Source organism: Fusarium coffeatum (genome assembly GCF_003316985.1).
Source record: "Fusarium coffeatum strain FIESC_28 chromosome Unknown BRIP53273_contig_411, whole genome shotgun sequence".
In the NCBI taxonomy this organism is placed as follows: domain Eukaryota; kingdom Fungi; phylum Ascomycota; class Sordariomycetes; order Hypocreales; family Nectriaceae; genus Fusarium; species Fusarium coffeatum.
This window is the reverse complement of record NW_022158200.1, coordinates 1-67,899: the sequence shown is the minus strand read 5'-3', so window position 1 is coordinate 67,899 and position 67,899 is coordinate 1. Positions and strand designations below refer to the sequence as shown.

Genomic DNA, 67,899 nt, shown 5'->3' with positions numbered 1-67,899 from the left:
TCGAAAAGTCGGCACCTAACATGGGATGATCAAAACCATTGCCATTGCCATTTGTGTTTCCGAAGAGAGCTGCATAAGTAGCCTCAGTTGTTGGGGTTTGTGACATTGAGTTCTCCCGCGGAGGTGTCTCGGCTCCCAGAGCCATCTTGTTAAGGATACCGAATTCCCAACCTGCGTACTGACTACCAAAATTGAGACCTTCAAGATCAAAATTGTAAAGGGCAGGATTGCTAGGGTCGAACAGGGCGTTGAAGTCCATGTTTCCAGTGGGCAATATGTTGTTCATAGGGGCATGCGCGTTGGCAATTGGAGCTTGGAAAGATGTTGGGGACGCCTGAGGGTTAAAAGGCAGGCTATCTAGGCCCACAGGAGTTTGCGCCCCGGTTGAATAGACTGGCAGAGTCGTTGTGCTTGCCTGTGAAAAGAAGTTGCTCCCGGTCGCGGATAAGTTATCCGACTGGCTCGCATTCGAATTTTGACGTTGTGCATTTGGTCTTGGAGGCGCAGGACTGGGATTAGGATTGGGGTTGTAGTTGGGACCAAGAACAGGTCGAAGAGCTTCTGGGGGAGCATCATGAAGGTATTTGGCCTTCTTTCGAACACCATCTTGGCATGCATCGGCGAGACCTCGCTTGATGCATCTCTGGCATGGTCTCTCATCTCCTAGAAAGAGGTCAGTTCGAAACCTTTTTCTTGACCTTCAAACACGATGATCTCAATGATGATCTTTCCACAGCAGTGGATTTTGGGAGGTGCACAAACAGTTCGCCAGCAAAATGCTGGCAACCAGTAAAGTGAGTCAAGGGCCGAGCTTCACACTGAGAAACAAGATGTCGCGTGATAATCACTGGCGCATGCCAGCAGACCGCTAGCATGGCCTCTGCAAAGGAGACTTACCACAAGTCAAGTGAGCTCTCTGACAAGCAAAGCACGCTCTCCGAGCCTTCTTCCTTCTCGGGCGTAGGGGATCCTTAGGGTCGTACTTCTTCTTGACCTCGGTAGTGCCCTGGTCTGCCATCTTTTCGTCGTCGTCTTTAATAAAAGTTTCCGTCTCGTCCTCGTTCTCAGACATAACATCTGAGACCTCAGCACCATTCTCCTCCATCTCGTGCGGCATGGTGTCTTAGGTTTTATATACAACGCCTGGAGACCGACGCAAGGTAATGGGACGGCTGCAGTATCCTCCTCTCAGCTTGGTCGAGCCCGAGACTTTGTTTAGGTTGGCGCGCACAAAACAGTCCGGAAATGCAGGTTCCGAATCCCAGAAACCTTTTTCTGTTTCTGTCTCCTTGTCCTCCTCTCAGGCACCTTTGCGGAACCACACTTATCCAAGACTCAGTAGTACAAGCAAGCAGGGACAGGTACGTCGTCGAATGAAATCCGCGATATGTATTATTCGCAGACAATAACCCCCACGGTGGCGCGGGAACGCGCAACAGAACCCTTCTCCTGATCTCTTTACCCGTTCGCCGATGCGTACTGCGAAGATGGCGTATGTAAGATTAGGAACAGTCTTGGATGTACGGTATGGATGCGGTAGGACTATGGCGTTGGGCGCAAACGAGGCCAGAGGGCTGTATGCAGCCGTGTCTGGAGTATCAAGTCTTAGCTAATGAGGGGACCGACAGTGATCGGTCAAGCTCGTATACTGTATGGGGCGTATTCGAATAAAGCCAATAATCTGCTTAGATATGATACGCAAAGAGGCGTTCTCGTGCAACGTATAAGCAATTAATAGTACCGTGAGTTGTAGGAGGTCGTGAGGCTGCGAGTATTGCTGGTCGTCACCGGCGGAGGCGGAGGATGTGACCGAGGCAGAAATACGATTCGAGGGTCGATATAGGATCGATGATCGTTCAACATGGAACAGTCGTAGGGGCGACTGAGGCGACACGGGAGAGGAGAGAGCGACAGCTACAGGTATGATACTGCAGGGTGAGGAAGCGGATGATGACGAAGAGAAAAGAAATGGATGCAGCTACCCGCGGGCCATGAGGAGTGGCTGCACCCAGTAGTAGAGCTGGAGTAGCCAATCTGAGAAGCAACGCGCACTACAGTGACGGTAGCAGCTCACACAACGTCGGCGACTGTCGAAGTAGAAGCAGGCTGTGGTGAAAGTGTAGTCAGAGGTAGACGTAGCGTCGTGCAAAGATGCGGCATGCGAAGTAGGTAGGTAGGTAGGCAAGACGAATGCGAAGCGAAGCGCGGCACAGAGAGATGGAATCGCGATAGTGTAAAGATGAAGAGAAAGGATATAATTGAATTGGGTAAAGTCGAACGAGGCAATTCGCAGACTAAGTCATAAGCAATGACTGGTCCAATTCGAGATCAGTAGGTAAGAATCCATAGAGAGAACCTACCCATGGAACCCAGTCAGTCACTGTTGCAACATAGCACAGGGCAGCACAGCTCTCAGGTCAGGCGACAGCGGGTTGGCCCCCAGTAATAGAATTGTGGGGTTTTTGGTGGTTGGTGAAAATTGATGGATGCGCCACTAGAACAGCTCAACGACCAAACACACATAAAGGCTTTAAGGTACTGGACGAAATTGATGCAACCTGGATATGTACAATAGGTATCTACTACTATGTAATATATGTATGCTGTAGAAACTGAACTCGATACACTTCAATGCTAGGGGAAAAAGTACCTGATATGGAATCAAGCATGTAGTGCAGGTGCAAGCAACCAAGTGGATTGGATCAGGGAATAGGTACATGGTAAGTTAGAAAAGAATGGATGTTTGTTTGCAAATGTGCCTATCAAGATACCTGCAGAAGATGGTCAAATCTTACCTAGGTTCCATTTCCCTCTAGCACCCTGTACTCCTCAGTATAGGATAGCCAAGGCAGATAGATGTACCTAGGTACGTGCCATAGTATGCATGTGCAAATGTAGACAGTCTACGGATACGGATAGCTACAATCTCGTGAGCTGAGACCTTGCGGATGAATCAATAACCGTAACTATGGATATGTAAGGTAGGTCCTCTCTTTCACGTAACCTCACACAGGGTGGGTAATTGTCTGCCCAATTTCCAAGTAAACATTCTAATCAATACAACCTTACATGACAAGGGTATCAACGGTGGTCAATTGACTGAGTTTGGGGACTATTACATACAACAATGCGCCCAACAGACTGATCATCATGAAAGATTTTACATATCCTACGTTCGTTCAGTTCAAGTGGATTTGATAGACTAATATTGGATTCATGGCTGATACTTCCATATACTGTAATGCAATGTAAGAGGTACTATGTAGGTACCTTGATGTTTATGCCTCGACAAGCCGAGGATTAGGGAGTCCATGTCCCTAATCAAGTCACCAAAATAAAGAGCCCAATCAAAGTCAAACTTTTGATTGCGGGGTTCTACTACTGTAAAACAGTGGAGTGACTGGGGGGAAATCCCAGGCTGTCCATTGGTCCGACGATGGCTTCTTATTTGTAACTTGAAAGTCCATCGCAAAATTAGATGGAATTTTTCATCTTTTTTCCCCCCCTCCCTTCCTTGTATGAGGTTGGGGTTCATTAGTTAGTTATCCTGACTCAATACTCGTTGTAGCGGTCAGAAAGAATGGAGCTGAATATGTAATTCTCCTTGGACTTGCTATGCCCCTACAAGCAATAGTCTCGATCCAGCTCCATCTAACAAGGTCCCGCTGAGCCGCCAAAAACGTTCCATTGATCCATTGATCCATTCATTGTTGTGTTCTCAGCCACCCTTACATGTAGTTAGCTTAGGCGGACAAGGAGATCCTAAATCTTCAGTGTTGGTCAGAGTGATATTCGTACATAGTACCTCTTCAGTGACAAGGGTCTCGGGCTGCCAGACAATCTTTGCCCTTCCCTGAAGCAGAGAGACGGTTGATGTTTTACTGATACATACATATAGTAGTCAGCTAAAGAGAGCTGGAGAGGTACCGAAGCACCCCTGCCCCGGCGACTGTCACCGACAGGCCGGTGTGGGACCGCCGATGTGCGCAAGGTACCCGAAACAGTAAGAGGTCTTTAGCATGATACTTTTGTGCATCAACAGCTGAACTTGAATCGATTGCCCACTCCAGTAACTTTAAGAGATCTTCTTCAACTTTCACCAACATTTTCAAGTACCCGGTCGGTCGTCCGGAGCGCGGGCCTATGCCGAGTCCGGATGCCGGAGGTCAAAGGTGGGGTTAATTACCAAGGTAGGCGGAGGCGGAAACGGAAGGCCGCCGAGATATTCTCAATCCTGTTAGCCTGTCTGATGTTTTACAGTAGGACTTGGTATCCAGGGTACTTTATTGGATCCCAGATACCCGGGGATCGTTAACCGACGCTTCACCTCGGTGACCGAGCAATCTATCCTATCTCGCATCATGCCAAGATATGTTTATAGAATCGCAACATTTGACCTGTAGCAAGCAGTAAGTAACCGCGTGGACAGATGATCAATATCAATTCCAAGTGATTCAGTTGGCCGCCATCACATTAATTTGTCTTGCTCGGCAGATCCCAGTTCTAGGACGGATATTGCTCCTCTTTCTTTGCTTTTGCGGCTGCAACCTGCACGACAATGACAGCCAAACCCAAACCCAAAGCCCCTAGAAAATCCCTTCCTCTCCTGCTGGGCCGCTATTGCTTTCTTCAGCGGGTAGAAGCATGCGCTGTGTCATCTGGTTGGAGGACATGTCATGATCCATGCCGCTGGCCGAAAATCTGGAGTCGAGGCTGCGATAGCCGAGGAATCATGGGGGCCTGCATTCGTATGTTCCTGTTCTGTAAAACCTGAAGAGGCTGAGACACCCTTGTCCGTCTTGAATATGTTCTTCACACCAAACTTGTGGTTGGTTCATCGTGCGCCTCAGTAGACGAAGTTCAGTGTTAAAGCTATCAGCTGAAAGAAACATCTAAGACTGTGACAAGCATGGCCTTGCCAGCAGTCTGTCAGGTTTTAAACGTATGATGCGTTGATCTGACCTATTCAGGAAGTTGATCGCTAAGCAATTGGACGTGATCAGCTCATCCTGTTATATTTGGCTATAGGATACTGTAGCTGTCTGGTTATCAATACTCTTCTACGTGCCACTACTCTTATCTCCACACTTGCCCCTGCGTAGGTAGACTAGAGTAGAGTTGATCTTTGCAAATCGGTCTTGCTACCCCATAGACTAAACTGAATCTTGGTTTTATTAGGTTAGGAGAGTTGAGCGGCAGGGCACCCTGAGCCTTTGCCTGGTGTTCCCAATCAACTTATCCAGTATACGAAATTTCCCTTTCCTCATGAATCTCTACCAGCGTAGAACTCATATTAGTTTCATACAGTTCTCTGCATTAAGAATTTACTCAGAAAAACATAACGCTTGATCCTTCAAGACCCATGTATAAGGGCTACCGTAGACTGGCGTTTCCTGTACAACCGGTGATCAACAAGTAAGCCACTCATTTATCTGCTATCAACGCCTTTCAATGACTAGAAACACCTTTCTGTGTAAGTTGATCCTGTAAATTCTTTCCATTTCTGTATTCTGTATATATGGTCTCTCAGTGGCTATCCATTGGTGCGGGAACACGGATGAAGCCATCACTCGAAGCTGCAGACACAATCATCAAAGTCACATTGTTCTCAGGAAGTGGCAAATCGACTACTGGCCCTGATCCTCTTACCGTAACGGAAGAAAAGATAGGGGAAGGGCATCATGAAGACCGTTAGAAATGCCAATAGGGTCGATGCCCAGTGATTGTTGAGTTTCTTATACATCTGGTTGCCAAATAGCGGAAAGGCAGCTGTAAAACATGAAATCAGCCCTGAAATCCAAGCCATATCATGCAATCACCTGTAGAGATAGTCTGCTACAGTAACTAACAGCACGGAATGAGAAGGGAGAGTAGTATGCCAGCTACTTACCAGCAAAGGCACAACGCACAAAGGCATTCGCAGCCAAGGCACTCGCAGCGTACTGCGGATACGCATCAACCTATTTTGTCCAGGGTCAGCATTACTCGAATATGGCACAAGCACAACATAGTCCTGTCCTGTCTTGTCATGACACTAGTTGATATACCAACCCATGCAAAGAGCAGTGAAACGTACGGTGAGTCTGTCACAGGCTCTATACAACCAGGGAAAGAAGAGGATGCAACTTACAAGAAATGTAAAGACTCCGCTAAACACAAGAAGGATTCTATATAAGGATCAAACGGTCAGCTGCAGCTCTTCGAGGCACAAGTTCAGGGGATACGAGATTCAAGAGGCATTACCAAGCGATGACAAAGATCAACATGGCTTTTGTCTGGCTTCTCTATGTGCGGGCGCGATCCCGCGAGTTCGGTTCCTGTCTCAGTCACAGTGTTCAAGACACTTGCACGACTGAGAGAAGCCTCTTGGGTATGACAGCACAAACCCTGGTTCTCCCCGTATCGCGCCTCTTTGAGGCCTTCCAATTGTTTATGACGATGATATCACTTGACTTACCCGGCTCCAAAGATGGCTGATCCAATAATGGGTACAATCCAGTGCACCCACGGATAACATGACCAGCCGAAGATGAAGATGCCAACAGGTACGATGAGTGACCCCACGATCGCTGGTGGGAGTCTGAATTCGGGCTGGCTGATCCCCTGAATGTCTGTTTCTGAGCTTAGCTTGAGTATAAGGCTACTTCTGATGCGGTGCCACACGGGGTCGAGTCCTGCTGCTGCTATCATGCCCACGAGAATGCCGAGAAAGGAGAGTCCGACTTGCCAAAGGTTGAAACCGTAGAGTCTACCAAAGACAAGAGGAAAGGCTCCGAAGAATAGATAGAGTATACCAAGCAGTATAGCTGTGAAGATGCACAGGTTAAGACACATGGGTTCGAAGATAAGAAGCTGAAAGGGGCGTAGGAGAGATCATCCGATCGCGCCAATGGCTGACTTTTGAGTCTTTTCTGTACGAGCTTTCCATCTCTCGTCGCCTGTTTTCTTTCGAATTTGCCTTGCTTTGTTCCTGAGTACAATGGGATCTAGTCCATGTCAGTTGATACCAGCCACTATGTTGGTCAAGTCAAAACTTACGATATGTCTCAGGGACCAAGATGAAGATTGCCATCCACAAAACACCAGCCCATATCAGGAGTGTCCAATGTGTCCATCTCCAGTCAGCATTATGATTGATGAAACCTCCAATAAGAGGTCCGATAGAGGGACCGACAAAGGGTGCCATCGAGAACATCAACATTGGCGCCTGGATCTGGTCAGCCGTGAAGAGGTCTCCAACAGTGCCACCAGAAACAGCGAGAAATGCGCTGCCTGAGAATCCATCGAGGAAACGGCTGACGATGATGGTCTCGATGTTCTGAGCCACAGCCTGAGGAATGATACAGATAAAGTACATAGACCAAGAGACAATGTAAATGGGCCTTCGACCATAGAATTCACTCATGGGACCGAGAAACATGGGTCCAAGGCCAATTCCTAGGACAAAGGTGGACAGACCAAGGATCGATATCTCTCGCGAGTTGCCAAACTCGACTTCCATTTGCTCATACGTGGATGTATAGATGGAACTTGCGGCAGTTCTGGTTGTCGCTTTAGTTTAGTTAACCAGTAACTTAGTAGATACACACTGACTACAGTATAGTACTTACACGCATAGACTTGCAGACGAAACAATAAAAACAATCATCCACTTCTTCACCTGGACAAACTTGCGCGGGCACCAGGGATCACTGTCGCCGTTTTCCCAACCGACTTCAAAGGGATCCTTTTCCAGCTGATTATCATCGTCCGACTCTTGGTGAGGATTGCAGCTGTAGCCATTTTGAGATTGGCAGCGAGAAAGGTTGCTAGTTGCTCTTGAGCGAGTTCGTGTGACTTGTGGTGTTTCTAATCGAATGGGTGAAAAGGTTGTTTCGTTGGACCCTGGGCTAAGAGTTCCTTCGTCTGTTGATATCTTTTCAACGTCACGATCCATTATCATCAATGGTGTTTCGAGATATTATCGACGCAAACAAGTGATATATCCAGGGTAAAGATAGGCTGATATTGAATATCGTGCCAAGAGCAATCTTCCCAACCATTGCGATCCTCGTAGTCTTTATATATTCGTCTCAAACGAGTTCCGCATGATACGTTGCAACCAACTTCTTCAATTCTTCACCACTACAAAGACGGCACTCGCTCAGAAGACATCACGTACAGGACCTCAAAACTCAACCCATTTTGTCATTGCTGACCAACAAAACCTGGAAACGTTTCTCACGAATCCAATCAACAACGCGAAAGCGGCCGCTGTGGCTTGCTTATGGAAGAGAAGCCAACGCCGTATAGCGTATTTACGAATCCTATAGTGATGGATTTGAGGGTGTTATATAAGCTTCATTCTTAGGTTTTCACGACAATCACTTCTTCAGAAAGCTAGCATGATTTGTATCTTGCTGAGTGGCGCTGGCTACTGTACAAGAATCGGACTTTTATTGATATTGACCCGGATTTCTTGTTGGGAATGAACAATAAACCCGACTGTCGGCCTTTTCTTCTTTTTGTCTGTCTGTTTGTTTTTGTCCCTGCCTTGGTACCTAGTCTGATAGACAAGACTTGGATGGGAACACAGGAAGCGCAAAGAGGCAACAGAACGAGAAGACAATAATTGTTATTTCCCCGCACTCCAGGACTTGAGAGATAATTGACAGTAAAGTAGTCTGTACAAGAACAAATGCCCTGGTTGCACTTGTATCTCGGTAATATTTACTTGCTGGGGTTGCATGATTATGTATCGCGCTAACATTGGTCATCCTCATGATATCGAATAAGACACTCTTTACTACCCTGCAAGTCCCGGTTATTCTTCACATGCCTGTCAACTTCAGTCTGTGACTCCTCAAATAAACAAGATGTTGTTAATTCCAGTCGGCGAATCAGCGTAAGGAAACTCTCTCGTATCATGGTGCAGAGCTCGCACTTGAGTCTTGACCAATTGGTAACTACTGTACTTGGCATCTTCCAACAGATTTGATAGGACAGCTAAGACGACATGCGTGAATGGCGTCATTCAGTTCCATCTGTAGTGTAGGATTGCGGGCGCTGGTGGTGGAGGGTCGTAACTTGTACAACAACCCATCAGTCACAGCTCGGTCAGCAGGACGATAAACATGTTTCCCTGTACCAGAAGTGGTTTGTTGGGACTGCAGGGTAAGCCGGTCCCTTCGTGCAGTAGTCGTAGTTAACGAGAACAGATGCAATTAAAGAGTCATGAGAGAGGGTGCTGCGTCGCATGAGATAGTCCAAAGGTATCAAGACAGCCATGAGCTCCAAAAACACATGATAGTTCTAACAACCTATCTTCTACCATGAAAATGAGTTGCAACTCAGAGACGCGCCCCCAAGAGACAAAATCCTGCAGCTGCACTGCCCTGTAGAACGAGAACAGGGCAAAAGTTCTGCAGCCCTGCAACTGCATAAAATAATTCTCGCAACGGACGCACTCATGATGCGCCCGCCACCAACTAGAGGCTCAACTGGGTGACCTGGATTGAGTCCTATTGGATTCTCCCAAAGTCAGTGTTTATTTCCTTGTGATAATCGACCTATCTTTCGGTAAATTGAGTTGTTGCGATCATGCACAAGTTTATCGTCTTGGTGGTGTAAAGAATATCACCAGTACTTAGCAGAGAAAGTCGCCGCAATTGACAGATATGCTTTCCGAGGATAAAAAGCACTCACAGTACCACTCAATTCAGCAGTATTGCCGTCAATTGACCCAGTTGGCCAAGAGTTCTCGGCTGATCATAACCGTCAACGTTGCGTTGCGTTGCGTTACCTTTGCATTCAACACCACTACAACCACCATAAACATGATGGTTTCTTTTTGACAACCCCCGTTTTCTCTGACGAAAACCTATTATTATCAGTATTGCTACTACATCCCTACTAGATCCAGGTAAATTCTACAGCACAGTACAGACCATTACTGACTTTATTTAGTCCAATCTACTACCTCGGATCACTACTTTGGGCTACGCCGGGTCGCAACCGCCAATTGTTTCTCATTCAGAAGCACGCCCAAACGTCATCTCGGGATATCTTGGACGCGGGGAGAGACGAGGGGAAACAAAGACGAGACGCGGGGTTTTGAACGATCTAGTTTTGTTTATAAAAGGGGCATATCTTCTCCTCAAAGTTGTTGAGACTACAACTCTTCAACCCATCCCATTTCAACCCTTTAGACTACTCTACTTTGGTTTCAACACAAACAATCCCTCCCTCTCTACCTTAAAATATCCCCTTTCCTCATTCAACATCATGTCTTCCCAGGCCACTGCCCAATACTTCCCCAAGATCTACTCCCTCACCTCTGTTGATCATGCTCGCTCCGTCTACGATGAGTGGGCAAAGACATACAACGAGGAGATCACAGGCAAGGGCCAAGACTATGTCGGTCCTGCCATTGCCGCTGCCTACGTCCCTCAAGCCCTAGGAACTCCCACCATCAACCCAGATGTCGAGATCCTTGACGCTGGTTGTGGAACTGGTCTCGTCGGCGTCTTCCTTGCTCGTTTGGGCTCGAAGAAGCTTGACGGTGTCGACCTGAGCCCCGGCATGCTTGATGAAGCTCGCACTACAGGAGCATACCGCAACCTGGATGTTTGCGACTTGTCTCGCCCCTTGCCCGCAAAGAATGACTCTTATGATGTCGTGACGTGTGTCGGCACCCTGACTCAGTCTCACGTTGGTCCCGAGGCTATCAGTGAGTTCGTGCGTGTCGTGAAGCCCGGAGGCTACATCGTGGCTACTGTCATCCGTGAGATCTGGCAGACCGGAGGCTACGAGAGCCACGTGAAGAGCCTTGCTGAGCAGAACAAGGTCAAGGTTCTCTCCGCTGAAGTTCAGGACTACCGAAGGGGAGCCGGAGCCCAGGCTTACTACCTCGTCCTGCAAGTGTCTGCTTGAGTACCTCGCTTGAAAAGTGACTCGCTGTTGGTGACGCTGATGGTGATTCTGATGGTGATTCTGATGGTGATTCTGACGATGATGATCATGATGATGATGCTACGTGTGTGGTTGGTTTTCGACCTATATTTCCCCCATTTCGACAAAAACAATACAAAACTTCCCCCTTCACACCAAAGCCTATTGGAGAAGAGTATACATATCGACACTGGTATGAGAGACGCAGACCAACAAAGAAAATGGCCGTGATTCTGTGAACTACGACTGAGAGTGTTCGTGATTTGGATTTTGGTTCTGACACATTTAACTTGACATGGACCATTACCATCTAATCTCATAGTACCTGCAGTTACATTCTTCGCCAACACATGCAGGATAAATAAAGCAAAATATGTGTACCCTGGATGATTACATGAATGACTTCAGACGTGATGTGCTGTCCTAGTAGATACTTTCGTTGTACGCTGCATCGATAACATACGTCGTGACCCTTGTACGCTCCTTGTTCATAGTGTTTTGATAACGGCGATTACCTGTATACAGTATTGCTTAGATCGGGGTCCAGGTAGTCTGCTTCAGTTTTCTCCCATTGAGATGACATATAAATATAACAAAAGACGTATATCCTCTTATCCTCCAGAATCATCAGCTGGACAACAATGTTGGATGTGATACAGCTTCTACTTCCCAGCATCCCCTTTAAAGAACTATCAGTAGGAGTGCAGTTCCCAACGTCGTCCTTGTCTATGAGTGGCTTATATCTTAGCTAAGTCTTGCCTCATCAGGATATATCGACAGAGCTATCTCGACTATTCACCGAATCATAAAACAGGTCACATCATAGATCCGTGCTATTCCCAACACCCAATCGGCGGTTGTCGGTCGGCTCATGAGAAATGAGACATGCTGTAATTGCTGTATATGTGACTTGGGTGTTCGCTTCTATGAGGTGCATGTTCCTCACTGAGGCATGTTAGGCATCGCACATCGTGGAAACTCGTTTCCTTGATTCATATTATCTATCTATCTACCATATAACAATGTACTTACTGTACCTCGACCATAAATACGTTCAATCAGTCGCTTCATCAAAGCCTCTGTTTACTGGCTGAACATGCTTGCTCTATATATCAATCCCAAAGAATCGTCAACGCCAAAAACAATCGCAACCATATACCCATAATCCTCACCGTGTACCCATGATAAAACCCCTTTGTCTAAAGATACTCTGGCAAGCCCATCTTCTCAAAGTCGGGAACGTCTTTGTCGCAGTTGAAATCACGATCCCAGGGCTTCTCGGGCAGTACGCCAGCCTTAAGACCCGCCTCGTAACTCCATTGATGGTTATTCTCCGTTTTCCAGGTCCAGTACCACCATCCCCAGCCCTTCTCGAAACTATGCATTTGCGCTTCGGCAAACATCTTGAGGAACTTCTTATACTCGTCACTCCAGTCGCTAGGATCAGCATTGGCGCCGCGGCAGGAACATTTGTCGTCCTTGGTAGGACATCGAGGTTCCAAAATGGACGAGTCCTTGTTTCCTGTATCGTATGTACCCTCCCAGCGAGTACCCCAGCCAACTCCAGTAAGGAACTTTGCGCAGTCTGTGTCGGCTTGAGACCACTCGGCAAAGATGGTAGGACCGTATCCCGTGGAACGATCCATGCTGATCTCGGCCTGCTCAGTCCAGCCTTTGCAGGCATACTCAACCTTCTTCTTGTGTGTGAAGTCGATCTGGTTCTCGTTAAAGATGACATACTGATGGACATCTAGGACCATATCATCGTAGCCAGTCATCAAGCCCTGCCAGTTTTCGAGTCCCATAAATCCATCTCCAAAGACCACAAGTGCTTTAACGCCGTTCTTGCGCACAATCTTATATGCATCTTCTGTCCACTGGACCACGTCGCTTGTTTTCAGACTCGTCATTCGGGGTTCATTGGCGAGACCGTAGTGAGTAATTATGTTCTTGTAGCGGGGTTGGGCGAAGAACTTGGACAGTCGTTCGTGAATCTCGAGCGCTCGCTTTGCATTCTCGCTGCCATCTTTTCCGTCCAACCACCCTATAGAACCCCATCGGCCACTGTGGTTCCATCCGTTTTGACTGCCAGGAATACCGTGTAGGTCCAGGTTGACTCGTAACCCGTACTTGCGGCACCACTCGATGGCACGCAGAAGGTATCGCCAGGATGTTCGGTACACGTAAGGATCGCCATCATAGACCTCGACGGCCCAGTAGTTGAAACCAATACGGACGTGATCCAGACCTGCTGCTTGTATGTCCTTAAAGGTTTGCTCTGTGATGAACGATGCGTAGTGTTTCTCCAGTGTCTTTCCTGCTTCAGAGCCTAGTTTCTCGGACAGTGTCCACTCATCGATGATGCCCTCCTTCGTGTCGTAATTGAAAAGAGATGGTGAGATGAAAGGTTCCAGATAAAGCCATCCACCAATGCACACACCACGAGCAGGCTTTTTGCCATAAGAGCCCCAAGGCTTGTTCAGCGGAGGCACATTCTCGTTGGCTTGAGCTGAGTCGTCCCAATCATCATAGAGACCCATGATCGGCAGGTTTCCAACCATTTCGTCTGTGAATGTGAGGTTGAAGTCGGTTGTTGATTTCCATGTCCAGGGGTCGAGATATGTGTTCCGCCACTTCTCGGGTATTTTCGACCGGTCCATCCCATCCAAATCTGAAGTATCCTCGGTTGTATCGTCTGAGCTATCGCTGCTGTCACCGCCTCCTCCACCGCCTTTCTTCTTACTGACAACAACTGCTACCACAATGATGATAAGCAGGACGACAGCGCTCACACCAAGTGCAATCCCTAACGTTACAGATTAGTACAAACTCAGTAGCTGGATCACCAAGGTAACTTACAAAGCTTCTTCTTGCTCTTCTTTGGTGGTTTTGATAGGTAGAAGTCCTTCTCCTTGTCAATAGTATCGACGCTTCCCCCACCGCCTCTTAGATGCGCCCTCGATTGTCCCTCTTCCATAACGGCTCCGCTCACAACTCTCTTCTTCTTGCTCCTGCCATGAGTTCGCGGCTTCTCGGGATCTCGATCTCTTCTTCGGTGTTCATCACGTCGTCGTTCTGGTCTTCGGGACTCGTCTCTATAGTCTCGACTTGCGCGTTCACTTCGTTTCTTTTGACGCGCATTCTCTCTTTCGAGGTCTGCTAAAGCGTGTGATGATAATGTCCTCGAACTTCTATCCCGAGTGTCCTCAGACCCGGAAGCTGGTCGTCGCGATCCTGATTTCCTCTTTCGTTGGTCATCTCGTCGTCGGCTTCTATCCCGATCTCCTTCTCTGTCTCTGTCTCGTTCCCTAGGTCGGTGTGAGCGGGGGGGCCGCGATGAGTCTCGCGCAGGCATTTTGAGACCTGTAACGGTGTGGCTGGTATGCAACCTCTACAGGAATGAGATTTTAGCGAAGATCACTGCTTTTAGTCGAGAGATACCTTGCCAAGTGACGCCATACCTGGAACCTGTTTGTTTAGCGTGCCGTTGACAGGACAACAATCTCTTATCTTATCAGTCGTGTCTACAGTAGGCAGTACCTAACAGTACGGCATTAGCATGCGATAAAAGCCGCCAGCTCCCGGGGAACCCGCAGCAAGCCGAGTTTGACATCACCTTCGCCGAGGAACACAATCAATAAGCCCCCTTCGGTTGGCTTTGGATATCTAAGGTATAACGAACGGCCTGTTGCATTTCCGGCTGCCACTGCAGTGTTATGCCGTTCGAATTGAATTTATTGTCGTCCACCTTTTGCCATTGACTCCAACCTGTGAACATTGACATTGCCCAACTATCACCATGAAGCACTGTGTTATCCACCAATTCAAGAGAGCGCACGTCGTCAACTCTCGGTCGACTGCTCGGCTCTCACTTGCCTTGCCTGTAGGACGACGAAGTTACTCGACGCATCCCCCCAATGCCAGGCTAAACCTGCCCGTCGACTACGGCACGACGCCCCTCCTCGCGCATAGCTCTCAGACAGCTCTAAGTCACAAGGAGCTTCCTGAGAATATTCGTAATGGTCCGACAAAGAAGATGAACCTATTCCAAGCCATAAACGATGCTATGGGTATCTCTCTTGCCGAGGACGAATCCGTCGTCATTTTCGGAGAGGATGTCGCATTTGGTGGTGTCTTCAGATGTACTATGAACTTGGCTGAAACCCATGGTGCCGAGAGAGTATTCAACACTCCTCTCACAGAGCAAGGCATTATGGGTTTCGGTATTGGTCTTGCTGCTGAGGGAATGCGGCCTATTGCCGAAATCCAGTTTGCCGACTATGTCTACCCAGCATTTGACCAATTGGTTAACGAGGCAGCCAAGTTCAGGTATCGCGATGGATCCTGCGGCCGCAGTGTTGGTGGCTTAACTGTTCGAATGCCCTGCGGTGGTGTCGGTCATGGTGCTCTCTACCATTCACAATCTCCCGAGAGTTTGTTTACACATATTCCCGGACTGAAAGTTATAATGCCAAGGTCACCTGCCCAAGCCAAAGGTCTTCTCTTGGCAGCTATCCGTAGCAACGACCCCTGTGTTTTCATGGAACCCAAGATCCTATACCGCGCGGCTGTCGAACAAGTACCCACTGGATCATACGAACTCCCGTTATCAAAAGCCGAAATTCTGAAGGAGGGCAAGGATGTCACCATTGTTTCCTATGGCCAACCTCTGTACCTTTGCTACAACGCTATCAAGCAGGCAGAGCAGGACCTAGGTATTTCCATTGAGTTGATCGATCTGCGAACTTTATACCCATGGGATAAGCAGACTGTTCTCCAGAGTGTCCGTAAGACAGGCCGAGTTATGGTTGTCCACGAGGCTATGGTAAACGCAGGTATTGGTGCTGAAGTTGCCGCTACTATTCAAGAGGACCACGACACTTTCTTGAGATTGGAGGCACCTGTTGCACGAGTTGCAGGATGGAGCATCCACCAGCCCCTCCTATACGAAAGGTTTAACCTTCCCGATGTTGCGAGTAAGTGACTAAAGAGAATGAATGCCCTAGATGACCCAAGCTGACTGAACCCTTTAGGAATTTATGATAATATCAAGAGGTTGTTGGATTACTGAGTCAGTGTAGAAATAGATACTTAGCAAGTGGAGGTATGAGGCATGAGATATGTCATGGCAAATGAATAGAGCTCTACAGATTAGAGACTCGATTAGGTTCCATATTAATACAATTGTTTAACGAACATAACCAAGTTTGGAATACTGGTATGGTGTAGACTATGAGCCCCCAGTGGTGCTTGTCTGGTGCTTGCGTAGGTGGCCTCAGTCACAGAATAAGATTAGAATTGAATAGCAGTAAACTTCGAATGTCTATAACAAGAATTGCTCGCCAAGTGCCATGTTCGAGATGGGATGTATTGAGGTGCTTATAGATATGCACCCCACTAACATCCATGGACCCAACCCAGCATCATTGCTCCACCCAAGCTACCTATACAGCCCCGCCTCCCCTTGATTGTGGCCCATGCAGTACCTCAAGAACTCCACGCTGTGAGCCTCAGACGCCATACATACCCCGTCACGTCACGTCGCTTGCGCTTGTTATTTGTTCGCGGCGCATTCAATCTCTCTACAAAATGTCCGATCTCGAAACCGTTTCTTCCTTCGTAGAGGGAGCTCCTCCGGGAGAGGTACGTCTCTAGGTCGTTGGCTCCTCTGGAGCATCATCAGCTAACGGATATACAGCTTGCCGACGTTATCGCAGGTATCCGTTGACCAAGACACCGCTGCATAGACATGCATAATACTGACGCGGACTCTTCAGATATCAAGTCGCTGACCCTCGACTCCAACCCTGATATCGTTAACAGCCTTGGACCCGCCTTCGAGAAGTACAACGAGGAGCAGTTTGTTACGGTGAAACTGCCCGGCAGCAGCCAACCAGTGGGTGACAAGCAGATACAGACAATTCAAGAGGTCCGAGGACTGATAAGGCGCCATAGGTCATTATTAGCTCTCACAACTCCCTCGGAGACGGTCGATACTACGATGTTGAGAGCTCTTCCAGCTTTGCCTTCGACCATACCACGCAGGTAAGCTGCTTACGGTTGTATGGATTAAAAAAAGGTCCCTGACAAGTAAACAGAAAGCTAGCGCTGTTCAGAGCCACGTGTTGGAGGGAGCTCAAGCGGATCTTGTGTAAGTTGACTCGACTTGAACATCTGATGCACAACACTGATACTATGGTAGGAACTCCATCCTCAAAAGCCTCGGCTCTTACGTCGACGAGCACTTTGCCAACGCCGCGCACGGCGTCTACCCCATTGAGTCGGACTCTAAGATTGCCATCGTTATTGTAGGCAACAAATACAGCCCTAACAACTTCTGGTAAACTCTATCAGGCCAACTGATAGCAACTGAAGCTAATGCATCACAGGAACGGACGCTGGCGGTCGCTCTACATTCTGGACCCCTCATCCGGAGCTCTCGAGGGTTCTCTCAAGGTTGATGTTCACTACTACGAGGACGGAAACGTTCGTCTCCTGACCAATAAGCCTGTCTCCAGCACCATCTCCTCCGCCAACGGTGCGGGCATCGTTAGAGAGATCTCGACAACAGAGAAGAAGTACCAGGAGGAGCTGAACAAGGGTTTCGTGAGCCTCAGTGAAGGCGCGTTCAAGGGTCTGCGACGACAACTGCCTGTAACGAGACAGAAGATCGAGTGGGACCGCGTGACAAGCTACCGCCTAGGCCAGGATATTGGCGGCGGCAGCTCGAGGCGATAGAGCATGATTTTTAGTAGCGCATGAATTTGAAAGATAGACTTGGGCAGGGGGATGCGTAGAGTAGAAGTGAAGGATTGATGTATAGTCTAGCTCGAACGGCATGGCCTACCTAGTCTTGGTGGTTAAACCAGGTACATGAGCCTCCATAGTGCGCAGGCTCGGTAGTTGATTATCTCGATAATCAAAGATAATCAAAGGGCCTTTGAGTGATATTGGTCAAAACATACCTAGTGTTACTCTATAAACTGCTAAGCATCCAATCCTGGGCATGTCACGTAGAAACACATAGAATGCTTCTAGCTTCATGCACGATTTGCAGCTATCAAACCGTGTTTGTCATGTTGATGCTAGTGAGTAAAGACGTTCTAAGTGACAGTATCGGGTATACATGACCGATCATGTAATGCCACTAAGACAGTAGCCGTATGATCAAGGTTGTTGGCCTTGGAAGACTCAAACTGCAGATATGTATAGAGAGGCCCTTGGGATTGTGCGGCGCAGTGTTACTAAGACGGTTCGAGATTATCACTTTTGACTTCAGCTTTAGAGTTGATAGGTATGACTCCACAGAAAGTTTTGGAAGAAACCCATTTTCCTGGCGTATTTAACTATCTTGCATGATACATAAAGTGATAAACTACAATAGGGAAAGTGGGTGAGATTTCTCCCTCGGGATCCCGGAAATCGGTATCTGTGCCGGGTGCTGTCACTGATGTTGGTATTGGTAGGGAGGTTACTTACTGTACAGGTATGACGAGTGACAAGGCAACTTGTAAATCAGAATGTCAGTGTGGGAGGAATACTACAGTCAGTCATCATGATCCTCGGATCGGTCATGGGCAGCTCGGCATATTATCCGGCTATGTTTTTTCTCGCTTGAAATGGCTTAAGGAGGCAATTTCCTCCCTGAGGCTTGTGAGTAGGTACCTACTAAGGTAGGTACAGTAGGTACTGTATGAATCAGAGTCCAAGTCACCTCAGGGTCGGAATTAGAACTGATGACATGACCGACCCCGCCCGGTAGACGGAGGATAGGTCCGTATTTTAGGTATGGCCTAAGATAAATTGTTCGTGGGCAGTGTTTTGAGATGCGGGGAAGATGATATGTAGATGGTCTATCAGTATGTATGGATACAGAGTTATCGGGCTCGGAAAGGGAAAACACAGCGAACAACCTAATCTGCCGAAGTCGCAGATCATGAGTTCGGTGCTTTCTTTAAGTTTTCCCCGAAGCATTCCTTAGGTACCTAGGTAGCTAGATAGATAGATAGACAGGAAGGTAAGTATTCGTTTACTTCCATCAAGAATCATAAAACATCCGACGTCTCTTTGTCATTTATGCAAGTACGGATATTCCATCCTTCAATGAATGGAAATGACGGTGTGGTTCCGACCCGGGGGTAAGGACAGATGGCGCCGTATTCGTATGTGCAATCAGTGAAAAGATATGGATAGCGAACAATGCGAAAGGAAAGTGAATTGACCACTCACTGTCAACGCTAGCCCCGCGGCTCTTTCATGGGCCTCAACAGCGGGCAGCCGTACCAGTTACTTAGCTTGGTAAGGCTGGGGTTTAGCAAAACAGACGAATCACAGTAGGATAACGGTAATTTTGACCTCTTTGATTGGCCAAGAAACCCTCCCACTGATGGGGCCTTGAAGCGGATGGGGGTCGGATGTTAGCTGGCCGGATCGTACCAGGAACTCCCGTCGAGTAAGAAAAGATGGACGAGCACTGAGAATTCCATTTTGAAAGACCTACGTGGCCATTGTTGAGGAAAGGTAGATACATTATATACTGCTTGGATTGGTGTGATCATGCAGAGTGCTCTTGCCTAGAAAACATTTGGAACAACCGTACTAAAGTACCTAGACATGACCTACAATCCAACCTATGAATGTGGCTGCCGTTCATCGGTCTCTGTTTCCGATGCACTTCCGAGGAAGACAGAAACAATACAGAAGACAAGACGCCTCCAATCGGCCAAGTAGGTATCCAGTACACAGTATTCGTGTGGACCATGTGTTATCTCAACTGTGATTCCAGTACAGTAGACTTTCTGGCCTCTCCAACTGGATCCCTGTCCCTTCTGCCCCTCAACGCAAGAGCTGGCCGCCGCCAAATCTCCAGAAGGCCACCTAGAACAGGGGACCTAAATTAATTTAGCCCGCCTTCCCATGCTAGACTAAAGTTCCGTCTCTCACCTGTGACTTTCTTCCTCCTTTCTTCTCTTCTTTCTTCTTCTTCTTCTTCTTCTTCTCCTCTTCCACTCGTCAGCTTCTACCCTACCACCTGTTCGTGCGACGACACCTCTCGACAAGACCTCGATCAACTCTAACTCCCTTCTCTCAACGACCGCCAAACCACAACCAACACCGCAATCATGTCCGCGACAAAGGAGTTCACCATGCAGGATGTTGCTGAGCACAACACCAGCAGCGACATCTACATGGTTGTTCACGACAAGGTCTACGACTGTACCAAGTTCCTCGACGAGCACCCGTACGTTGTCTCTTTCCCCCACTTTTGCGCCTTGTTGCATTGCGCAGTCATACGCATGGCATACTGACATAAAATAGCGGTGGTGAGGAGGTTATGCTCGATGTCGCCGGTCAGGATGCCACCGAGGCTTTCGAGGATGTTGGCCATAGTGACGAGGCCCGAGAGGTCCTCGACGGTCTCCTCGTTGGTGAGCTCAAGCGTCTGGTAAGTAACAAAGTCGAGTCTCCAATATACCAAATCGGTAGCTAACATGTGTCACTTTAAGCCTGGTGAGGAGGGCCCCAAGCGCCAGATCGCCAACTCAAACCAAGGCAGCGGCAAGTCCGATCCCGCTGGCTCCAGCTTGACCTCTTACGCTCTCGTTGTCGCTGTTGGGTTCGCCGCCTACATGGGCTACAACTACCTCCAGAAGCAGAACGAGGCTCAGGGCTCCGCATAAACGCCTCGCCTCAATCGCATTGCATGAGGAATAGAGGATATAAAAAAGGAGCTTCTTTTGTGTTTTCATTACGGCATCAATGCAGGTCTACGGGTGATTGACCAATAATTGCATTGGGGAGTTTTCTTTTGGCACGAAGAGAAGAGGCCGGTCGGCGATAGACGGTGGGCGCTCAACCACGACGAAAAAGGCAGCTTAGCTTATCCCGGCTTGGACATCTTGGATGGAAGGATGGACAAGTACAATGAGCGGGCTCTGCCCCTGAACCGAACTCATATGTCCCGGTTTTTAAGTCCCTTGCTTTTTTTTTGTTGGGGAACTACTGGGACTTGCGACCGAAAAGATAAGGATCGCATACTAGCCCGGGGACGGAAACCCATTTACTGAGGCATAACTATGTGCAATCATGAAATGGAGAACGGTGTTGCATGGGATTGGGACATGTTTTCAACAAAGGAGACGACATCTAAAGTAAATATATATCACTGTTTTAATTGACGACACGGCCATGACCATCTACTTGCTCCTCTTCTACCTCTCGCTCCCAGTCGGCCAATTGCCCAGCATCGAGCTTTCAATTCTCGTAAAAAGTCAATAGCGAATCCAGATCCTTCTTCTGTCTTCATAAAAAGGCATGTGTAAAATATAAACTCTCGGCCCTGCACGAGACAGCTTCCAGGCTGTGGCTGAGACGCCCAGATTGTAAGCCCAAGTACAAATAAATTCTGTTGAAAAATGGAATCAGGCGTTTGATCATAATTATAATTGAAAGTATTGAGTGAGTCATAGTCTAATAACCAAACTTAATAACTTGTGCTTTCTTGAGCCTAATCAGTATTCTTTTTTAAATATCTGGTAGCCCCCATTAGAATAATAGATCAAACTAAACTCTTACACGTACACACTCACTCACTCACTTAGACCAGTACTCTGGGTACTACCTATTGCGAGTTGCTCCCGCTGCCCCAATACGGTACGTACCTGCCTCAACACAGCACAGCGCCACGCGGGCACGGGCACTGACCTCAAGCAGCACATCAGCCTCACTAGGTCGCTCTTCGCAGCCTCCGGAACAACGTCAATCCTCCAACTTAAATCAAATCTGACCTCGAACCTCTTTCTTTCCATTTTCCTTATTCCCTTGTTCCGCCGTCTCTCCTTGGCGCGAAGTCGACTGCAAATAATCGCCTGCTTCTTCTCTACCTATCTACATACAGGCAGATCCCACTCTTTTTTATCCTGCGACCATCATGTCCTCCTACCTTGAAAAGCAGGCGAACGCCTTCAGAGGCACCCTCTCCTCCGCCGCAACAAAGATATCGAATCCATCGACCAACAAGGCATCGTCCCTTGCTGTTCCATCTTCTCTCGCTCCTCCATCACCTTCTCCCTCAGCGGCTTCCGATCCTAATACTCCTACTACCAAGCGAAAGCGAGATGCCGCCCCCGAGGTCCCCTACTCACAACCACAACTCACGGGCTACGGCGCTGAGGTCAAGACACAAATGACCTTTGCTGTTGAATACCTAAAGAAGAAGGGCGATTCAAAGACCATTACAGAAATTATCGATCATTTGAGCTTGAGAGGTTACGACGAAGAGCATAAGCGACAGTTGGCTGAGGGACTGCGAGGTCATCCTCGTGTCGATTGGAAGCCCGATGCGAACTTGAGTGAACAGACTTGGAAGACAGGCAGCTATGCCCACCGTCCTATCATTCCAGGAGTCAAAAACGCAACAACCCTTCTGGGCCATCTCCAAGCAAAGACAGATGCTTCAGGCGTGTCAGTCAAGGATCTCAAAGACGGCTGGCCCGACTGCGAGGATACAATCTCAGCCCTGGAGCGCGAATACAAGATCTTGGTGGTGCGCACGAAGAAGGACAACCTCCCGCGATACGTATGGCCCAACGATGCCTCTCTGCACCATAGGGTACAGCCAGAGTTTCAATCTATGTGGCAGCGTGTTCAGCTACCGCCTATCGACGAAATGCACCGCAAGCTCACCAGCGTTGGACAGAAGCCTACGAGCGAAGACCCGCGCAAGGCCAAGGAGGGACAGGCCAACAAGCCTAAGGTGCAGAAAAGGCGCAAGGGCAACAGGATCGGAAAGGCTACCAACGTTCACATGGCGCATCTTATGCAGGACTACAGCGGTATGCGCCGATAGAATTGCGTATATTGAGTTTATGTCCATTTCGAGGCGTTTGGTGAACGAGTCCAAGACTTGAGGGATGTGTCTTTTTTCTTTCTTTCTTTCTTTTTTATTTTTATTTTTATTTTTATTTTTTACCTATCGGCGTTGGGAGCACCTACTACATTATGGCCAAATCAAAAAGATAAGGCATTATAAGAGGGACGGAGAGGGATAGACGGCGAAGCAGCAAATTACTTCAGCGGCATATTAATGCATCGAATCAATAAACATCGTTTGAATATTAAATCTTGTCGTCTGTTCTGCATCGTGTACAACAGCCCAAAGCACTCTATCTCTGGTATATGCCCTCGCCTACCGAACCTTCAAAGCCATTTGCCTTCACCTTTTTTCTCGCCGGACCTTTTCAAACAATCCTTCAAAAATATCTGAATCTTGGTATCCTCCAACTCGAAATCTGTTTTGTACCGTGATACATGGCACAGCTTCTACACCTCCGACTGCGGCACTCCTGACCTCTTGCTCCAGTGCCTTACCAGCCTCTGGTCCCAGCAATGCCGCTCTCATTTCAGTGTCATCGAGTTGCCCCTCTGTCCTGCCAACGTACATCAACCACGACTCGTTTGTGATGTCCTCTCCATGCTCAAAGTGGCCTTGGAATAAAGCATCGAGGACCGCAGATTGAGCACTTGTCCCATGAGCTTGCAACGCTAGGGCTACAAGACGGTGGGCGGGCTGTGAGGATCCGGTAGTGCCAGTGACAGAGAAGGAGATGCCGTAACGAGAACCAGCTGTTTGAAGGCGGGAGGTAAAGAGTCGAAGTTTCTCTGGGGACATGATCTTTTCGTAGAGAGCTCGTTTGTCACCTTTGGGTATATGTTAGTTGGTTAAAATCTGTAGAGTAATGTGACACACCTTTTCGAAGTGTAGGATAGAGAAGGAATGGTTTCCAAACGACGTCGAACTCCACCTCAGGGTGAAGCGCTTGGTAGCGTTCCATGGCTTCTTCGAGACTTCTCTTCTGTAGAAAACACCACGGACAGAGAATGTCCCCGTGCACGACGATGCTCACAATCATCTTGTCGAAACACGAAGCAAGAGAGAGAGAATGATTTGCTTGCAGACAGGTTGAACGAGTGATGTTATCAATAACCCAATGTATAATCACACTGAGCACCCTCACGATCTAAGTAGCAGCCACTGTAGATCCGAAGGAACAAACTGACTCTTTCTATTCCCGTGCGCTGTGAGATATATTAAAGGATACAGCTTCTCCTTCACCTCGCTGTTCTCTTCTGTCTTCTGGGGTATCATTTCTCATCTTCCTAGGACCAGGGCGGCTCGGAGCACGCCCAGCCATACACTATCCATTATGTCAAGCCATTCGATATAGTGAAAATAAGCGAAAGCAACATAGTATGCTGCACGATTCGCAGTGCCGAGCATGCTCCCCGCCCATCGAGGCCAGTCCTTGAATATTGAATATGTCTGCGATGAATAATCAGAAAATCGCTTCGTGCGGGGTGGTCTCGCTCCGAAAAACGAGCTACCGGGGATTAAAGATGCGTGACATTTGCATTGAAGTGCCGTTTGAGAAAATGGCGTGGTTTCGTATATTTTAGCTTGACGGAGATCTTTATTAACGGTCTAGACTCGTTCAGCCGTGTGTTTATGGTAGTGGTGGCTTTTTTGCCCTTCGCAGATAGACGTCACGATGGGCTGAAGGGCTGAGACAGGATGGATTTAGACAAGGGGCGATTAGTCGATCTTGCTGTGGAGTGAAACACAATGTCCCTTCTCTCCTCATGCGGCTCAGTTGAGCGGCCTGCCTAGGCATATGGCACAGAGTAATAAGATTCGACAACTCATCGGAGCGATCAGTTCTAAATGGGAGTTGTTGACTACTACTGGCGGTCACTGGCAATTCTGTAAATCTTCGTATCACTGGAAGGTAGGTCATAACGTGAAGGTCGTTTTTTAAATGGGTATGTAATTTGTTCATCGCAAAAAAGTCAAGTCTATATGTTGGCTCCCAGCCCCGATCCCAAGTCTAACGTAGTTGATAATAATTACACAAACAGGCCAGCGTCTTGTGCTTCCCATGCCTGCTGTCTTTTCGCCTCTGGTGTCAGAAATGGAAAAGCGGCTAATGATCATTCCGGTGTAACTCCCTCCCTATGTTTGCATCATGCAGACAATGTCCTGTCCATCGTCATAAGAGTGCCACCCCCAGTCTATTTGATACTTGAGCAAAGGAAATGAAAAGGCATCATAACGCACGGGAAAGGGGAATCAATAAAAGCAGAAAACGACGCAGAAATCAATATTCCATAACAAACATGCTCCATCTAGGAGCGAACTGCGTAGGAGTCGTAGAGCGGTGTGGTGTAGTAGTGGGGTATGCGAGGAGTATTAGATGAAGACAAGCACACAATTTGGCGTCAGTTGCGGCAGGCTTCGGTGGTGTGAGGATCCGTTCCAAAAAGGCAAAAACGCCGGCATAATCTGAGTGCCCACATCAGGCACGATGTCAATAATACAGGGTATCAATGAACTCGTTTTGGGTCGCGAAGATAGCCTCAAAGCATTACTCAGGAGTAGATTCTGGCGTATGGTCCAACTAAGCCATATGTACCAGTCCAGGCTCAGTGCTCTGAGGTCGACGCATATGCGTAGCGGCACCGTAGTACATCTGGTTCATGGCAGGGTTGGTAGGGTAGGCATCCGCAGGATCGGGATAGACATAGCTGGCGCTGTTCTGCGAAGGCGAAGCCATGTGCGAAGGTGATTGCCAGCCAACGTTAGCCATGTGAGGGCTGCCACCATTGCTGCTGGGAGTACCCTGACTATTATCCAAGTTGGGCTCCAGAGTAGGAGGAGGGCCATAGCTGGTCGGGTGCGATGTAGGTCGCATCATATTGTAGCCACCAGACGAGGTAGATGTAGGGCTTCCAACACGCATGTGCATGGGCAAGGATCCAGTCTGCTGTAGGTACTGGAAATCACCAGGGTGGCGGGGAATGCTGTTCGCGCCCGAGAGATCAACGCTTGGCGACATGGACATTGTTCGCTGGCTGGGAGAAGGAGTTGTCATGGGAGAACCGTGGTTGGACATGTGGTCGCTGTCAGATCGAGCTTGCGACATTCCCTTAGTCTTCGACGCAGCCAGCGCGGCGGCGGTCGCGGCGGCAGCCTCTTCAATTGTGCCGCTGTGGTGGTTCTGGTGACGGGTGAGAGTAGTTCGGCGAGTGAATGTCTTCTGGCAATCGGCGTAAGGGCACTTGTAGGGGCGCTTTCCAGAGTGTGTCCTGCGGTGACGAGCCAGAGAGCTGCTGTCACTGAAGGGCTGGGTTGGGTTAGTAACAGTACGGGATAGGAGGATTTTATGGTACTAACCTTGGCGCAAGTCTCACAATGGTGAGGCTTCTCACCTGTGTGGACTCGTTGATGAACAGTCAGAGCAGATCGTTGAATGAACTGCTTTCCACAGCCAGGCCAGTCGCAAACGTGAGGTCGAACACCACTGTGGATGCGTTCTAGGTGATGTTAGCGCTATTCTTACAATTCTGCCTTATTTACTTACCATGACGAGCGAGATCGCTGCGTCGCGCGAATCCCTTTCCGCATGTGCTGCACGGGTAGGCCTTAATGGGCTGCTGAGGGGGAGGAGCTTGGTGCTGCTGTTGAGGCATGTGCTGCATGTGCATGTGAGGCATGCCGCCCATGTTGGGCATCTCGGGGTAGCCGGCGAGACCCATGGCGGTGGGCATAGGGTTCGGGATGTGCATCGGCGCTTGCATCGTGGATGGCGACGGGTAGGCTCGTGCGATGCTGTGGGGGTTGGAGTACTGCGAGTGCTCGGAGCCGTGAGGAGAAGCGGATCGCTCCATACCGGGTTCGTGCTTAACGAAGGAGTGTTGGTATTGGTGATGATCGAGGAGACCGGATGTAAGTTGTTGCATTTGACCTTTCTTATTGAGCATGTTGGTGATGTCCATAACCTCCGTAGGAGCTGGTGATCGCATGCCGCTCATCTTCAATGTGGGTATGGAATGCCAGCTGAAGACGTGGCGCGTTTGGGAAAGGATGTGCGAGGGCGCTCACAAGTGACGGGTCACGACAAGAAGGCGGTCAAGCTGATGATGACTAGAAAATGCATGGTCAGTGACTTGGTTCTGATGGTAAGGGAAAGCGACATGTTTGACACTGAGTATCTGTACCAGCAACATCATCCAGAGCGACTGCCAGGACCCTTCAGCCGGTCTAACCAGTCTCCGAGGGATGATGTTGCCTGTATGCAAGATCCACTCAAGGATCAAGGGCGAGGTAGTAGACAAATATGCGACTCACCTTTCCGCGTTTGTGTACAAACAAATGACGTGTATGATCGCACCGAGATTAGACGCGAAATCTTTCAGACCGCTATTCGACGAGATGCGGACGGAGGAAGGAGGTCGACCGGCGACAGTAATACGTTGTCGACGATATTCTTTTGCGAGTGAATCGGAGTCTCAGTGACGTGCCGGGGCGAAACGCGCAAGGTTGTAAGGTAAAAGTACAGCCACAGGGGTTAGGCAAAAAAAATAAAAAAGGTCAAATTTTTCCCTTGTACCCTCCACAAAGTAAGGCTCTGTCGATCGGGCGGTGAAGACTTTGGAAATGTAACGGAACAAAAACTCTCGTTAATGTCAAGTTGAAGTCAAATCTACACTTCGCAGCGGCTCAAGAGGCGCGGGATGGTTGATGTAGTCGAGGAAGGGATCAGGAGGTGGTCTGTTCACAGGCCAATGGTCTAGATGCAGGTACCGTAAAGAGGTCAGCAGCGCTGTCGGGAGAGAGATGGATGTTTATAAAAAGAGGATGAAGGATGTGATTAGGCAGGTAGGCAGGCAAGGGTAGACAGAAGTTGATATCAATCGTCCGAGACCAGGAAGCTCAGGAGGAATACAACACAACGAAAAACGGGAACGTGAATGGGAACGTGATAGATAAAATAGACCAAGAGAGTCGATGCGATGATCGAGGGCCAGGTAGGGACCAAGTCTTTATGTCAACTTCCAGGACGGGTCCCTATGGCGGGACGTGACAAGGCAGTTCCGGGCGTGTGAAGGGGAAGTGAGAGTGGATTCCTTTTTGGGGAGGGGGGTCTAGAAAAAGAGTACACTCCCAGCCTAAAGGTAGACAGGGATCCATACCTAACGACAGGGGAGGCAAAGGGACAGACCTAGGTGAGGGCGTGAATAGCGGTAGCGCAGAGTAGCGGGAATGGAAATGGAGCGCAGACTCAGACTCAGCTCAGCATAGCGGCCACCGCGCAAGAAAACCCAACCCAACGCTTCCAATTCAGTTCAATTCAGCCCATTTCGCGCGACTACCGCATGAGGGACCATATTAAAAGTAGAGAGTAGGGCAAAAAAACAGGGATTAGAGGATTAGAGGAATAGAAGAATAGAAGAATGAAGCATAGCCAAGACCTCTCAGACCTGATCTAAGAGAAAAGAGCCAGAAATAGATTCAATGGGATGAGAGAATGGAAACAGTAGTGCAGGTGAAGTCAACTTTAGATGGGTTGTCGCAATTTGGACGAGTCACCGAATCTTGTTGGAAGTTTCAAACAAAGAAAATGGGATAATTTAACATAGTGTTCATACGGATGTATGCAGGCGGGTAGAGAATATTTGGATTTCTTTTTGTTTGTTTGTTTGGAGGCAAAAGCCAATATTTCATTAATTAATTGCCTGGCAATGGAGTTGAGTTGCATAAAAACCAACACTGATTAAGTGAAGCAAGTGCCCCTCCTGGGGATCTGTCAATCAAAAGATCACGGTCGAGTTGAGTGTACCCTTTGTGGTTTTGGTATAGTTCCCGTCCCCGTCTTTGTTTTTTCCCTCCCTTTCCTTTCTTTTTCCTTGCCGAGTACAGTTGCGTCGAGGGTTTCGTTTGAACTGGATCGCGCAAGCAAGTTGGCTCTGTGCACCAGATCTCACGAAAGGCACCGTGACATGGATCGAAGCACAGGACGGGGGCTGGCAGAAACTCGAGACACGATGCGGCGGGAGAGCAATGATCGAGGGATCGACGAGCTGCGACAGTGGAGGAAGTCCAAAATGAAGGGTTTCATGTCACGGCAAACGCGAGCTGAGGACCGACAGGACAGGGCCTCTGATTAAGTTCAACCCACTAAGGGAGTGCTATAATTTTATTTAGCACAATAAGGCGAACAGCTGAGAGTCCGGCATTGATGGGATGGGATGGGGTACCGCACACCAACCAGGATGGGCATGCAACAGACGTCACAAACAGCGAGTCCAGGGCTGGAACTCCAGTTCCGCCTCCAACTATCGTGGTGGTGTGGTCTTGACTAGGTATCTTTCAAAGAAATGTCAATACTTCCAAAGTAGACAAAATCCAGATGGCGGTAGGTACGGATATTCTACTGTCCGATCCAGGATAACGATGGTCCCAATGACTTGGAACCTACCTGCCATAGCGAGGAAAAAAGAAACGAAAGAAAAGATCGTCCACTGCACCGGCACTAGTACCAATACCAGGCGAACGGGAGCCCTGGCTTTCGGAAGAGATGGCTCCCGTCATGCTGCTGCAACTTTACGATGTACTGTATTGATTGGGCAAGCTCATGGATATCTCCATGTGTACAGCATACAGTGCATGTCTACAGTGCAGCCTCGATACAGGGTATTCCCCGAGTGCGCCGCCCATGCTACTGTACTGTACCAGTAACAACCCATCAGGCTGTCAACGACTGGCTTGGAAGCGTTCCTGAACAACAGAACATTAGACCAGGCAACTCGCGATGCTGATTGGAACCATGCTGCAGTCCTCTTCATCTGTCGTGGAAAAACGGGATCGCTGCTGGGAATGAACGGGCATCTCAAAGACAGGCATTCCTTGTCGACAGGAGTGATCCTCAGACGTTGATCGTATCGTTCGCTCCTGCTGCATTATGCCAGTTGGGCCGCCGACACATCATGCTGTGTTTGTCGTGAGTTGCGAGTGGACGCCCCATCACCTCCCCTTTCGTCAACTCGTGTATTCGAACAACGGGGTCATCATGAATAGACCACGTACACAAGTACATACATAATAAAGATAGGGTAGGGGAGCAGGGTTGTAAAGTAAATAAGCTTGTACTGTGCCCATGTACAATATCAGACATGTCGGCTATGCAATGAGATGCTGTGTCCCGTATATGCAAACCATCCTACTCTGTTTGCTTGTTTCTGGGCGTTGTCGTTGTTTCTCTTCTTCGGGATCGTGAACAGACCTCTCTCTGACCCAGCTCCCGCTGTTTGATGTTCAACCCCAAAACGAATCCCTGGCTGCAATCAATGTACAACGCATCAGTCTCCCCTGCTTACCCCTACTTGCCAAGCCCGACGTCATGAATCTCCCCTGTACCCTGCGACTGTGCGTGTGCGCCCCTCAAAATAACCCAGGTCTGTCCCTAGGGGATTTCAAACGGGTCCCGTCAATTTGGCGCACAGTCAGGGCTGCTCAGAGCTGGACGCTGGATGATGTTGGGCTACCAGGGGAGGGCGGGCTAACTTAGTGGTGGCTGTTGTGTATGGATGGCAGATCTGGCTGCCCGGCTTCCAGAAGATTTCAGTGCTCATGACCCATCAAACTCACTGGCGGTGTCGCGTTGTCCTGTCCACTACTTGAGACCTAGTGTGGCTTGCCTCACACAAGAATCCACCTCCCCCTTGGCAGCGTTTTGTTGATGATCGTTTTCCTGCGCCATAGGCGACAAAAAGTGCTGGGTTGCTGGTTGACGCTAATCAACCTCCAGCCATGCGTTATTCTGAATTTCGGTGAAAGCGACTCAGGACCGTCCGATATCAGGCAGAGCGTTGCCTGAAGCTGTATACGTAGGAGATGTTGCCGCGATGCAATTTCAATATCTGATCACCTGGCGTTGTAAGTTGACTAGCACCCATGACTTCTCTTTGTTCGTTCTCCGTTGGATGGATGGCCCAAGGATTCGAGGCCGAAGCAGTCAATAGCGCCCTCTCTCGACTGATGTGAACAAAGACTGCCTGCCTGCCCCTGGGTTAAGTGCATATCACATCCATTATCCTTCTCTCTATGGTTCGGTGAAGGCGGTGTCACTTCTTATTCCGCTCTTTCCCTGCGATGGTTCGTAGCTTGACTAGGCTGTCAATGCATGCAATGCGCATGAGGCTGTCGCTCATGGGATGTTTGCTGCTCCTGGGTTGAAGGTCGTCCCAGTGACTATGTGCCCAATCGGATACGAAGCGGATGGTCTGGGCGCTCCCCGGCGTTGGAGTCAGCAACCCTGCACTGTGTATTGAGATACTTACCGTACTTGGTGTAGGTAGTGGGCTGAGGTGGGACTGATTCGTCGGTACCTGACAGTTTTTTAGAATTTAGATGCATCATAATGGATTTACCTTCAGAAAGAGATAGAATTGAACTTACACCGCCTTAGTTTCGGAAATGGCTTTCGTTGTTGCAGCCGCCATCTTCCAGATGCCTGTCTACTAGGTACCTGCTATACTGTACATGTTCTCGTCCCCGCAAGTGCGGCGTTGACAATGCAAGCAAATACAGGCGCATATACAGATACCACACAACAATTAGAAACAAGATATGTATGATTTAACTTATTAAAAAAAACTATTAACCCGGTGCCAGAAGTAGAGCAAGATCCACCATGACGCTGATGAGCGGTTGGTGTTGAGTTGGGTTGATTTAATTTGAAAAGGGGTGTGTTAACAAATAGCTAGAGGTAGATGGGAGAGGGGAAAAGGTACGTAGTAAAGGTCGGATTCAGAAGAGACTAACAAGTTTGGGTATTAAACGCGACAGGACAACAGGGACTAGAATCAGCTACTGGCCTATGATTGGCTGATATCGATAACTAGCCAGGGCTATCATGGAATCATTACAAATTCGGAAATGACACTAGCTCACCGAGGAAGGTTTCGAGAAACCTTCTGGAACAATGGTAATGCAAAGGCGGATCTAGCGTCTGTGTGACAATGCAAGTCCGAGCGTAGCGTTGCGCCCAAGACCATGTCGTTTCTTCCATTGAGCTTCTTTCCGTCCTTCGATGCAACTTTCTCATTTCGATCCATTAGCATTTCATCCTGGACCTGCTCACTACTAGGTACGTAGCACAGTACCTAGCTCTGGCCTCCCTTCCCCTCCACTCCATCCCACCTTCTGAATTGCCTGCCCGCCCAAGTACTGTCACTTCACCCCTCCTTCCTTAGGTAGGTAGGTACCTTAGAATTGTCCCCTGCATGAGATAAAACTCACATTCGCTGACTGGCAGGCAAGTTAATAGGTACTGAGACAGCCCACCCAGCTTTCTACTTAACCAGTTATCAATCAATTATTCCCCGATCCCGCTCGGCTTTTCTATCTCATATCTATGGGTTATATGGATATTGTCTCGTGTGACTCTCTGACTTGAGACATACGTAAGAGCACTGTACCGGCCGCCCTGGCCCTGGCCCCATGCTCCTGGGGCCCCATCTTCAACTGCCCCGTGCTGCAGGAGCATGGATCAGTTCTATTTGTTCTGGCGGCTTTCGAGAAGTTTGAGAAGTTCGAGAAAGCGTCGCTGTGCAGCCATGGCGCACTACCCGCTCGAAACTACGCTCTGGTGGGGAGACTGGTATGAATGGCAACCTTCAGATCGCTCGCTAATGACGTATGGCGCAACCAAAACGCAAATAAACCTCACCCGTACGCATGGATCAAATGCCCCGAGGCTATAGCTATGGCTTAAGGGACTATTCTGAAGCGATTTCAGTGAAGCCATCTACCACTGTATCCCCAAAGAGAGAGAGTCATGTAATAATTGCAGTTCTACAACACCCAGGCATAGACACTCTGCGGCTCCGACACAAACCCTTCTCGATTGTCTTTCGAGCCTTGGTCTGCTCTTCCGCTTGTTGCTGAGCCCACCCTACATTTACAGATGACAGCCTTACGAGCTGGGTAATCGTGTCCGAGGTACGTGGGGGTATCGAAGCTCGAGTCAAGTTCAAGATATCAGATGAGGCCTTTTATTACTTATACTATCTTACGACACTCACATGCAGAAAGGATCATGTCACACCAAGAGCCAACATAACCTCCATTCATATCCAAATTAAGTTAACGCAGACTGGTCGAGTATTGTTCTGCTATAGGCTATGTATGCACAAAGAAGCATTCTAACAAAGGAAACTCGAGGGTGACAAGTGAGGGGCGAACTGCTCTTACACGTCGTGGGTGGTACGCCATACATGTGGCTTGGGTTTGTCTTGTTTGCTGAGGCATGGATGAACAGCCGAGCAAACAAAACATGCTGGCAAAAGTCACAGAGCCCTCAGAGAAATGTTGCGCACATACCATCGTCGAGGTTCAAATATGTTGGCGAAGGCACCCCTCTTTGGTGCTATAGTGTAGTATCATATCAGCAAGGCTTCTTTTATCAGTTTCATGTCACTTATTATTAGAAGCGATATGGAGTTTTGTTGAAAAGCTGTCAGCCAGCACCTCCATTCCAGTCCGTTCGTCCCGCCATCCGTACGCCATTTTCGGGGAAGGCGATGCACCGACCCCAAGATGGCTGGTGGCTTGAAGGATTAAATGCGAAAAGCTTGGCGGCTGTACGAATTATTCCTGTGTCTTGTGCTCGGACGCTGACCTTGACAGACTCGAAGCATTGATGAAACAGTTTGACACTATATTCTCCGTCTTAGCGCAGGTGGCTCATATCTTATTTTGGTTCGAGAATCGCAATCAATGGCCAACATACTTGTGCATGAAAGATGACAAGAGGAATACTCTCTCTGCGTTGGATATGTTAAGACGCATCGCATCGCATCGGTTTGGTTAACTTGGGAAACGCGCCGTCTTCAAAACATCTTTGTTTAGTAGTCCGCCGTGACTTTTACTTGAAACAAAGAACTTGGAAAAGACATCATGATGAACCGCATATGGCCGAGAAATACAACTGGCCAAGGCTTTCGGGTGTCGCAAATCCATCGCTGTGTTCTTTGGTCGATCGTATCAAAGCTTTTCATGTTACGGCGGCGCAACCGTGCAATGACTCGAAATCTAAACTTGGGTCGTGGGGCGGGCGTTATTTAGAACTGTCTGTCCGATGATCGACAATTTCCTATGAATAAGAGGATGTAATAGCCGACAACCAACGGCCAACAGTCGGATGGTTTCAGTGTTACGCCACAAGTACGAAGTACAGTATATCGAATTAATAAGGCCATGCAATGCAGGTTGCTAGACACGGCTCAGCATATCGATGAGAACCTGCGGTCAAACTTTTCCCAGGGCGTGATCTTTATTCTCCCTTCAGTGCCGGCCATCATCAACACCAGCCGGGAGTTTGGCCGATGTGCTGTGTCCGCCCAGGGGTCCCTGGAATGCATCCAAGAGCCTTGAGCCTTGGAACGTGCGCCAGGTACAGAGGATGAAACAAATGATGGAAGGCTTCCAGAAGCAGTGGAGTAGCGGAGGTCAAAGGGTGACGTTGGACAGTGCTCTTTCAGGGCTGAACGCATTGGATGCTTTGACTTTCCCATTCCCCTCTATGCACCAAAACAGGCACCTACTCTAGACCAACAGCGCACCAATGCAGGGCCAATGCAGGGGTGTCTTTGGCCTATGGCTGCCACGAGGACTTTCGTTTGATGTCAGTCAGTCAGTCAATCGGTCAGTACTGTACCAACCTTTGCTTCTTTCGCAATTAACGTTGGTCTGTCAACATATTCCCCGGATACGACGCTAGAAGCTTCAAGGAACTTAGTCAGTTAGCGACCAACTTCGAACTCGGTCACGATGGTTTGTATCCGTATCGCTTCACACTAAGCTCCGGTGAGGTGGGGATTGCTTCAAGAGTGAGAGTGAGAGTGAGAGTGAGAGTGGCTGGTAGATAGTCAACTCAACACAAGAAGCTGCTCCTGAATGATCATGTGGACTGGGCTGCTAACGATTACTGTAAAGTACAGTAATCTCCTGCAGCCTCTCTAGGTGCCTGATTAATTACTCTACATACTCCACGACCAGTCTAAGTGGACTCTTCTGGGTGGTCCGGGCTGAGATTGCCGTCGACGCGGTTTTAGGGACAGACAGACACCCAGACACCCACCTGCGCGTTCCCGCATTTGTGGTGCCAAACAGAATGGGTGTCTCAGCCTCCACTGTCACCGTTTACTTGCGCTCACATCCAATTGGACTCTGTAAGGTACCTACTGTATTCTGAACTGCAAAACCCAGATCAGCCAGCCCGAAGCTTGACCGCACAACGACAACGCAACCAGAGAATGACCTGCCCCATGCTGATGTTGCGTTTGTACCTAGGACAGCTCACAGAATCGTTCCACAGAAGTTATAAGCTTTACTTTTGTTGACTACCCAGTTCCAATGTCATTCATGTACATATGTACATGCATCAGAAAGGGAGCTGCCCTGTTCGCAACGCTTTCAACAAGCGAGACGGGCATGTCGATCAATAAAGCTTCGGCCAGCTGTTCAGGAACACGCCATCTCGATGTCAGCTCTGATGTGGCAGTTAATCATTATCGATGCTCTCTCGCGTCCGCAGTGATTAGATCATCTAGACTCGACTTTACGGATACCATAGGTACTGTACATATGTTCATACCGCCATGTCCGATCAATGCAACGCGAATAAGACCCGCCGCAATCCCGGCAATCTTTGACAGACAGATCTGTGTATCTGGTCGTCTCTAGGTGTTTTGCCTCGTATAGCACATAGTAGTCTACTTGGGTAATCTCTGACCCAATACAGGCACAAACGGCCAACATTCGGTCAGGATCATGACATGTTGCGCAGATCAAGCACAAGCAATTAAACTTGGGTGCAAGTGCCCGTCCTTGAGACTGTACATACATAGGTAGGTACTGTAGTCTGACTACTTTCGATCGGAGCTGTCATAACCTAAACAGGCCTGTCTCGGAAACTTTTTCTTTTTCCTTTGCTTTTTGCCCACGCGGTACGGATACCGGGAACTACTAACTCTTGTGTGGTACTTGCAGTAATGGATATGGTGTAGTGTGTATGTACAGTACATACTTTGAGACGGTCTTTTTTGCTTTGCTGACCGCAAGATCTACAAAGCAAATGAAGCATTGTAGATTGTGCATTATTGCTTGCAGCGTGGAGATTAACGGCCCTGTACTCCACGCATTCATGCATATTAGCTGCACGCATTGTATAGTATAGACTACGTAGTGCCTATCAGAATACATTCGGGGAGTGTGCAGTGCGACACCGACACCGCCGTATCAGACCGTGTATTGATCGAAGGCGGTCTGGGACATCTCGGGGCGATAAGACCCGCGATAATGTGAGGATTCAGCACCAAGCGGATGAACTGACTCGATGTCCTGTTATTCATATACGGTAAGATGAGCGACCTGAAATTGATGGACCCTTCGTCCAGCCACATTATGCGTGGGGTTTTCTGGCGCTTAGCTCGTCAAGATCATCTTTTCAATGATGCCCACTGCCCTGACTGCTTGCACGCTACCCACCAACAAGATCGACGACCACTAACTTGAGCAAAGTATTGACTTGGATATAGATGAGAGTAGCGATTAGACATTGTCAACAAATATATCCAAGTCTATTGTTTGAGCTGCGTGGTCCCAAGATTGAATGATCACAGTTCTAGGGGCCCACCCGCATATATCGCTGTTGAGATGTATTCAAAGCTCGCCTAAAAATGGTAAGACGGATGTATTAATTTCAGATGATTTCACTGATGATGCAGTGCCATAGGTAAACATCTTCTTGTAGTATTACTGGCCAATGCTAAGTTGTTTTTTACTACATCATCACCCGCAGCTCTCCAAGCTACATATGTCGCCTTGAACCTCCTAACCCTCACCACCGAGGCTGCTCACGTTCGTGTGAGGGCGTATCGAGTGCATGTGAGTCTCCAAATGGATCATCATCCTCATCTTCATCTTGTGAATGTGAAATAGAAATTGCTGCTGGTCGTGGGGGTTGGGGAGGCGGGTTTGAGTGAGGCTTTGACATTGGGGGAGGACGGGGAGGAGCTGCATGGGCGGGAGAAGGGGAAATGTTCAATTCGGACAGGTCTGGAGGTTGTGAGGAAGTTGGTGATTGGGACGCTGCTTTAGCCATGGCTTCCTTGCCTTTGATCGTGGCCACTGGAAAGAGTCAGTTGGAACCCGCGCAGAAAGGACGCGAATACGTACTCCGGTACAGATGAGCTTGCTCAGCAAGTTCGTCATCAGAGTCACTATCCGCATCAATAGACCGGTCGAATTGCTCAAATGACATGAGAGCGTGGACAAGCTCATCATTAGCATGAAGCAGCCCTCCTAGCCACTGCTCTTCTTCGACGTGATGGACCTGATAACGATTAGCCTGGTTCCCGAAAACGAGTTCTCAAGATAACTGACATAACGCAACACTTTTCGTCTCAGGAGCTTACAGGCTTCGAATCGTTCAACAGCGGCTTGGTTCTCTGAAATGCGCTCAACTTCGCGATTAACGCTTTGAAGCGAATTCATCAAATTTGTGGCTGCGATAGAAGAGTCAGCGATGACAGCTTTCATCTGATCCTTTTCAGCCTCGAGGTTGAAAGGCTTTCGCTTCCCCTTGGCTTTATCCTTGTCTTTATCCTTCTTCTTATCCTTAGAGCCCCCAAAGAATGAACTGGTCCCGGACGAAGATTTGGAAGGCGCATGGCCAAATGCTGAACCGGACGTTGGGGCCGAGGCGTTCCGTGCGTCACGGGCAGCCTTTGCCACAGCCTCTTGTTCATCATCGACGAACGGGTTATCTTCCGTCTCTTTGAGAACTTTCGATCGCTCTTGAGTGACAGCTTGCTTTCTTTTGGGAAGTTCCTGGTATAGTGAGCATATGGCCAACGGAGTTTGCAGCAGTCGTTACTCACCCTATGGAGTCGCGAAAGACTGTCGAGCCCCGGTCTTCCAGCATACTGCGACCATGAGCGGAAGAGCTCTCTGCATTTGTTCCTCACGGCCACATCAGATAGGTCAGAAGTGCCACAAACACGCAGGCGCTCAAGCAGGGGCTCATCAACGAATGTGCGCTGGAATCTCTCTCCAGCGTTCTGGATAAGACCATCGAGGAGAACTAATGCACGGATTTGGCGATGGACATTTCCATATTTCAACTTCTTTCGAATAGCGCGAGCTGCTTCAGTGGGACCAGTAGCCTGCAAGGTGATGACTTCCACGAGCTCAGGGATGCCACTGAGATCTTCCTCTTCATATGCCTCGGAGGTGAGGTTTTCGACTGTCACAGTCACAGCCGAAAATGGCTTCTTCTATGTAAATGTTAGTCACACCATATTTGGGTATTGAAAGTGGTCCAGAAGCATATAAATAGCTCATATGAGTTACCGATGAGTAACGTCTCAATTGTATGGCTCCGCGTAGATACGAGAGATGGGTAGGGTGTACTTACTGTTGCGAACACGCTCATAGCGAACTATATTGCCCAAAGTCTAATTTCAATTCCGGTCGTGTCGTTGCCCGTGCGATATCGGTCTCAACGCTGTCAGGTTGATGTTATCTCAGGCAGCACGATAGCTCTTGGTAACTCAGGTGTTTGATGAATGATGATAGACTGAGGAATGTGGGGTTAGCCAAGAGCGAGACGACACAGTCGTAGCTTCAGACGCAACTCTAGGCGATAGTTACGTTCTCAGAGAAGCAACTTCAGGTAGAGTTGTTTCTTGTGGGTGACAAGAAACTATGGATTAGACGAGGCAAGTAAGGTTGGTAGGTAGCTAATGGAGTACGGAGTAGGGAGTAGTCAGGCGCATACCTGCTCGCTACTGCCGTGACTGAAGAAGGGATAGTGGGGTTGGTTACTTGGTCGCGGGCCGTGACGCGGGGCTCTTGCCAGTTTCGGTGGGGTGACTGTCGTCACTTTGTCACCTCCAGCTTTCAGGGCCCAGCAGGGTCTACCGAAAGGGGATATTATACATGGTAGCTTCGATTAAAGTTGAACAAGGCTTTTGATAGGCTATAAACAGACGTCAAACTAATGGATGATTTCGTGATGAATGGATGGATGGATGGATGCTATTCATTGATAAGACAACCCATATCCAAGTAAACGTATGAAAGCTGATGATCGCCATTCCATGAGCTGTTGATTCCCCACGACTCAAGTTCACGTTACCGTTACCATGGCGATTCGTGATAGACTAAAATGATCCTTCTGGGAAGGATATCCCCTACTTTACTAAGAATCATCAAAAACATAAGTACACCCATCTTTCAGCAATAACGCGATTGTTGATACAGTATAATCAATTATGCGGACAATTGTTTACTTTGCTTATCTACCCTAGACCGTCCACTCTCCGAGTCCCGGCCGATTCTCCAATCACCCCTCCCCCGCCCCCGCCATACTATCTCAGCTTCGAATTTTGACCTTCAAAGGCGTTATCGCAGCTCTGTGACTCACAAAAATTCTACCATTCGCAACACAAAATCCCCTTGCTGCCCATAAGTGTCCATTCATACAGTGACTGCGACTCTAAATCGCCTATAATGGCTTCCAAAACACCAATCCTCCCCGAAGAGGGCAAGCGCAACATCCTCGTCACCTCCGCCCTTCCCTACGTCAACAACATCCCGCATCTGGGCAACATCATCGGCAGTGTTCTGTCTGCTGACGTGTTTGCCCGCTACTGCAAAGCTCGAGGTCACAACACTATCTACATCTGTGGTTCCGACGAGTACGGTACCGCTACCGAGACAAAGGCCCTTGAAGAGGGTCTTTCGCCCGCCGACCTTTGCGCCAAGTACCACGCCCTTCACAAGGGAGTCTACGACTGGTTCCGTATCGACTTTGACATCTTCGGCCGAACACCCACTCAACAACAGACACAGATTGTGCAGCAGATATTCAAGGAGCTCTGGAAGAACGGCTATATTGAGGAGCGTGAAACTACTCAGCCATTCTGTACACATGCTAACCACGGCAAATTCCTCGCGGACCGTTTCGTTGAGGGAGAGTGCAGCATCTGCCACGACCTTGGTGCTCGTGGCGATCAATGCGATGCTTGCGGCGGACTTCTTGATCCTTTTGAGCCTGAGCGTGAGCCTAGTGCTTCAGAGGACGATCATGTCGAGGCCAAGGCCACTGGTTTCCTCATCAACCCCCGTTGTAAGGTCGACGGCGCTACCCCTGAGAAGCGAAAGACCAAGCACCTTTTTCTCCGACTCGACGCCGTTAAGGATCTCCTCGTGCCCTGGTTCCACAAGAGTAGCAAGGAGGGAGACTGGAGCGCCAACTGTGTCTCTATCACCCAGTCATGGATCGATAAGGGTCTCCTGCCCCGTGGCATCACCCGAGATCTTAAGTGGGGAGTTCCTATTCCTCAGGACCTCGAGGGTTTGAGTAACGAGGAGTACGCCGAGAAGGTCTTTTATGTCTGGTTCGATGCTTGCATTGGATACGTTTCCATTACCAAGAACCTGGTGGACGGTGACAATTTGGACGGAACAAACTGGGAGAAGTGGTGGAAGAACCCAGAGAACGTCAAGCTCTATCAGTTCATGGGCAAGGACAACGTTCCGTAAGTGAGATCGAGCGCGAGTAGCTTTGGTGGGCCCAAGCAATGGTTTGAGACGTAACTGACACATCTCGCTAGATTCCACACCATCATCTTTCCTGCTTCCCAGCTCGGAACAGGAGAGAACTGGACCAAGGTTCACAAGATGTCAACAACCGAATATCTCAACTACGAAGGCGGCAAGTTCAGCAAGTCGCGCGGCGTCGGTGTTTTCGGTAACACTGCCAAGGAAACTGGCGTTGATCCCGATGTTTGGCGATACTATCTTCTGTCAAGACGACCCGAAACTGCCGACTCTGAATTCAAGTGGCAGGAGTTCATTGACTGCAACAACAACGACCTTCTCAAGAACCTTGGTAACTTGAATCAGCGAATCCTCAAGTTCGCACAGGCCAAGATGGATGGTATTGTGCCAGACTACACCAAGTATACAGACGAACGCCTAGAAGAGCACAAGAAGGAGGTCAACGAGGCCCTCAAGACCTTCATCTCCCAGTTCGATGCCATCAAACTTCGTGCTGGTCTTGCCTCTGTTATGCACATCTCGGCCCTTGGCAACAAGCTTTTGCAAGATAGCAAGCTGAACAACCAGCTTCTGGTCGACGAGCCCGACCGCTGCGCTGCTGTCATCGGTCTTGGTATCAACCACTTACAATTGCTGGCTAGCATTGTGTACCCATACATGCCTTCGACTTCTGAGGCAATCCTTGAGCAGATTGGCAGCCCTGGCCTTGTATCGATTCCCGAGACGTGGTCTGGCGATCTGATCAAGCCTGGCCAAAAGATTGGCGAGCCCAAGCTCCTCTTCACACAGATTCCTGCATCCAAGCTCGATGAATGGCGGGAGGCCTTCGGGGGTGAGGAGATCCGAAAACAAAAGGCGCTCGAGGCCGAAAAGGCCGCGGCTAAGAAGGCTGCCAAGGAGAAGAAGAAGCAGCAGAAACTCGCCCTCCGTCAAGCTGAGAAGGCCGGCGAGGCTGCAACTGAACAAAAGTCTACCGAGGAGAAGAAACCTGTCGAGGCTACTGCTGTTGATCTGCTTCCCGACAACAAGCCCTCTGAGACATAGGTATTCAAGCTCGGCCGAAGTTGGAGTCGATGTTGTTGTTGAAAAGGAAACCGGGTTATTGGTCTTGAATGATGCATGAGGCGTGAAACAAAAACGAGCAATGGCCTGTCTAGATTCTGTTACAGGACTGCTGGAATGTAGAGTAGATGCTCAATTCAAGTTATGAGGAATGATTGAATGAGCCGAACGCTTCAGACGCTATTTTATCGTGCCTTAACTGAACCACAGTTCGTGTTTGCCATCGTTTTAGGTTGTCACTGACTGATCAATACTCGCTCCTCGACTTTCATGACTACGGTATACCTTGTGCGCGTCCTTAGCGAGCTGACTTACAATTACTACACTTCTGGTTGTCACACCATGCAATCACATATGGAGAGAGGGAAAATGTAGTCATGCTAGGAGAAGGCCATGAAAGGCATCGAGTTGATATTCGATATGAGTTGCTCGCATCTTGCCTCACATCTGAATGTTGAGTCTGGTATTGGTATATATATGATCAAATGTACCTTATGCCCACCGATTGATTGATGTCGGTAACAGCATGGTATAGGTGTCTGTTTGTGTTCGGAAACTCCTTTAGCCTGTTGAGAGGCACCTGGCCTGTTGAAAGGCTCAGCTTTCCTGTGCCAACCTGGTGCACATTGCACAATAGTGCATAGAATCAGGTTGTCATGCAACCTTCACTCCGCTTGCCTTTTTAGACGCGAACAGTGAGGCTCTACCTCCGTATTATCTCGCCCTCGCCACTCGTGTAGTCTTTTCAATTGCAAGAGTAGCGACGCATAGCTAGGGGGCTTAATTGGACTTCTTACCCGCAGCACGCTCACGCTCACGCTTGGCGTAAATCTCAGAAGTAAAGGGATCTTCGTAACGTAGGGCAAGCTTGTAGACAATATGAACCCACATGGTGAGTAGGACACCGGCGGGTTTGCCATACCACATGGCGGTGGCAAGGAAGCTGCAGGTAGAGCCAGTGTACATGGGAGAACCGGTCACGTTGAAGGGAAAGCCAGTCACCATTTCGTCCATGAGAATACCAAAGTAGTCACCGAGGAAGGTACCAGTAATGCCAAGTCGCCAGGTTGAAGAGACGACCAGAACATTACCGACAATGAAGAGCGCGGCAGCGGCAGCTTGTATGAAGTCGCTCACAAGGGCGGGGTGTGTGGGCTGTTCGGAGATGGCATTCTTGTAGATCAAATCGCGAACCATACCGAGAGAGAATATGGTGAAGGCGAGGGCGTAGCAGGCAGCTTTGGAGTTCCCACCAAAGAGCTTTGTAAGGAGCTTATTGTGGTATTCTTTCAGCCGTTCAGTATTAGTCGACAATAGCGTATCATACGTGTTTACGTTACGAGCTCTGCATACCTTGACGGGCGACGATGCTTGGGAAAAACAAGTCAGTAATGATAGGTCGTCACTTTGGGACTGAGTAACTCACTTCCAGAAGAGTGGGTTAAAGGCAATAGAGGCAGCTGAGACTGGAACGAACGAATAGACCGGATTAGATTCGCTACTACTTACACAAAGGCAGAACCCAGGTCAACTTACTGTACAGACTCTGCTTGTCGTAGTTGACATAGTCGATGAAATCTTGCGGACCAAGAGCCATGATGCCCATGATGATGGCTGAGAGCAATAGGTAATAGAATAAAGTGAGGTAAGTAGACGTGATGATCACTGATGTAACAAGTTCACGTATAAGTCACTGACAACAGAGAGCTGGAAAGTGCAGACAACCAACTTTGTTTGTTGTTACAGTAAGATGGGGGAAATGGAAGAAAGAGAGGATTGAAAAGAGAATCTGAAGAAAGAGAGAGCCTAGGGAGCTAGGGTAGGTGCAGCAGGTGCTCTGCTGGCTTGTCCTGCTTGTCCTGTCACATGGAAGAGACTGGAAAGCGGAAGAGGAAAGGACCGGGGGTAGGTAACAGGTTACGGGTTAGGTACGGTACGGGACAGAGCAGCGTCATAATGGATAGCAGGTACTGTGCTGGAAATTAGTGGAGAATGTTCGGATCGAGAGAGCTTCAGAGGAACATCAACCGAAGACAACCACCCGATCCCGGGGGCCAGGCCGGCTTTCATTCACTCACACACAGAACAACATCCTTGCAACCAATCAAGTAAGGCAACCATTCTTCACCCAATTTCAACCGTCCAAGCTGGGAGAGAAGCCTCACTAGCCGACAACTGGGTCAAATCATCAGAATTATTAAAATGCTTTAATATTCATACCTATGTATGGATGCTGCAAAATCATGCGCTCTTATCGCGGATATTCTAAACGCCATCCTTGGAACGCCCAAACAATCAACCCCGACGAATCAGTCATTATCATCCCGTAACAGCAAAAGAACCCAGCGTTATTGGCGGCGGTTTCTCGTCTTCTTGCCTGTTGTCTGGACGTCCTCCTCTTCTTCGTCCTGCCCCTTCTTAAGATCTTCTGTTAAGCCCCATTCCTCCTTGTCGTACCAATCCTCGCCGTCCGACATGTCTCGGTTAGGCCCTGCATGAGCTTCTGCCTTGGACCAGTGGAGCACATCTTTTCGTAGCTGCTCAGCTTTGAGAAGCCCCAAGAACAACTTCTTTGCTCCCCGGCAGACCTCTTCTTGCTTTTGCACATACAGAGCTAGTAGCCGCCGGACATCTTCTGCTTCTTGATCTGGCAAACCAATATCCCTATCTGGCCTTGCACCTGCAGGTGCAAGGAACAAAGGATGAATGAAATCGTCTTCTTCGGATACCAGGGGTGCGTCTGGTACTATTGTCTCAGGTAGATCGGTTTGTTGATGCGTATCGCCGGCTGTAGGCTGTGTAGAGGCGTCGGCCACCCCAGCTCCGGGCTTGCCTTGCTTCTGTTCGTTCGAACTCTCGACGACACCGTTTGTTGTTTGATCATTGAGCTTTTGAGTAACATTGGCTGGTAAAGCTGGCGTCTGCTCGCCATTCTGAACATTCGAGTTCATGCCCACATTATTTTCAGCATCCATTTTCACATCGTCGATGGCATCTTCAAGATGAGAATCATCTGGGTCGGCCGTCCCCGCATCTGTCATGGTTATATCAGCATCCTCCGCCGCGTCGTTATCCATGGGTTCTCCTTCCACGCCCAAGGTGGCATCTGGTGCAATGTCTCCAACTCCAACCCCATTTTGCTGTTGACTAATATCGCCATTGGTGATTGCAGGAAGCGCTGATACTGCTTGAGATAGAGCCAATAGATGGCGTGCTATATGGTTATCTGTGTAAAGCTCGACATCTGCCGGTCGGACCATCATCTCGCATGGAACCCAAGTGTAGTCGCCGCACAGGGCTGTCAGGAGATGCCTGACTTTCCACAACGAACGATTTTCTTTGCGCATAATGTCACAGCTTTGATCAACGAGCCGAGTAAGTGTTTTTGACGTGAAGGGTTTCGAGAGGGTTGGATGTGTCGGTAAGGCGGTCGATGCGGTAAGTGGTGCAAGGATATCTACTTTCATTAGCTGTGTCATTGACTTTCAAAGAAATCGACATACTCTCTATTTGAATGTTGGCATATGGATTCAACTCCGCGGCCGAGGCCTCGGCTTCGTGTACGCGCTCCTCGTCCTCATCGTCGCTGTCTATCTCATATCCTTCCTCGTCGACTAAGGGAGGATTGCGACAAAGGATTGGTCGGCACACGCCGGCGTATTCGACATACTGGTGAGGTCAGTGATGGGTAAAGAGGGTTTGTCTACGTGACGAACCTCTTTATAGGAGCTCGGGCCATTATTCGGAACCAATTGCCCTTGACGGGCAAATCGTGCCTTCTTCTTGAGCTTATTTCCACGGTTGCTATAGCTCTCGATTTCGGAATCTGAGTCGGACTCTGTGGTTGGCACGGTCAGCTGGGGATTCTTCAGGCGCAAAAAAGCGCACAAAATTTGCGTACCATATGATTTCCTTTTAAAAGCCTTTTTCATGCCCGCTATTGTCTCAGCGAAGAGAACCTGCTGCGACGCCATGACAAGCAGTTGTTGGAATGAAAAGTCGACTCGGTCGGTATTGAGGGTGAAGCGACGGGGAGGCGCCAGGCCGTCTGGGCGCGTCGAGAACGAGCGGATGGCGCTAAAAGACTCAAGGTGATCGCTGGAAGGGAGGAAAGCTTCAATTCGAAACAAAAAGTCGTGTTGGTGCGGTACGCTTGATCGGAAGCAATTTTGATCGGTTGTGCTGGGACGACGAGGAGAAGCTGGAACAAGAAGCGAGGCTGCCCGCCTTCCCGTAGCCCATGACCACATTTCCGAGCGCGGTCTCTCCTGATTGGACAAAACACGGATGATACAATGACCGGTGCCGGATAAAGCACTTTCTGACCACGATAACAGATAAGATAAGGCATTGATAGATTAATACAGCTTTCAATTTATTGCTGGCAGTTTAATTGCAGTTGTATTACCACAATTCATACCTACCTACCTACATACATGTAACACATACAAATCGTACCAGAAAGGAAGAAGACCGGTATACCATAAGTCTTTTTACCTTATTTTCGGACTACTTGCTATACAATGTTCTTTATCTATTGAACATGCCCTCAAGCGCCTTTTGCACTTTGCTATCCATTTACCGTTTAAATAAACAACACACAACTGCACTGACTGGTCACTATGGGTGATGGATGATAAACCGAGCGAGACTGATTGTTTAAAGTGCAAAAAAAGAAACTCCGGTACAGGGAATCGAACCCTGGGCTCCGCGGTACTGATCTCTCAGTTATGAGAGCGCGAAATGTTAGCCACTACACCATACCGGATGGATTTTAGGCTGTTTGATGATGGAGGGGCCTGCAATTGGCATTATTGTACTCTATCTCGAGCTAGTAGACCGGAAGGCCGGTAAATTGTTGAAGAAGCATTCCTGTATTGAGAGCCATGTTCCCTAGGTTGTCTGCGATTGTTGAAGAATTCGAAGATATCGTCAGCCATACCGGATTGAGTAGCTAGTTGTTAAAACGCCAGCCAAACTGCGCTCCATAAGGGGATGTCTTTGTGACTTGCATGTAAGGGACAGCACCTATCTTCAGTAGCTAGCATACTTGACTTTAGAAAACCCACGCACGCTCTTCCTGAACCTGCACTGAAACTACGAAAATGATCGTAAATAACATCTTGGCATGAGATCCGTACATTGTCACCTTTCAAACACATAAGCAAGAAGTTCACAGTAAAAATGAAAGAAACTGTATCTTGCATACGAAAACTACAGTTTTGAGTCGGGCTTTTCATCGTGCGAATTTGTCACAGCAACAACGCCGCCATCCTTCTCAAGATCCCCTGGTAGATTTCCTAGAGCTCGATCTCCAAACATAAGGTCGATCTCTTCAAGAGACAGACCCTTTGTCTCTCGGAAGGCGAAGATGAGAGTAGGAAGAGTAATGACAATGTTGAACGCTATTCCATATAAATTAGCTGAACCTGAAAGAGTTGCAGGCGTCTACTTACCAACGAATAGAAAGTAAAATTTCCAGCCTAATTCTTTGAGTGCCAAAGGACTGACTTGGTTCCAAAAGGTCGAGACGAGCCAGTTTCCGATGCCTGTGGCAAAAGCACATCCTTTACCTCGTATCTGATAAGGCATGATTTCGGCCATGTACGTCCAACTAACGGGACCGAAGGATAGTGAGAAGATGACAGTGACGCAGAATAAGAAAGCAACGCCAGCGATACTAAGGCCGTGGTGCTTGCCGTCGACATTTTGGCTGTTGACAACGCTCTCTAGGATTAAAGCGATGGTGATGGCGATGATACCATAAATAAGAGGCCTCTTTCGGCCAATTCTATCCGAGATCAAGGTGATGAAGACCAAGTCTGAGCAGTGTTATTAGTGTATTGCTGTGCGAGATAAAGGGCTTGTGACTTACTCGCGAGGGGGCCAGTGCAGTTGTAAATCCCTGCCACGAGCAGACTCGTCTTACCAGTAATGCCAAGGCTCTCATACATGATGGTTTGGTAGTATCTTGTATCATGTTAGTGAGATTCGAAGCTTTCATCCGGGAGACTTTATGTTTATGCTAAGAGCGGAGCTGAAGGAATCTGGGGAGGAGTTGCTTACCCGATTACATTAATTCCTACAAGCAATGTTAGCATGTCCTTGTCGAACAAATCTGTGATGAGTAGAATCGTCTACCGGGAAACTTACCAGTAAACTGAGTAAACACCTGTACCAGAGTTCCAAGCATAAGTCGCTTTCGCCACTGTGGTACCTTGAACATAATCAGCCAGCCTGGTGCAGTGGCAGCCTTCTCGGCGTCTATAGTAAGCTTGATCTCATTGAACTCAGACTTGATCCAGTCTTCATTTGAGCCGTCGAAGTGCAACTTCCGTAGTGTCCTCAACCCATCGTCCAATTGGTCGGTCGCAATGAGATGGCGAGGAGTTTCGGGAAGCCAGAGCATACCCAGGCATAACAGCGCGGAAGGAAATGCTTGGAATGCAAGAGGGAATCGCCATTGGAAGGATGAAGTATCAGGCATGTGATGGCTGCCGTATCCAACCCAAGTAGAGACAATGAAGCCGACCCCGATCATTTGTTGGGCGAGTCCAACGATGAGGCCTCGGTTCTTAGGAGAGGCGCATTCGCTTTGATATACTGGGACTTCAATGGTTGTCAGTCATGGAGTTGATAGGACAGCATAGAGAAACTCACCACTCATAGAGAGTAGACCAACGGCAAAGCCAGCAATGATCCGTCCGATTAGCATCATAGCAAGGCTAAGTAATGTGTTAGTCAACAATAAGCGAGAGAGTTCAGTAACCTAAAAGACACATACTGGTAAGAGGCAGCTTGGAGAACACCACCAATCGTGCAAATAAATGCACCAATGCCAATAGTCTTCCTTCGACCAAATTTATCCATAATCACTCCACCAAACAAGGCTCCGAATACCGCACCCCCACTGAATGTAGAGTTAATGGCCCCTATGATGGAAGAAGTGGATGTTGTGTCGAAGTAGTTTTGGAAGTGCTTCGAGGCGATGACATCTGTCATAACACCAGAGTCGTAGCCGAATAGAAAGGAGCTGAATTCGAACAATGCTTGTCAGTATCACTATTGAAGTTTTAGTGGTGATACGCACCCTATGGCTGCGAAGCAAGCCAGGCCAATGCTGTAGGCTTTCCCCATTGTGACACCTTTCAAATACCTCTTAGGGCTGTATGATATCTGTGTTTCGTTACGTCGAGTGAGGAGCTTCAAACTTGGAACCGAGGTGGATAAAGTACCCAGAAGTGATAGGCGGCGGCCCTCGAGTTTATTTGTACGATCTTCTTCCCCAGAGTCATTGCTCCATTCTCGATACCCCTGGAGATGGTTCTATGTTAATCACTGTAGCCTCCATGGTCCCACCTATCTAAATCTACTCACCCAGGGGGTCTAGGGAATGTCTCGATAGTCGTATCACTAGACAATGGAGTGCCCTTATCACCACGCAAGTGTTGGCTTCCGTTAGGTTCGAAGTACTACACATGATCGTCGAGGATTTATAAATGGGTCATCTTGGTGGCATACAGCAAGATGACATGACGGGAAGACGTAACACGGCATGCCAAGGCCGATCATGACAGTCATCGGCTTCTTAAACAAGGCTCCTTCGAGGCGATTCCGGGTCGGCACCGAGCGGTCGGAGAAATAAAACGCCAACTATCACTCGCCAGTGCCGGCTAAATGCCAAAGGTAGCGAGATCAGTAGAAGAAACCGCGTATAGCATTGTGAAGACTGAACTACAGTTGTGGTCTGACCAGTCATCGGGGCATACCTTGTGCCGTCCAGGAACTCAGTAGAGGCAGTACAGTAACTTGGCATATGGCCCTTGATCTGACCTTTTCAATTCGGCTAAATATGAATTCGCATGTTTAGAATAGGTAAGTGAAGTAAAGTAAAGGTACCTTTGATCACTCTCGCTTTCACTTACAGCCGGGCCAATCACGTCTCTGATTGTAACTCTATAGGCCGACTTTCGGGTTACCCGAGCTCAGATCATCAATACATAGGTACATTTCATGAAGTTTGACTACGATTGTTAGGACAGAAGAAGACCGCAAGATGTTTTAGGTAGGAGCCCGAGTTGATACTTGTCATAGCTACACGAGTATATGCAGATGCTGCTCTTTAGATTGTGTGTCTGGGCTACATCGTGGCAATGCTAGATCAAAATGACACACTGCAAGGATATACCGAATACCACCATAATCATTTTTCATTTTTATATCTTAATCTGGAGCCATATTTGTACAAACTTACTATCGGGGAGGCATAAAAACTGAATCTGGGATGTTGTAGAAGTTCTCGTTGGCAAGCAGAGAATCAATCAAGTGCTGAATTTGACACAGTTTATGATACTTGGATTTATGACATTTTCACAACAGACTGCAGGTCTCAGACCATGACGGAACTTGACCAATCATATCGCATTGGAGCGTCTGAAAATTTCCTCTTTGGGCAACCCCCAATGCCCCCAAATCGAGACCCTGAAGTTCCATGACAGTATAGTCTCCATTAGTGGGGAGAGCATATGTGTCGCATGTCAGGCCAGGTACTTGACGGTTCAAAGGATTATTGTCGAGCTATGAATGAGACTCTTGGACTAAATACGTTAGATAGAAGGAGGGCCCGAAGACAGGGCGTAACTGATCTAGTGCTGACCGTTGGCGCTGACATCCATGTCGCAACTCAGAAGTAGCTCCAGCTCCAATGGCTTTACCAAACATCAACGGATACCTGCCAATATCCGCAGCTTCGGGCAATTAGATGCCGAGATCGACAGCTGACGATCTACTCGGGACAATTTTGGTAGCTACGTCTAGGTTTTGAGTCTCGATCTGACGAAGCACCACATGTAGAGAGCATTGTCTAGCTGTTCGCGTTGACAGTTCTATTCACTATCCTGTCTTCTTCACATAGCATCACAGGGACTCAATATATACAAGGGCATCTCCCTCCAAGTCACGTCCGTTCTCCGCAACCTTGGAATCGCCCTTTAGTTGATTAGTACCCTGCAGCTTACCGTCATCACCAACAACAAGTTCAGCAACGGTATTTCCCTCGCCATCCACCACTGTGGTTTTGGAGCCAGGCCGAGTTTGGTACAGAGCAACCTCAACATTGTTGGCAAAATCGTAGGCAGCACCGACCTCCTTACGGCTACCGAGGACAAGAACCGTGTTCTCACGGACGTAAAGGGGCAGAGTACCAAAAGCGTGTTTCTCTCTAAACCAGCCAGGACCCGACTTGACTTCGTTGGTAAAGTAACATGTCCACTTGCCCTTGGGTAGGTAGAACTCGACTTCGCCAGACTCTTCGTAGATGGGAGCTGCCAGGAGCTGAGATCCGACCATGAACTGGCGATCGAGGAACCACGAGGTAGGGTCGTCGGGGAACTCAAGGGCAACAGCCCGCAGGGACATGGGAATTCCATCTTCAATAGACTCTATCGCCTGAGAGAAGATGTACGGCATCAGACGAGTCTTGAGCGCCGTCCATTTGGCCAGGGTCTTTGAACATCCTTCCTCAGTAGTATCGTCGTCGTCAACAATCCAGGGCACCCGATACGAGTTACTTCCGTGAAGACGACTGTGGCTGCACAAGAGACCCATGGCGACCCACCGCTTGTAGATCCATGGCGGAGGGCTACCTTCAAAGCCACCAATATCACAACTCCAAAAGGTGAAACCACTCAAACCCATGGACAAACCGCCGCGGACAGACTCAGCGAGTGCTTCTGGCGTGGACTCACAGTCACCACCCCAGACAAGAGGGAATCTTTGTACTCCCGCGCAGGCAGCACGGGCGTAAAGAACGGCTTCGTCGTTACCATATCGTTTCTGAAGAGCTTCATAGACGAGTTTGTTGTATGCGAATGCATAGTAATTGTGCATTTTGTGAGGATCGATCGTGGGGTCGTGCCATTGGACACCAAGAGTGGGAATACGCTCGCCAAAGTCGGTCTTGAGGGCATCAACACCCTTATCGAAGAGGCTGTTAAGGCACTCGACATACCAAGCACAAGCCTCAGGATTTGTCACGTCCAAAAGACCCATACCGGCCTGCCACAAGTCCCACTGCCAGATATCGCCGTTCTTACGCTTAAGAAGATAGCCCTTTTCAGCGGCATGCTTAAAGGCAACACCAGCTTGGCCGATGTAGGGGTTGATCCAGACGCAGACCTTTTTGCAGAGGCCTTTCTCTTTGAGACGCGAGATCTGACCTTTGGGATCAGGAAAACGCTCAGAGTCAAAGATGAAGTCTGTCCACCGGAAAGCCTTCATCCAAAAGCAGTCGTAGTGGAAGACGTCGACAGGCGAGCCGCGAGCCTTCATGCCTTCCAGAAAGGAGTTGACGGTGGCTTCATCGTAGTTGGTGGTGAAGCTGGTAGTCAACCAAAGACCAAAACTCCAGCTAGGAACCTTGTTGGCCTTTCCAGTGAGGACAGTGTACTTGTTGAGAACGTCTTTGGGCCCGTCGCCGTAGATGATGTACATCTTGAGACGTTGGCCCTCGATAGTTGTTTGCACACGACAACATCGCTCGCTACCAATCTCGAGGTCGACTTTGCCAGGGTAATCGATGAACACACCATATCCGCGGTTGCTCATCCAGAAAGAAACGTTCTTGTAGGCCTGATCACTCGAGGTGCCACCGTCTGCATTCCAAAGAACAACATTTTGGCCAACCTTATTCCAGGCACCGAATCGTTCACCCAGACCATGAACAGACTCGCCAACAGACAAAGTTGTTTGCATAAACATATAGTGCTTGAAATCGTCCATGTTTCCAGTCTGGATTTGCGATGTAGGAGCAGGGGAGTAGGCAAAGCCAGTACTGCGGTTGCCGAGATTCGTCAGGTGCTTCTTGCCATCAGAGCTGTGGAACTTGATGTCGAAGTTGTGCTGATCGGGGTGAATAGTAGCAGACAAGGATCCAGACTGGAGTGTGGTTCCCTTGTCAGTCTTTAGAATCTTCCCCTCGACCTTTGGTTGGCCAGCAGGAAAGAGATCAAAGTTGGGACCTGTCCGTTGAGCACCAGCCCAGTGTGTGCTCTCAATCGAAATGATGCCGTCCATCTCGGCCTTGATATCAAGAGTAAGAGTAGGTTGGTTGAGGCCATCTCCACGAGTCCGAATGTGCTTTGTCGGACATAGCAAGCTCAATGCCTGTTGGTCTTGGTTGGGGGTGATTTCGTAGACATCTTCGGCATATTCAGTTCGGAAGTCTTGGGCAGGTAGCCACATGCCATCGCGAAGGTGCATCTTTGGTGTTGATGTAAGCCAATTCTATGGCCTAGACTATCTGCGTTGTAGATATGAGGAAGAAGAAAAGCTCAAGGAAGTAGTAGGTCCCTAGGGGTCTTTGAATGGGAGATTCTGATTTCTCTGTCTGTCCTTGTCAGTCCATATTGCGGGAATCCTACGATAACATTCATCCGTCGATTACTGGGTCCATCCCGTGTTTTCCCCTCCTTGACCCCACCATCTTGTCATGATAGTAAGTGACGACAATACACATGATGTTGAGATGAGACGAGACGGGATGAGACTGACTATCAAGGGTCCCCTGCGGGATTGATCGACTGGTGGATAAATCAGCGGGCACTAGAAGCACCCCCGGCTAAATACAGGGAGTGAACATGCGGGGTTTACAGGCTAGAGCCACTGTAATCCAGTAAGTGTCCGACTGTGGAAGCTAACGGCTGCTCGGCCATTAGAAAATCTCGGGTTGACTTATACCGACGTCTATGGAACTTACTCACATTGGATACTGTAGTCTACTGTATTGTACTGCACTGTAAGTACTTTGTAGAACTCGAGGGATCTGGTCTACATGACACATGTTCCATGACCAGAACCTCTGCCTTGCATCTGTGCTAGGATATTCGGCTCGTCTTTCCATCTGATCCTGATATACCGCCCCAATGGTTGACCTCACACCTTTTGAACTTGCTCTCATGTCAACTTAAAAACAAAGTCCACGAATCCAAGTCCTTTGCCCATCTCCTTCTTCTCTTCTTCTGCCCCGCATTCTTCCAGGGTCCCCAGAAGCCCGCCATGTCATGATCTGCTGTGCTTCGGTCGTAACGTCCGTAAAGGCCTTCCATTACATGACCTAATTCGAATCAAGTCAGTAGCCAAACTCATATGCAGTGCAGCTGACGAGTATCGTGAATCTATACTATGATGTACGAGAAGAGGGGGTTATCCATGCTCCAGGCTCCGCGGTTAATTGTAAAGGGACAAGGATTCTCTAGTGTATAAATTCATGTAGATCCCAAGCGCCCTTGTCTATAGCTCTCGAGTAGCCTCTTTCTCATCTTCAATATTCCAGAATGAAGCTTTCTGGATACCTTTGTGCGGTAGCACTGGCCACGGCAGGCCAGGCTGCTAAGGATAAACCTGTTTACAAGGACTCCAAAGCTTCTGTCGACGATAGAGTCTCGGATCTCCTCAAGCGCATGACGATTGAGGAGAAGACTGCTCAGTTGATCCAGGGTGACATGACCAACTATCTCAATCTTACTACAGAGGCTGTCAATAGAACCGGCTTGGAATGGAACTTCAAATACCGTGCCAATTCCATCTGGACTGGCCTGTACGCCAACATGACCACCATCAAGAAGGCTGCCAAGTTGGGACAGGACTATCTCATGGAAGAGACTGAGCTCGGTGAGTCACAATGCCTTGTTGAGACTTTCACTTCATGAACTGACAGATGTGAGGTATTCCCGCCTTTGTTCAGAGTGAAGGTCTCCACGGAGTTTTGATCCTCAACGGAACCATCTTCAACTCACCCATCGGCATGGGATGTTCATTCAACCCTGAGCTCATCGAGAAGATGGCCGACGTTATTGCTACGGAATCTCGAGCTCTTGGTATAAACCAGCTCTTCTCTCCACAAGTCGATCTCGCCCGAGAGCTGCGATTTGGACGAGTCGAAGAATGCTTCAGCGAGGATTCTTATCTGTATGACTTTTACTCATGACCGGCGATGATATATGCTAACTTACTACAGTGCGGGAGAGATGGGTTACAGATACGTCAAGGGCCTTCAAGCTGGAGGAGTGTCGGCTATGGTGAAGCACTACGTAAGCCACATCTAACATCCATCGCCAGTCCAAACAAGTAACTGACAATGAAGGCTGCATTTGCGACACCTGAACAAGGTATCAACACCGCCCCTGTTCACGGCGGTGAGCGACAATTGCGGTCTCTCTATCTCCCCCCTTTTAAGCGAGCCATCATCGACGGCGGAGCGACCTCCATTATGTCCTCTTACAATTCCTACGACGGTGTTCCTGTCGTTTCAGACTCTCATCTCCTCACTGATATCCTTCGAGACGAATGGGATTATAAGTACTATGTCATATCCGATGCCGGCGGTACTGCTCGCCTTGCTCAGGCCTTCAATGTCTGCCCTCTCGAGGATGACGAGTGCATTACTCTCGAGGTCGGTTTCCCCACAAAGGACCAAGTCAAATACTAATGAAGCACAGGCTCTCCCTGCTGGTAACGATGCCGAGATGGGCGGTGGCTACTGGAGTTTCGAGATCATCCCTGAGCTTGTCAAAGCCGGTAAGCTAGACAACAAGGTTGTCGACACAGCAGTGTCTCGTGTTCTTCGTGCCAAGTTTGAGATGGGTCTTTTCGAGAAACCCTTCACTGGTGTTGCTGACGATAAGATCTGGGACTATGTCAACACCAAGGCTCACAAAAAGGTCGCTCGTCAGCTTGATGCTGAGAGCATTGTTCTTCTTGAGAACCACGAGGACGTTCTTCCATTGAAGAAAGACGCCAATGTTGCCGTCATTGGACCGATGGCTCATGGCTATGTCAACGTATGTGATATTCTCATCCTCTGGAATTAAACAAAACACTGACGCTGAATAGTACGGTGACTATGTCATTGGTACTGCTATGACCAGAGGTGTCACCCCCTATGATGGTATCAAAGCTGCCAGCAAGGGCAACGTTACCTTCACTCAAGGCTGTGAGCGTTGGTCCTCGGACGAATCTGGTTTCGAGGATGCTATCGCTGCCGCTGAGGCTGCCGACATCGCTGTTGTTGTCGTCGGAACTTGGACTCGCGACCAGAACGAACTCTGGGCTGGTCTCAACGCCACCACTGGTGAGCATATCGATGCTAGCAACCTGAATCTCATCGGGGCCATGCCCAAGCTCGTCAAGGCAATTATTGATAGTGGAAAGCCCACCGTTGTCGTCTACAGCTCCGGCAAACCCATCACTGAACCGTGGATCTCCAAAGAGGCTGCTGCTCTTGTTCAGCAGTTCTACCAATCTCAAGAGGGAGGTCATGCTCTCGCTGACATCCTCTACGGCAACGTCAACCCCTCAGGCAAGCTTTCCGTTAGCTTTCCCTACGACGTTGGCACTACCCCAATCTACTATGATTACCTCAACTCTGCACGTGCCTATCCCAATCCTGGCAAGATTTACGAGAACGGCACTCTTGAGTTCGGCAACAACTATATCCTCGAGAACCCTGAGGCTCTCTACACGTTCGGCTATGGTCTTTCATACAGCAAGTTTGACTTCTCCAAGATCTCCGTTTCTAAGAAGAACGTAACGGCCTCCGACACAGTCACTGTTTCCGTCGACGTTAGCAATAAGTCCAAGCGTGACGGGTCTGAGGTTGTCCAGCTTTACGTTAAAGACATGATCGCCTCGGTCGACGTTCCTCGGTACCAACTCAAGGGTTTCAAGAAGGTCGCTGTCAAGGCAGGTAAGACCGAGACTGTTAAGATCGATCTTAAAGTTGAGGATTGGGGCCTATGGAACCGCAAGATGAAATATGTTGTTGAGCCTGGTGACTTTACAGTCTTTGTTGGCAACTCGAGCGAGAGCTTTAAGGGGAACGTGACAGTCACTGTCTCGTAGATCTACGAGGAAAGAATATAGTGATGAGTGAAGAAACTCGGTATACTCCAACTAGTCCAGTGACACTATGTACGAAGTTTTTACAAGTCATTCCAAGATGACTTGTACTTGCACGATTGGCCAGGTATCTGTTCATGTCAGACTACCTGGTTGCCAATTGCAAGTCTAAATAGCATCTACTGTCCGGTATGGTGTAGTGGCTAACATTTCGCGCTCTCATAACCTGAGAGGTTAAGTTCCGCGGAGCCCAGGGTTCGATTCCCTGTACCGGAGTTTCTCTTTTGCAGTTTTAGTCACCAGCATCAACAACTAACTGTAAAACGTTTCTTTCTTTGTCTTTGCTTTTTGCCTGGTTTATCTGTCGGTTGCTGATGGACAGGCAATAAGGCAAGTGACTTCCTGCAGGTAAGTAAGGTATTACAAACCTAGTGCAGGGAGAACTAAGAAGCATCTCGTATATAGTAGGGGGTGGGTGGTAAGGCACGTAAGTCATTGAATAGTAACGTCTTCGGGTGAAAACAAAGTAAGATACTGCAACTTGCGCAGCTCTTATAGAGGAACGACCCGAGGACTCCTACCTATTGTTAAGTGCTGTTGAATATGGAAGGTGTGTTCATTTAGCTATGTTGTGGTACAAGAGAGAGCTGCGTTGACATAGTACTACTAAGTCTACATATTTGCAAGTCCTGCAGTTAGTTTACTTTGATATCATACAAGATTCCCTGCTAACTGTGCCTCTGTTTTGTAGCCTCCTGTCTAGAGCATGCCATGCTTCGATATCACTATCACTCGTACAAGAAATCATCTTTACTATTCATTGCTTTTCATCAAATCATTGCATTCAACCCAGCTATGGCTTTCAGTACAGATCGCATGAGCTATATCTTGCCATTTCAGAGAAACAAACAAGAAGAATATGTTGGCTGAGTGTTAGACAGAACCTAGGTCTATTGAGTTTACGGTATATCTTTTAAGAAAATTGAAAACACACGCCACTATTCTCACTAAACGCTCACGAACGGACATGACCTCTAGGTTTTCATCAATGTTGTTTCCTTTCGTTCGATGCAACATAGCCAGCAAGGACTCCCCGTCAGACGGTTGAACAACTCAGCAGTATTTGCTTCGGCGGACATGCCCGGACTGAAGCCCAGCAACGATATTGAGTATCTCCGCACTACCACTTAATAAGCTATCACACCGCTTAGTAGGATCTTCAGCTGAACCAAATATTGACGATCTTCCCGGATATCCTCGATGAAACTACCTGTTTCAAGTACCGTAGATCGACCAATTGGGTTTAAGATGGTCTAATTGTCCAGTGAGCGTTCAATACGACACAACTCAACTAGACCATGCACGACATAGAAAGCTAGGAACAGCCATGCTTATAGTACCCATTGTTGGTAGAGTCTGTCCGTTCTAGACTTTCATTTGCCGCTTTCGTCAGCCCTGGACCCTTGGAGCATCCGCGGGTAAGATGTTGTCATATATCACGATTGCTATCTTTTTAAAGATGGGGGGATCTGTGCAGTCGCGTGGCCAGTCTCGGGCCATTCGAAATGTCAAGGCGTCGAGGGGCCTGTGTCTGGGTAGGATATATCCATGGCTGGGGCTTTGTTAACTCGTTGCTAATTGAGATTATGTTGCTCTCCCGAGATAAGCAGGGTTAACCTTGCTTGGCAGAGCATGGCAGCGAGTCAGCCAGCTCGACCCTAGTATTCTTTGACAGAAAGCAGAACATGGCTGGCTTAGGAAGTTGAAGGGTAACAGTGATTTGACTGTAGAGGGCAAAGTGTCCGAGTCTTGCTCCCAGCATTTTTATTCTGAAAGAGTAGAAACTGGTATTTCAACATCGCGCATTCTATCATCTGACACAACCATATGCTACCCAATCCATTTTGAGCAACGAGTTAAGCCTGCGTATGCTTTTGATGACTTAGACGATGGTAAGTAGACATTGCCGAGCCGGCAACGGGGCCTGTGCCATGTTCCAGATATAGAGTCTCGACTTACTCGACGGTGTAAGTAAAGTTGAACCAATAGAGGCGGGTGGCCTAGACACTTGAATGCCCGCAAACAAAACTAATGCCCAATTCTAAAAGGAAAGCCCAATAAATATCGAATGGTATCATGTTCTAGGGATGCATTGTTTAACACACTGTATGCCAAGTGCTGAGACAAGATGGTAGATAAGACATGATACGAAGATTGTTCAATCGTTAACTAGACACACGGACACTGAAAGGAAAACATTCGGGGTCATTGTAGTGTTGAAAGGTTAAGCAACCTTCAGCAAAAGTTACTTACTATCCGTACACATCACCGAATTTGTTTACATACAGTAGTACGGACACGGATACAGTCATTTCAGACATCGGAAATAAGCAGGTTGCCATCCATGGATATACGGATAAGATAGATACTGCCATAGTACAGTACTGCCATTCAAGGTTGTGAAAAGTCTATCGTTGCAACAAACGCCTCAGAGACTTCCCACACTGTTTGTTTGCCTTGGCGCCGAGGATGGCAGTTTGTACGATGTCACATTAAAGGGAGAAACTAGAGCCGGTGTTCCTGGAGCTACAGGTATTCGACGATTTCTTTGGATCTGACAATTCAAGTGACTTGGTGTAAGTGCACGCAGCTGGTCATTGTCTATTCTTAGTAAACTCAATTGCTAGTTCCAGTTCAAACTCGTCGTGGTGCATATAACCAGATATATAGGTAGTCGATACATATTCATTCATGTTCAGGTTCACCATTATTAGCAAATGCTATACAATGTCCGTTTCGATACTGTAATATTAATCATCGGATGCCTGCTCCCTCCGGAGGACCTCCGGTGATTCGAAGCGGAGATGTTAGGCTTGGCGCTGGTCTGCAAGGTGCATACGGCCTAAAATAATACATACGTATGTATCCGTATTTGCCTATGGTTTAGTAATTACCTACGACAAGACAGAAATTTCTTAATAAACAAGCGGTAATACGGATGTCAAAAAACGTCCGATGTCAGCATCAAAACCCAGGGACCAGTCATCATCATGGTCCACATGTATGTACTGTACTGTAAAAAGATTTTTTCGCTCTTCAGCGCCTCTGGCAGCCTAGACGGGTATAACGGTAAATAATACCTCTTTCTATTGGAAGACGAAGTTTTCTAATGATGAAACAACTCCGAGGAACAGGGAATAATGCTTGCCAAGGCATTCTCTGTAGATTCGCCTTTTCCCATCCAAATTCAGGAACCGTTTCTGTGCGTCTATATCAGTCCAGTACTCTGTGCCTACTGTCCTGTAATTCAGCCCAGGCATACCTCCTGGGTACCTAGCCGCAGGGTGTCAAAAGAATTGACTGTTAAAAGCATAAGAGACGAAATAACTTGTTCACCTTTATCCCAAATTAGACCATCACTTAGGCTACTTTATTTCTGTAGCCTAACTTGAAGGACATTTCTTAAGTACCTAGTTAGTTATCCGCCACATGTGGCTGGGTACAACAAAGATCTGCATCATCAGTCGATGATCATTATGGTCCCAAATCGTTTCATGACGATGATTTGCCAAGACGTCCACTCGTCTCCTCCAAGCCGGAGAAGAACCACCGGCCTCGAATGATGTCACAGCTATATGTGGCGCACCCACAGTGTTGGAAGAATATGGTTCTTACAGCAATACTGTACCGAGCCTCATCCATCATGGTCTGTGGGTAAGAGACTAAATACGTACTGGACGTACTTCAAATCACACACTGGGGCGGTGCATTTTATGCCGAACTCTGTTGTCATCGCATTTGCATGCAGCACAGCACATGAATAGTACAGTGAGTCCTCTTGAATCTGCCTACTCCATTGCGGGTGTAACAGAATGGTCTCGACAGTGAGATCAACAAGTGGCTCAGGGACTTTGCCTCTCTCACCTCATGACACCTTAGTCCGGCAGGGACGGGTAGGGGTCAGCGAGGTGCCCTGGACCTAGCCCCATGGAGGACAGGATAACCCCCGCTCTCCGCTGTAGCTGACAAAAGAGGATAGACGATCCGCGCGTACTGGAAGCGGCAAGGTGCTCAAATGTTTCTTACACTATATCTGCTTGTTTAAAGAACGCAGGCGGACTGTTGTGCTACCCACCTACCAGCATCAAATCAAGATAAGAGGGGTCCAGCTACTTGTTGGAGCCAGATTCTTCAAGCTAACAAGGCACTTGTGGACTTGCTGGTTGGCTTGGAGAGCTCCAAGGGACTCTACAGACCAAGTGGGGAGTAGGCATCTTGATCGCCGATTCACAGCGTCGTCAAGCGGTCTGGCCTATCGGTAATTCTAGTTCCTGAGACTGACACTGGGATGCCATCGTGCAATTGAGAAAAGTCATCGCGACGGTACTGTCAAGCCACGAGCTGATCCGCACGCTGTTGGCCGGTATATATGTCAGCCAATCATATTAGAATCGTCAGTCAGGTCAAAGCCTTCGATTCCCATCAGTATTAAGAACCGGTCACATCACAAAGTAGTTGAAGCAACAGTGAGTTACGGCATGGTGTCGCTCAGCCTTAGCGCGCGGGTTTCATACTAGAATGTTAGATTAGCCCATGATCGCAATTATGGGTCTCGATCCAGAAGATACGTACAGGTCTCATTTGGTGAGCTGTGCATTTGTCTCATCAAAAAAAGATGTTTTTTACACGACATGTCGATCTCGCTTGGTATGTTTGAAAGGCCTCATACTACAAAAAGAGCAGAATTGCGGCTCGGGTCGAAAAGACCATTTGTCAGGCCAGACTGGGACAGTGATCTCGTTCAAAGATGGTGATAGGTCGAGGTAGCCTAGTTCTAAGACGAAAATTAGTTGGGAATGGCAGAACCGTTGTTTGACAGAGAGCTTGGTTCCTTCTCGACACCGTAGGGGTTTTGCACAACAGCGTAATTAATGGGAAGCGTTAACGCTGTGTAAGATTCGGGTTAATTGTTGTGCCCTATTATGGTGATGGCCCCAAGCCTGTGGAGGGTTGTTTCGTGTGTTGACTGATTCCTCGGTCAGGGTCGTGGGGTCATCGAAACCACCAAAATTCCACCACGAGACCCCTTTGCTTGCCGACATGGAGTAATCCACAATGCCGGAACACACAAGACTATGGCGCAAGCACTTGGAAGACAATAGAAGAAAATTTAAGGCGTTCTTGGTTCAACAGCCCATTTCTCCAGAGTATTCTGGACCGAAGACTCTCGGCTCGTTCGTTGTAAGGCAAGTGGACACTGTACTCCAGGGCAAAGAGACCAGGGAGGGGCATAGTAAGGCAAGGTAGAGTAGCAGGATAGAATGAGATGGGATTTTCAAGGGATAAGGATGGGATTTTGAGCGGTCTTGGCAGTGTAATCCGGTCTTCTGCTCATTGAGAGGGGAGAAAATGGATGGGATCGACAGAGCTAGCAAGGCGACAGACGAGCCATTGGTAGGGAAGTCCTTGCCTTCAGGCTCCTGCCCATTTCCACTTGACCCTCCCTCTTGCCCTCGTAGCGTAGCCCCAGGCCACCTACTCTTGCCTCTCTCCAACCTGACTGCAGCGTGCAGGCGGCAGGGATTAGGTGGGATTGAGACCTGGCCTGGGGGCTAGCACCTAAAACCATACCGTACTGTAGGGCCACACTGTACATTGCCACCTCCACACAACCAACCTACAACACCTTACTCCTACAGTTCAACATCCCGTCCCCTCAGCCAAAAGCTGCTACCAGCTGGTACAGTAAATTATTTGTCGCCCTGTTCTGGCTCTGCCCTACTTTGCCCTTCCCTACAGTATTCTTGCTCGATAATCCTCGAACCTAGAGCGGTATTACGTATCAATCGCAAATCAAGTCGCCTGGCCAGTCAAAGCCTTCGTCACTCTTTCCGCATCGGATACCCGTCTTCACAACCCCTTCGCCATTCATCGCTGTCTATTCGAATTGTGATAGCTTCTGTTTCTCACTACCTATTGTTTGGCCTTCACCCAAGTCCGGCCCCCTGTTGATCTAGCATTGGGGTCTCGTCGCTTTAACATTTGGACCCTGCTTTTATCTTCTATCGACTCGACCTACAGACCAGACTACATTGCGTTGTAGCCCACGCCACTGCATCTGTCAAAAGTCAAGCCCTCGCCGACGACCACGACTATTACGACCACGACAGCCCAATATTTTCTTTTCTTCTTCATTGTGTTTCCTTATTCTACCTTGGCTGCCTCCAAACCCTTTGATTTCGCGGGACATTCTGCTGGCACCCTTCACTAGGATCGTACAGGCTATCACGGGGATGCGCGACGCTACTTTATAGGATCGTCCTCACCTCCCGCTCGAGTATCCTCCCCCCACCCTCCTCAACCTCCGGGCTCTCATCCTTTCAACTTCGGCTTCGCAACTATCAGGTTAGCGACAGGACACTACCATCATGGATGCGTCGCACGACGAAGAGAGCCAGGGCACCAGTCAACCTGAGCAAAAGAACCATCAAGAACAGCAACACGACCCTTCGGCTACCTCTCCGCCCTCAGAGTCTTATCCTCCTCCACCACCTCAGTCTTCGACAGCATCTTCGACGACCATTCGGCCCAGTGGCCCGGAGAGTTTTCCAGAACTTCGTACGAACACCTGTAATAACGCAACGCCTACACGAACGACTAGAGCCGCTTCATCTGCTGCTCCCAGCGAACATAATAGTGTTTCCAACTCGGAGCCACCGTTTTCACCTTGGAGTGTCAGTTCAGATAAGCAACTGGGCTATCACTCCGCCGCTTCAGATGTCTCCGGGGACCGAGTTTTTCCTATACGATCAGTCATCAGCGTCGACCCCAACTCCAGTAAGATAACCAGTGACGACTACTTCCACGCCTTGCCTGAGCGCGATGGTCGGAGCATTCCCATTCAGGTCCCGGGCGCGCCTCGAGCTGACACGGGACCAGATCTGAGACGTTCAGACACAGTTCCAGCAAATTACCATTCACGAGCCCACAACGAGCGTATCGACGCCATAATGCGAAGAAAAAACACTATGAGCGGCCCCATGTCGAGCATTCAGCTCGATGCAAACCGCCATGGAAGCAGTACAGTGCCTTTACAACTTGATATATCGATGTCAGACAACGAAGGCGAAGAAGATGTAGATGGAGACGCAGCAACAGAAACAGAGGAATCGGGGGCAATGGGTCATAACTCATCGAACCTTGCACCGGGCGGACATGATGCCGATGTTTCTTCCGCTGGGAACTCCAGTGCTGATGTTCCGCTTGTCACTTCCCGTTTCACGCACGTTGTGACTGATGACGGTCATGCGGTCATTACTGGTCGTGACGGTGTCCTACAGCGTTGTGAGGACGAACCGATTCATACCCCTGGCGCCGTTCAAACTTTCGGTGTTCTCGTTGCTCTTCGCGAAGAAAACGATGGTTGTTTTGTCGCCCGATACGTCAGCGAGAATTCTGATCGGATGTTGGGCTATACACCTAAACAATTATTTCAGCTCACGAATTTCCTTGACATCCTGACAGAAGAGCAACAGGATAATCTTCTTGACCACATCGATTTTATTCGCGACGAAGATGCAGATCCCGCCGTTAATGGTCCTGAGGTTTTTAGCCTATCAATTCGACCCCCTAAACGCAAGAGCACAAAGCTTTGGTGTGCAATTCATATAAACCCAGCACATCCTGATTTAATCCTCTGCGAGTTTGAGCTGGACGATGACGTTGAATATCCATTACGGCCAGTGGATGAGATGACGCCCGACACTCCCCACGACACATTGCAATCAAACCCAACTTTGGAGGAGATCGAAGACAGCACAGAGGTTCTTAGTAAGCCTTTGAGGATATTGAGAAGCGCGAGAAAGAGGCGGGGCGAACAAGGCGCTATGCAAGTCTTTGACATTATGTCTCAAGTCCAGGAACAGCTTTCATCTGCTCCAAACCTCGAGGCTTTTCTCAAGATTCTAGTTGGCATAATCAAAGAATTGACTGGCTTCCACCGAGTCATGATTTATCAGTTTGACTCGTCATTCAACGGAAAGGTTGTGACGGAGCTTGTTGATACATCCATGACGAGAGATTTATACAAGGGTCTTCACTTTCCAGCATCAGATATTCCACGACAAGCCCGCGATCTCTACAAGCTCAACAAAGTACGGCTACTTTACGACCGCGATCAAGATACCTCCAGAATCGTTTGCCGAACAAAAGAAGACCTTGACGTCCCATTGGACATGAGCCACTCGTATCTGCGAGCTATGTCGCCGATTCATATCAAATACTTGAAGAATATGGCTGTGAGGTCCTCAATGTCGATTTCAATCAATGCTTTCAACGAGTTATGGGGCCTTATTTCTTGTCACTCATACGGAAATCATGGAATGCGAGTATCGTTTCCTATTCGAAAAATGTGTCGTCTAGTGGGAGACACAGCATCCAGAAATATCGAGAGGTTGTCTTACGCTTCGAGACTACAAGCTCGCAAGTTGATCAACACCGCACCTACTGACAAGAATCCTTCTGGGTACATCATTGCGTCTTCGGAGGATCTATTAAAACTGTTCGATGCCGATTTTGGTTTGCTATCAATCAAGGGTGAGACCAAAATCATGGGACCTATCGAACAAAGTCAAGAAGCGCTTGCAATGTTAGAGTATCTCAGAATGCGTCAACTCACTTCTGTTGTGGCATCACAGGATGTTAGAGAAGATTTCCCTGATCTTCGATATCCACCTGGTTTTCAAGTTGTCGCTGGACTACTCTACGTCCCACTGAGCGTTGGCGGTAGTGACTTCATTGTTTTCTTCCGGAAGGGCCAAATTAAGGAAGTGAAGTGGGCCGGCAATCCTTATGAAAAGTTTGTTCGTGAGGGTACCGCCGGCTACCTCGAGCCAAGGAAGAGTTTCAAGACATGGCACGAAACTGTCGTTGGAAAATGCCGAGAATGGAATGAGGAACAGGTAGAGACAGCTGCTGTCCTCTGCCTTGTTTACGGCAAGTTCATCGAAGTTTGGAGACAAAAGGAGAAGGCTTTACAGAACAGCAAACTGACCCGACTGTTACTTGCTAATTCTGCGCATGAGGTTCGAACCCCTCTGAATGCCATCATCAACTACCTCGAGATCGCCTTGGAAGGTAGTCTCGATCAAGAAACTCGCGATAACTTGGCCAGGTCTCATTCTGCATCTAAATCTCTGATTTATGTCATAAATGATCTACTGGATTTGACCAAGACAGAGGAAGGGCAGAATTTGGTCAAGGACGAAGTGTTTGATCTTGCCAGCTGTATTAGAGAGGCAACCGGCCCCTTCTTGAACGATGCGAAACGAAAAGGAATCCATTACACTGTTGTCCAACATCCTGGATTGCCTCAGTTCGTACACGGCGATGAACGACGGATTCGACAAGCACTTTCTAATGTCACAGCAAATGCGGTCGCGCATACGCATAAAGGTCATGTCAAGGTGGACGTTTTCGTGTCCGAGGTCAAAGATCGGCAGGCCGTTGTTGACTTTGTTATCGAAGACTCTGGTATCGGCATGAGTGCAGGTCAACTTGACACTCTATTCCGCGATCTCGAGCAGGTCAGCACCGAGGAAGCGCCTATGTCAAGCTCACTAGACGAGATGCCTCGTGAAATGCGTACTCTAGGACTTGGCCTTGCCGTTGTTGCTCGCATTGTTCGAAACATGGACGGACAGCTTCGGCTGAAATCCGAAGTCGGGCAAGGCTCGAGATTTGTGGTCCAGCTTCCGTTCACTCTATCAGATGAAACACATGTATCTCAGCCCGAGGATGCTCCGGCAGAGCCAGGAAATCAATCCACGAATAGTGACAGCACTACCAACACCGCTCCTGATGCTTTGAGGGCTGCGCCAGAAGGAGAGATCACGCTTGTTGATAGAGCTAGCACTATGGCATCTACTGGGGAGACTGCCGATGTTTCTATCAAAGGAAGTGGGGCAAGCCAGCGAAGCAGGAGTAGCCATGCAAGCCACGCTAGCCGCGGTAGCCGCGAGAGCCATCAGAGCGATGCTGATCGCTTAATTGATGCAATCCAAACGCCCCTGTCTCTAAATGAACGGGAAGGCACCGAATTTCCTCTTCAGGGAAGTGGAGGTTCAATATCAGGATCCTTGCGCCCTCAGTCTCGCGGAGCTATGAGTGTTGGTGGCCGATCTGCTAGTCCGTCCACTAAGCAGCCTCAAAGTCCTGTCTCAACGAAGCCTCATAGCGAGCCGGGCAGTACCGATGTCGTGGATTCAAAAACCCCAATCCGAGCAATCAAAATGCCGGATGATTATACTGATGTACCTCAGAAACCACAACCTAGTGAGCAATCTGGCATTCTCTTTGAGATGAAGAGCAGTGATCACCCTGTAGCCAAGGCTGGCACAGAGAGTGTCACCAGTGGAGGCACCCAGATGACTGAGCAGCCGCATCTCGAGGTTCTCGTGGCTGAAGACGACCCAATCAACATGAAGATCTTGAGGAAGCGCCTGGAAAGAGTAGGACATGGCGTTCATCATACCGTCAACGGCGAGGACTGCGCTGCAGCTTATCGTGAGAGGTCGAATGACTTTGATGTTGTCCTAATGGACATGCAGGTGAGTTAGCCGAGTTTCAATTGACTGTACCTGGTCACTAACTTGAACTAGATGCCTATCGTTGACGGCCTCACGAGTACAAAAATGATCAGGTCAATGGAGGCATCTGCAGATCATCACGGCCACTCGAGCTTGGCTGGCACCAACCATCGCATCCCCATCTTTGCTGTCTCGGCCTCACTCGTTGAGCGGGAAAAGCAGACTTACATTGATGCCGGTTTCGATGGATGGATCCTCAAGCCAATCGACTTCAAGCGTCTCAACACTCTCCTGGCTGGTATTTCTGATGAAGAGGTCCGCAACTCTTGCCTCTACGAACCTGGACAATGGGAACGTGGAGGTTGGTTCCTTCCAAGATCTAGAGTGGGCGGCTCAGAAGCCAGTGACGAGGTTACTCCAAGGGCTGAGCATGATGCAAAGGACAAAGACATCGGCGAAACAGCTCTCGCTTCTGAAGACGCGAAGGAAGTGGATGGTGCTGATGACATCAAGGCCAGTGACGCCTAGGATATTCGCCTAGGTTTTTGACGAAAAACAGTTTAACACCTTCAGCCTCACAACATCTGGGCGCGATCATAAGCCATGGTGTGTAATGCGTTGCACCGATGTGGTATGATGGTGGTGTCTTATCGAGTCAACGAGTAATCATTCCAGTACTCCCACCCTTCGATACCCGAGTCATCTGTAACCACCTCACATAATTCCCGTCAATTTTGTTTGATTTTCTTCCTTTTCTTTTGCTTAAACGGTTTTAGCCCATGGAATACACGCGCTGTACACGATAGATATGATGGGAATGGAAACTGGTTGCCATGGCGTTCGGAGCTTTCAGGAGACGAAGCGCATTCCATGATGCCGCTGTAAGACCTAAGCGTTCAATGGCTGAGTCCCTACTGCTATACTTCTTTGTTCTTTTTTTTTTCTTCTTCTTCTTTTTTT

The 67,899-nt window shown here is 48.6% G+C and overlaps 18 protein-coding genes across 18 annotated transcripts in view; 8 read left to right on the top strand and 10 right to left on the bottom strand.

Moving 5' to 3' along the window:
* FIESC28_11469 (uncharacterized protein) overlaps window positions 1-1,117 on the bottom strand; it is a gene marked incomplete at both ends in the record, with an annotated part of 2,292 nt that extends 1,175 nt beyond the window's left edge. The window contains 2 exons of the mRNA XM_031165592.1: window positions 1-663; window positions 898-1,117. The exon at window positions 1-663 is cut by the window's left edge and continues 1,070 nt beyond it. Coding sequence (XP_031010362.1) covers window positions 1-663; window positions 898-1,117 — 883 coding nt within the window. The remainder of the gene's footprint in view (window positions 664-897) is intronic.
* A 4,409-nt stretch (window positions 1,118-5,526) lies between these two features.
* On the bottom strand, window positions 5,527-7,936 carry FIESC28_11468 (uncharacterized protein; the record flags this gene model as incomplete). The annotated part of the gene is made up of 8 exons (XM_031165591.1): window positions 5,527-5,576; window positions 5,650-5,769; window positions 5,891-5,960; window positions 6,131-6,167; window positions 6,458-6,806; window positions 6,918-6,986; window positions 7,039-7,541; window positions 7,611-7,936. The coding sequence occupies 8 exons, from the start codon at window positions 7,934-7,936 to the stop codon at window positions 5,527-5,529; spliced, it is 1,524 nt and encodes a 507-aa protein (XP_031010361.1).
* A 2,327-nt stretch (window positions 7,937-10,263) lies between these two features.
* On the top strand, window positions 10,264-10,911 carry FIESC28_11467 (uncharacterized protein; the record flags this gene model as incomplete). Its single annotated transcript, XM_031165590.1, has 1 exon — window positions 10,264-10,911. The coding sequence occupies one exon, from the start codon at window positions 10,264-10,266 to the stop codon at window positions 10,909-10,911; it is 648 nt and encodes a 215-aa protein (XP_031010360.1).
* Window positions 10,912-12,128: 1,217 nt separating this feature from the next.
* On the bottom strand, window positions 12,129-14,284 carry FIESC28_11466 (uncharacterized protein; the record flags this gene model as incomplete). The annotated part of the gene is made up of 2 exons (XM_031165589.1): window positions 12,129-13,735; window positions 13,789-14,284. 2 exons carry the CDS (start codon window positions 14,282-14,284, stop codon window positions 12,129-12,131), a joined length of 2,103 nt encoding a protein of 700 aa, XP_031010359.1.
* Window positions 14,285-14,728: 444 nt separating this feature from the next.
* Window positions 14,729-16,000, top strand: FIESC28_11465 (uncharacterized protein; the record flags this gene model as incomplete). Its single annotated transcript, XM_031165588.1, has 2 exons — window positions 14,729-15,905; window positions 15,963-16,000. 2 exons carry the CDS (start codon window positions 14,729-14,731, stop codon window positions 15,998-16,000), a joined length of 1,215 nt encoding a protein of 404 aa, XP_031010358.1.
* Window positions 16,001-16,518: 518 nt separating this feature from the next.
* FIESC28_11464 (uncharacterized protein) lies at window positions 16,519-17,667 on the top strand (the record flags this gene model as incomplete). Its single annotated transcript, XM_031165587.1, has 7 exons — window positions 16,519-16,572; window positions 16,628-16,646; window positions 16,707-16,825; window positions 16,885-16,974; window positions 17,028-17,080; window positions 17,132-17,269; window positions 17,319-17,667. The coding sequence occupies 7 exons, from the start codon at window positions 16,519-16,521 to the stop codon at window positions 17,665-17,667; spliced, it is 822 nt and encodes a 273-aa protein (XP_031010357.1).
* Window positions 17,668-20,051: 2,384 nt separating this feature from the next.
* FIESC28_11463 (uncharacterized protein) lies at window positions 20,052-20,609 on the top strand (the record flags this gene model as incomplete). The annotated part of the gene is made up of 3 exons (XM_031165586.1): window positions 20,052-20,170; window positions 20,248-20,374; window positions 20,436-20,609. The coding sequence occupies 3 exons, from the start codon at window positions 20,052-20,054 to the stop codon at window positions 20,607-20,609; spliced, it is 420 nt and encodes a 139-aa protein (XP_031010356.1).
* Window positions 20,610-21,859: 1,250 nt separating this feature from the next.
* Window positions 21,860-22,777, top strand: FIESC28_11462 (uncharacterized protein; the record flags this gene model as incomplete). Its single annotated transcript, XM_031165585.1, has 1 exon — window positions 21,860-22,777. One exon carries the CDS (start codon window positions 21,860-21,862, stop codon window positions 22,775-22,777), a length of 918 nt encoding a protein of 305 aa, XP_031010355.1.
* A 366-nt stretch (window positions 22,778-23,143) lies between these two features.
* FIESC28_11461 (uncharacterized protein) lies at window positions 23,144-23,840 on the bottom strand (the record flags this gene model as incomplete). The annotated part of the gene is made up of 2 exons (XM_031165584.1): window positions 23,144-23,628; window positions 23,678-23,840. The coding sequence occupies 2 exons, from the start codon at window positions 23,838-23,840 to the stop codon at window positions 23,144-23,146; spliced, it is 648 nt and encodes a 215-aa protein (XP_031010354.1).
* A 1,542-nt stretch (window positions 23,841-25,382) lies between these two features.
* Window positions 25,383-26,796, bottom strand: FIESC28_11460 (uncharacterized protein; the record flags this gene model as incomplete). The annotated part of the gene is made up of 3 exons (XM_031165583.1): window positions 25,383-26,108; window positions 26,159-26,298; window positions 26,346-26,796. 3 exons carry the CDS (start codon window positions 26,794-26,796, stop codon window positions 25,383-25,385), a joined length of 1,317 nt encoding a protein of 438 aa, XP_031010353.1.
* A 9,872-nt stretch (window positions 26,797-36,668) lies between these two features.
* Window positions 36,669-38,264, bottom strand: FIESC28_11459 (uncharacterized protein; the record flags this gene model as incomplete). The annotated part of the gene is made up of 5 exons (XM_031165582.1): window positions 36,669-36,958; window positions 37,007-37,163; window positions 37,214-37,660; window positions 37,711-38,106; window positions 38,247-38,264. The coding sequence occupies 5 exons, from the start codon at window positions 38,262-38,264 to the stop codon at window positions 36,669-36,671; spliced, it is 1,308 nt and encodes a 435-aa protein (XP_031010352.1).
* A 1,079-nt stretch (window positions 38,265-39,343) lies between these two features.
* FIESC28_11458 (uncharacterized protein) lies at window positions 39,344-41,440 on the top strand (the record flags this gene model as incomplete). The annotated part of the gene is made up of 2 exons (XM_031165581.1): window positions 39,344-40,374; window positions 40,450-41,440. The coding sequence occupies 2 exons, from the start codon at window positions 39,344-39,346 to the stop codon at window positions 41,438-41,440; spliced, it is 2,022 nt and encodes a 673-aa protein (XP_031010351.1).
* A 798-nt stretch (window positions 41,441-42,238) lies between these two features.
* On the bottom strand, window positions 42,239-43,064 carry FIESC28_11457 (uncharacterized protein; the record flags this gene model as incomplete). Its single annotated transcript, XM_031165580.1, has 4 exons — window positions 42,239-42,744; window positions 42,812-42,828; window positions 42,885-42,924; window positions 42,995-43,064. The coding sequence occupies 4 exons, from the start codon at window positions 43,062-43,064 to the stop codon at window positions 42,239-42,241; spliced, it is 633 nt and encodes a 210-aa protein (XP_031010350.1).
* Window positions 43,065-43,806: 742 nt separating this feature from the next.
* Window positions 43,807-45,708, bottom strand: FIESC28_11456 (uncharacterized protein; the record flags this gene model as incomplete). The annotated part of the gene is made up of 3 exons (XM_031165579.1): window positions 43,807-44,915; window positions 44,962-45,127; window positions 45,175-45,708. The coding sequence occupies 3 exons, from the start codon at window positions 45,706-45,708 to the stop codon at window positions 43,807-43,809; spliced, it is 1,809 nt and encodes a 602-aa protein (XP_031010349.1).
* Window positions 45,709-46,672: 964 nt separating this feature from the next.
* Window positions 46,673-48,595, bottom strand: FIESC28_11455 (uncharacterized protein; the record flags this gene model as incomplete). The annotated part of the gene is made up of 8 exons (XM_031165578.1): window positions 46,673-46,863; window positions 46,915-47,280; window positions 47,334-47,428; window positions 47,525-47,540; window positions 47,612-48,067; window positions 48,119-48,183; window positions 48,243-48,491; window positions 48,549-48,595. The coding sequence occupies 8 exons, from the start codon at window positions 48,593-48,595 to the stop codon at window positions 46,673-46,675; spliced, it is 1,485 nt and encodes a 494-aa protein (XP_031010348.1).
* Window positions 48,596-50,374: 1,779 nt separating this feature from the next.
* On the bottom strand, window positions 50,375-52,717 carry FIESC28_11454 (uncharacterized protein; the record flags this gene model as incomplete). The annotated part of the gene is made up of 1 exon (XM_031165577.1): window positions 50,375-52,717. The coding sequence occupies one exon, from the start codon at window positions 52,715-52,717 to the stop codon at window positions 50,375-50,377; it is 2,343 nt and encodes a 780-aa protein (XP_031010347.1).
* Window positions 52,718-53,790: 1,073 nt separating this feature from the next.
* On the top strand, window positions 53,791-56,356 carry FIESC28_11453 (uncharacterized protein; the record flags this gene model as incomplete). The annotated part of the gene is made up of 6 exons (XM_031165576.1): window positions 53,791-54,127; window positions 54,181-54,424; window positions 54,474-54,546; window positions 54,600-54,908; window positions 54,955-55,296; window positions 55,349-56,356. 6 exons carry the CDS (start codon window positions 53,791-53,793, stop codon window positions 56,354-56,356), a joined length of 2,313 nt encoding a protein of 770 aa, XP_031010346.1.
* Window positions 56,357-62,781: 6,425 nt separating this feature from the next.
* On the top strand, window positions 62,782-67,467 carry FIESC28_11452 (uncharacterized protein; the record flags this gene model as incomplete). Its single annotated transcript, XM_031165575.1, has 2 exons — window positions 62,782-66,960; window positions 67,012-67,467. 2 exons carry the CDS (start codon window positions 62,782-62,784, stop codon window positions 67,465-67,467), a joined length of 4,635 nt encoding a protein of 1,544 aa, XP_031010345.1.
* Window positions 67,468-67,899: the final 432 nt, after the last annotated feature.